We start from the raw sequence: 72,089 nt of genomic DNA, 5'->3' as shown, positions 1-72,089 counted from the left end.
TTAATTAGTAATTCATTCGTCTGAAATTAATCAGCTCAAATGATGTGCTGTCCATTTTCAGATACGAAACTTATTTGAAATTGTAAATTGATTCTTCTTTTCAAAAATATTCCGATGAAGTTATAACTTTAAATGTTTTCAACCAATTAGATACTGTAAGAGGAAATTGATTGCGTAAAAGATAGTAGAATAGACAAAGTCCTAAGTCTCGGAAATGTTCATCAAAAGATCCATGGCCAAACAACAAGTAACTTGACTCCCTTCATAAATATATATATAATGTCCTCGGTGCTCATTTTAAAGATTTAGTCTTCATGATTTTATTTATTAATCTCTTTTAATTCAAAAACATGTCTGTAACATTTTTTATCCAATTTCTGATTGTTTTTAGAACTCATTTTTGGGTATAACCCTTAGTATACTGGCAGACCCAGTGATTTTCCGGATTAAAGGTGTTTTTTTAAGTTTGGAAATAGAAACAAGTCAAAAGGTATCTGGCAAATATTGTTAATTTGAAAAAATATTAACTTTCTGTTTATCTCGAAAACACCTTTACTCTTCAGGGCATGCGGGATTGGACGCTGTCATGAAGAAATTCAATGTAGTGGATTCCTGATTCTGGGTCCTTGCTCAAATAAACCTATCGATCTTTTTGCAAAAAAATTGCTTTCTAGACTCCACCAGATATTAAACTGTCTCCCCAAATACGAATTTGAACAACACTACCACTAATATTCAAGAAAATTGCATATAAGTTTGTCTTTGTGCTCTTGCATACCTTTGCTTTTGTCAGACACTCGCAGTTTTTATCAAGTACATCTTATGGTAAATTTTGTTTTGATGTTTTTAAGCAATAGCTTCATGTTCCAAAATCTGTTTAAATGTAAAACAAACGTGAATAACTACAAATACTGTTATTTTAAAATAATTGTTAAGACATTCGTACACGCTGTCGTTTTCACTCATTTTTCAAAATATAGGGTGACCTTTGAGTACCAAGCTTTTTTACTGTCAAACGTTTCTTAAAAACAGTGTAAATTACTCCCGATATGATGTCTATCAAATTTGCTATGTGTCTCAAAGTCAATCATACATCATCAAATATTATTTGTTGAAATTTGGCAAACAGTACATAAGTTGTTATAATTTTTGTTGGCAAGGAGGGTACCCATTTTTGATGCCCATTATATAATTTTTTAATCATTGAAATCCAACTGCTCATTTGTCTATAAAACAGGCATCGGTTGCTGTAAATGACACATATTTCAGTGAATATTTATTTGGGATTTTTAACAAGTTTTACAGCAGCTTTAATGTAGCCTTTATTTTCACTCTAGTTTACTGATTCTTTACCATTCATTTATAATGCAGTGTCTCGAAAAGCCCTTGTTTCCCAGCTTCTCACGATGAAACTATGTGATGAAAAGTGGTCACATAAACTGTAATAAATTCAGTAAAGATTCAATAATGAGAGAAAGTCAAGATTAATGTCATATGATATCTGTATTGTATGTCATACAGTTCAGGACATTATTTATTGAACAGCCCTCGTATATGTAAATGTATATTCATTATTCAAAGGAAGATAACTCAACTCAAAGGTGGTTACTGACATGTAGGTAAGCATATAGTTACTCGGTATAATCACTTTTAAGGATACTTGCTACTAACAAAAAAATTGAATGCATGTTTTAAAATGTTTATGCTTTGAACTAATTTTGATTTGGAAGAAATCACTTTTTATCATTATTTGTTAAAAAATTGGTTTGCTATCACCCATTTAAATCTTTTTACATGTATTTCTTTCAAGTTTTTTGACACATAGAGGCTAGAGTTCAAAATAAATTGTTTTATGTCATTTGTTTCCATTATACTGCTATTCGTAAGATATGTATGAATTTTGAAGACTACATTGACTTGATTACAATTTGTATTATTATATATAGAAATAAGAAAAAAAAAACATATCGAAAATATGTTGTAATATAAAGTAGATCCTTATTCAAGGCATTTTTATGACAGATAATTCCAATTAACAATACGGGTTGAAGTAAGTTATTTTTTATTAGAAATATTCAGTCGTGTTGTTTTAAAAGGGGAATATTTTCATTTTTAGATACTTGAAGTCGATGTTCGTTTTAGAATCTTTAAATAGTAGCAGAAGAAGTCAACACGCTGTTATAACTTGATTGAGTCAGTCAGAGAATTTGGATGATGTAATGTTTTAAGCAGACAAGGTTGATAACACTACCGTCTTTGTAAGGCTCATTATTAAAATTGTATTTTGGAAGATCTTTTAGTTTGTTTTTTCAAATTTACGTCTGGAAATCCTAAATATGGTCGCAATTCACTTTCCAAAGATGAAATTCTTCGAAACCACATTTCAGTGTTTCATACTTTTATATTACATCCACTGAATATTTTCTCCTTTATTTCTTAAAAAAGACTATTGCCATTTTATCAGTTCATGAAAAACACACTGTACCAAATTCTAGATCAGTGGCTGTTCCATCATTGAAACGAACTATGACGTATAAATGAATAATACAATAATTTATCCTTTTAATAATACTTAATGATTATGTATACAAATATAATAAAATATAAACAATAAAATGACTTTCTTTGGTCGTTAGTACAGGAATTAACGTCGCAGCTATTACAGAAAAGAAAATTAACATAACCAGCTTACGCGGGTGATGTATTTTTTTCTGCAACAGCTGCGACATTGATTTCCCTACTAACAACCAAAGAAAGCACATTGTTGTTTAAAACACTATAGTTAACGAAGATGCATTCGATCTACCCTACTTATAATGGATTCTTAAAATTCATAAAAATCCTTGCAAAAATATCTTGCCGGGTCCTGCATATGTTCTATCAAGGCCCTATCTTTACTCCTTATCAAAATAAAAACTGCTGTCAAGGAGAAACTTCAAAGATACTGTGCTATAACATATTCTAGATGTTGTGTGAATCAAATGCAGATCGTCTCTAAGAAAAAAATTCAGAAAATTAAAATTTACTAAATTTTAGTCCATAATATCAAAACGTACAAGTTTTCTATAAATAAAACTTTACAACCATTCCACACGGTTTTTTAAAGACTGGGGATTTTAAATATCATAGACAAATGCTTCGCATGAGTTTTCTACAATTAAAACGCTACAACCATTCCATACGAATTTTTAAAGACTATCATAAACTGCTTATCCTATAGAAACGGAAAATGTTCACACTTTGTGACTGGTCATCATCAAAGTTACTTAGTTAAATATTACTCTGATTCTACGAACAAGTACTCTGAAGCTGATATTAAAAGGATTGCTGGGGTTTCTCATTGACAACATGCATGAAGTGTGCTGAGACCAAGTCTTTCAACAAACTGCTGGATATCCCGTTGACAATTTACTTTGCTCTTTCACTAGTCAACTTTTTTTTTTTCAGTGAAGCAGAATTTATTCAGGAACTTCTACAGGAGAAGAAGATTACACTTGTTATTGCTTTCGACTCAACATTTTCATGTAGATATATTGATGAAATATCATCAATTTACAAATATTTCCTTTAAAGTTTTATTCATATGCCGATTCGATTTATCCAAAAAAAAAACTTGAAATAAAAGACACCACATACCGTTGGTCCATTTTTGCATGCTATACTGACAACAGACGATTTGGGCCAACTAACAACTAAACGAGTGACTTAACTTTTTTTCATCATCAACTTTCCTTATCTATATACATTTATAGTAATCAAGCTATTATCTGCTGTTTGTGTTTATATCTCACAACTTATTTTCAATACTCGAGAGAATGCTGCGAGTATGATTATTTTAAACGGAGGCAGATACTTAATTTTTAGAATGTAAAGAATTGTAAACCTTCTAAGGTGTTCAGAATTCTGCCTCCCTGAAGCCATCCTTATTAATCTATACAAATATTTTTTTCACTTTAAATCCCATTTTTGTGAAAATTTGAATAAAAAATTAAAAACTACAAGGTGAAACTTGTTCATTATACTCATTACAACATGACTCAAGTTGTTATTCTCACATTTTTTGACAAAAGTTTGTTTGTATCATCTGTCCTTAAAAGACATTTTTTTTTGTTATCGTATCATTCATAAAAATATATAAAAAGTATATATCTCGATGTCGAATGCTGCCTTGATCTATAGATATAATGATTAAAAGATATGCTCTTTGATTAATAGATGTGCTCTTTGCCAGGGAATGCTTCACTTTGCGGAGCACGTGTTCCCCTTAAAATATACATACTTTCTCCTTATATTTTTTCATTAATTTTTGTCATCATGTATGCAAAAACAAGGAAAGAGGAAGTTTGAGGAATCATTAATCATGTACTTATTTGATATTCATTTACTTATGTAATCATCCTACTTAATTAACCTATATGTAAAAGTAACTTATAAAAGCTCTAAGGACTAAATAACAGTTTATCAAGATATGAATATAATGTGGCATCAGTTGTCATTAGGTAACCCCTCACACCGATTTTCTGTAAACCATTGAATATGTTTTTTCTTTGCATTTATTTATCTTTGAGGACATTTTCCACTTATTTATATCTTTAATTTGCAGAGGAAAATCCGTATATAATGACTTTTATTCCCTGGAAACAACGCAAGAAGAAAGAAATTAATGTTTTATATAATCCAAATTGAGATTGTGTTATAACATTTCACTGATATTGATTCAGTTTTAAACTAATTTTCTATATCTCTGAAAGTTTGAAAATGCATTTTAAACAGTTTAAAGTTATATTTTCTCAGTATTTTCTTTTAATTTTGAAATTAAAAAAATTGAAAACAATTAAAGTTTGTTTTAAAAAAATAAAACCTTAAATTCGTTTAAAATGCCCCAAAAAACGTGTTTTAGTTGAGAGTGGGATATCCCTTTTTCGTAAATATATGATAAAAACTTCAGATTCCTGTACATGTGATGAAACAAACCCAAAAAGTTTACTGTATCGTAAAATTTAATGATAGATATTAATAAATACTGAACACATATACTGATAGCTTGGAGTTTCAGGAATCGAGTAGCAAAATTAACCAGTCGACCGCGGTGTGGTGGTTAGAGCGTTTGTTCTAGAGTTACGGAGTAAGGAGATAATCCTTACAATGTGGATTCCAGTTCCTCTATTGGACGTGGAGACCGGTTCTTCGGATGAAACCATATAAACCGAGACACCATGCATGTCTCAGTAGGTGCTGGCACGAAAAAAAGTCCGCATTGATACATGATCCAGTTGCCGAGCATACGTTGAAATTTACAGCCCTCCAACGGCAAGTAATGGCGTCTCAATATGGGTAAAATATTCTTCAAGGAGACGTTAAAGAAGAAAATAATCAAGCAAGCAGGCTTAAATCGTGGTTTTTATTAATTAAAATAATACTTGCATGAAATAAACAAGGTAAAGTGCACAATTTTCCTTTTCTTAAGCCTGGTCGGGTGTGAAGTACAGACTGATATACAACCATTCCTCACAACACATTAAAAACAAGGCTTTTTGTTACTATAAACACCTGCTTTTTCAATAAAAACGGAACGTAGAAATTTCAACATGTGAATGGTCATCAACAAAATTTATACTTCGTAAAAAATAATAATTCTACACAAAAGTTATCTGAAGATGCTATTAAAAGGCTGCTGGATTTCTCATTGCCAATATTTTTGGAGTCTTAAAACATTTGTTGAGAAGCCTGTTTAATATTCCTATGAAGCAGAACTTATTTTTAAAATAACTTCTAAATGAGTAGCAGATACTTGCCTCCAACTCGACATTTAGATACTACCAGTACATCAATGATGTATAATTACCAATTAACAATTATAATATTTACTTTCATTCATACATAATATCTCGATAGGGTACATGTAATTCCCAATGATCTTGAAATAAATGACAGGACTGAGTCTACCACATTTATTTTTGGATGTTTCACAAAACGAGATGACCTCTACCTTTCTATCGTCATCTTTTCTTTTTATGAAGTAGTATCCCGATAGCACATGCATTGGGTGTTTACACGAAATATATGTGGAGATAAAGAACAGCTAGTATTCGAGTTCAAAAGTCCATTAAACATTACAAATTAGGAGAAGAGCAAACACAGACCTCCAGAACATCAGATCAGGTGTAATGGAGGAGTGAACATCCCCTGCCGATCGCCGTGTGCTCCTTGTCATGATTAGGAAGTAACGGGAAAATCCGTCGACAATTTAGATTGTAAATAATGGCCTAAAAATTAGTATGAAAAACTTATTCAGCATTTGACTTTTAAAATAATACATTACATATTTGCTGACAAGGTCATGGTATCGACCATAGAACTTACGAAATGATGATTTTAAACGAGACTGCTAATATTCTTCTTTCATCCACTTTTTTGTCAATAACTTTCCTCGTTTTAGGAATTGTTTATACATGTACGTAGAACATACTCTTACATGTGTATCGAATCAACTGAGAGATATGAATCCTACGAAAGCCCAGAAGGCTCATTCGAGATTCAAGTTTCGAAATACGAGATTCAAAATTCGAGATTCGAAATTCGAGTTTCGAAATCCAGATTAACCAATCAAAAGGCTTATTGAATTCGAGTTTTGGTCAAATGATTATTTAGTTTCTTTCTAATATATATAACACTTTTCTTGCATTGTAATTTATTCAAATGACTCATTTGTTATAAATATATTAAACGATTTATTGATCGATTTTAACATAATAAAGGGTAATCAATGTTGAACCCGCATTTGATTGGTTAATCTGGATTTTGAATCTCGAAACTCGAATTTCGAATCTCGTATTTCGAACCTCGAATGAGCCTTTTGATTGGTTAATCTTCTTGAATCCGAATTTCGAATTTTTTGAATCTCGTATTTCGAAACTTGAATCTCGAATGAGCCTTCTGGGCTTTCGTAGAATCCTGTGTGCAGCTGCAAAAGTAAGGCAAGTTGAGGATTGGAAAGTTAAAGTCATCAAGCTTTATTGTTAGATTATCATTAACGTTTTTTTTCCTTGTTTTTGTACAAATTAATTTTGCAAATGACCAATGACAAGGCTAGTAAATTTACGAGTTCTATTTTTTTTTTACAATTGAAAAAACAGCTGTCGATGATGTCAGAAAGCCATGTCTTTCATTTATTGTGGGAAATGGATGTTTTATATCAAAGTTGAAAAGTCGTAAGTTTTGATGTTGTTGAATTTGGTAAAATTTTGTTATTAATTGATCAAAAGTTCCTTAATTGGAATTTTTCAGTATCCACATCTGATTTACTCCACTTCTCCAATATGTTTTTCAGATATATTTCCACAGTACTCATGATGTTTCCCCTTCACAACTGTTTTATTTTATAATGAGTTGTAAAGAAAGAGGCTTAAGCTTGGTATAACATTACTGGAACCCGCTATGTTACTTCGTTTTGTAAGGATTTTTATGAAGTTTCGGAATCCTATATATACAAGTATTTGGTAATTCATTTTATATTCGAAACTGACATCTGAATATGAAGAATTTCCTCATTATAAAGGGAGCTATGGGTATAAAATGGATTGCCACTTGCAGAATCAAAGCCAAGTTCCTCTTAAATACAAACTTACAATTAAAGACAATCTTCTTACCTGCTTTGTCAGCACGGACCAGTACACGCCTGTGATCCATCCTATCCCTTTTTTCACTTCTGAATTTTTCACTTCTACATCACAACATGTTTGATACTCAAGAGCATGCTTCGAGTACGATCAGTTTTTATACAGAGTCAGGCTACTGACAGATAATTTGTTGTTACAGGTATTTCATCTACTACGTGTAAAGTCGGGATTTCGTATATGCTATGGTCGTTAAATTGACATTGTAAGCATTTATAACCAATCATTGGGTCGTATATTGGCTGACTTCATATTTATTGTTAGGCCTTCGTTTTTTTTATACTGAATTTGACTACGGAATGATCCTTCTACTTGATCAAAACAAAGGGCTGGTGGCAGGTGTAACTGGTCGGCAGGGGATACTCACTCCTCCTAGGCACCTGATACCACCTCTAGAATTCTCCTGGGTTCCGTGTTTATGACCTTTTCATAGCAATCTTAATTAAAATCAGATCTCTGTTACGGTGACCATCAGAATTTCGACCTAAACAATGATCTTATTTTAATCAGATTGGTTATACCCTACGTTTCTGGGATACCTCGAAATTTTACCATGCGAAATTAACTAATTTTGCTAAATTTATAGTAGATTTTTATTTGAAAATATTTATTTATAGAAAGTACGGGCTCCCCTCCACAAAACTCTTAATTTGTTTAAATAATTTTGTGTAAAACTGGAATTGTTATATATCTATATTTATACTAGTGTATCTACATGTGTATGTTTGACTTGAAAAATGAAAACATGCTGTATTAAAAAGATCAATCATTGTTCGCATTCTTTCAATTTTTCTTTCGTGAAAAAAAATGTCCTAGATAAATTCATAACTCAAAATTTTTAATTCTATTTAAAATCATTAACCTCTTTGAAAAGAAAGCAATTCTTACATTTATTTTTGAAATTAAACAAATAAATACACTGTACAAACCTTGTACATTGTGGCACTTACATTACTAAAATATTTGCGTCACCTATGGATTAATAATGCGATTAAAACAATTTTACTGTCGGTAGTGTACGTCAGTTTTGTTTACAAAGCACTTTATGTCTGACTTGATCTCACTTGAGATTTGGTAAGAACACTTACTAGAGATTGATACAGATTAACATGCTTTATACTACCAATATAGGAAGCCTTATATCTAGAAAGACTGTTCTATTGGCGCGTAAATGTTTATTATTTATTTTTTTATTTATTGATTGATTGATTTATGAAATACCGTTATCTGTTATAGCTCCTTATCTTTTATTTTCTATCTAAAAAAAGAAAAGAAAGAAAAAATATTTTATTAAATAGAATTTTTTTTTTAAAAAAATCTTCCATTTCACTGACTATTAAAAAAAAGCAGAAAATTAAAACTTTTTAAAAATATTTCAAACAAAAAGCTAAGAAACTGACTGTTTTAACAGTACCAGATATATCGGCATATGCTACGTTAAGGCTAAGAATATAATTATGTTTTTTTAATAACTTATTCTTTTTCTAGAACTCAAACTAATTAATTTTAACAAAATTTTAATGCATGAAATATTTCTTATGTTCAGCGATTGAATTTTCTCCCACCCCTGTGACCTAATTTCCTGAAAGTTTTATAACTCATTGGATAATTTTAATTGAAGCAAGATTACATTGAATTTTGCAGCTTTATGGTTTCAAATTTATAGTAAATAAAAACATTGGTATAAAGAGCAAATGTTTCCAAGTTAAGAAAAATATTTTTTTTTAAAATAATAATTTTACAAAAATTCTAAATATTTCTAGTCATTTTATTTTCTTTTTATAAGATGACACAATTTACAAAATCTAAATCTTAATGATATATCTTTTTTAACACCATTACAAAGATGCTACCCTTTAAGTACTAAGATACACATACATGCTGATGACTGAGAAGTATGTATTTAAGTGTTTTAATTGATAGGGGGATCAACTGTCCTCTTGTCAGTCTGTCGGAAGAGATACTGCATTATTGGGGGGGTTGTTCACTGGACCGGAGGAAGTGTCATCTTTTATAATGTGGACAAGGCCTAATCTGTACGACAATATGATTATATCATTTAATAAGCTTATATCAGTTTACATATTGGTGATTTATCGATGAATTAATTAGTAAGAGCATGGGGTTATGTAAAGGTTAAGGATTACAAATGTTTTCAGCGGAATTGATTAAGCGATTTTCATGTGAAATTCGCGATTACTTATTATTTACGTTTTTTTTTAATTTTCAAACACAGAACACACATGTCTTCTGTAAGAAACAAATAAGATAAAATGTGAAAACACAAAAAATTATTTTATACAGAATTTTGATAAATATTAATACTATCTGATTGATATCAATTCATGATAAATCTTATGGTGTTATAAAAAAATTATGAATTTCATCCGATTAAAATCATTTGACCTCAGTCACGGCACAAGCTGCAAGATTTGACATAACGCTATAATACGTACATGTAATTCTATATACTAAGTAGTATAAAATAGAATTTTTTTTTCTTTTTTCCTACTTCTATAGACGTCGGACAGGGGTGCTGGGGGGGGGGGGGGGGGGGGGGGGGCTTAGACCCCCACTTTTTTTGCAAAGATAAAATAGGCATGATTAAACATCGGGGCGTAGGATTACCCCCCCCCCCCAAAGTTCAATAGTTATGTGCAGTTTAAGTTAAAAAAGGTTCAGTGATTCGTTATCAAAAGAAGTTTTATCCCCCGCCCCTTCCCGAGAAGTAGGATTTTCGTGTTTAGTCAAAGAAAACATTTGCGAAAGAGATATTTTATTTTTGCTTCCGACGCCAATGTTTTCATCTATACTCAATGCATGATGCATGAGAACGAATTTAAACACCCACTTTATTTATTTATAAATGAAGAGTTTATCCATTTCATATTTATCTTTATTTTTCAAATTAATGATAGAAATGATTAAATATTTTATTGATATTAAAATTATTTTAAAATGTTCAAAGATCTATTAAGCATTTTGTTTGAAAAGTCAAAAGAATTTCAAATGTGTATCTAATATATAATAATAATGCATCCATGTTTTCAAAACTTCTTCACGTTTGGTTTAAAATATGAAAATTCTATTTTCAAACGATAAAAGAAACTTAAATGTTTTATCTGTTTTACAATCAATCATTACATATAATTATACTTATATTAAATTTATAATTCTTAGTGTTCTCTATAACATCTTTAAAATGACAGTAGAGAGACAAGATAATATTGAACCTTTGCTGTATGATTGATTGACGTCACAAGCTGTAGGAGACAGACCGGTCACCAGTTCATCACTATGGCTTGCCATGTACTCACGTAAAATCAAATAACAGTTTCCAGATGGCTTTCCTGTTTACCATCGATGTTGTCTACGCGGCCAGATTTGGAGCAGTTCGTGAGGTGACGATATTTTAACCCAAGCCAGCAAAATCAGAGATGTACATGATCTATATTGTAACTGCGTAGAAATTGACAATATTTACATCTGCATATCATGAATATTCACTGACCAAATAATAAATAGTTTACTTTCAAAACTTTCATTTTTTTTTTTCAATTTTACATTATAGAATTATCAGAAATTAAAAAGCAATGAGATACTGCTTTAGTTCTTTGGAATCAAAAGCCTCTACTCCTCCCCCATCCAACACACACACACACACACACCCTCACACACACACACACACACACACACACACACACACACACACACACACACACACACACACACACACACTATCATAAGTGTTTTCTTGCAATAATAATTATTTTATGACATTCAAAAAATTTTTACCATTTTGAAAATAACATTTCATTTTTTTTTCTTCATCTAATTCATTAATAATTTTTATGGTACATGTACTTGTGTATACAATTTAAATAACAATGGCGAAAAAATAACACTTTCAACATTATTTATAACAAACCTCAAAAGCGCAAACAGTTGTACATTGATATTTAAAGCCTAATATTTATCATATTATTAACTATATATGTATATCTGTTTCAGCTTTTGGTAACAGTTTATATAAGCATACAGATTTTTCTCCTCGAAGACATGAAAAGGAAAAGTTAAGGTACACTGTTAAGGACATTGCATTATGTCGTGTTGAACACTCGTTTCAATAGAAAAGTTCTGTTCACGAGACTACAGAACATTGGATATTGTTTCTGTCTCTATTCCTAAATTTTCTCCGATGAGATTTGGTTTTATTCTAACATAAACAGCGACAAATGTGATTGGTCAGACAGAAGTTTAATTAGAACCGGGGGGTTCAGTATGACATTTAACCAGGTTGAAATTGTAAAAATCCCGTGTCATCTACAAAATTCCGTGTCATCTAAAAAATCCGTAATCAGAGGATGAGTGGAGAAGTGATTTCCAAATTTTATTGGAAATTTCATAAGCCTCGGAACCAGGGAGGGGTAGCTAAGTTGGGGAAGGCTTTTTTTTTTTTTTTTTTTGCAAAGATAGATATTTTTATATAGGCATTGAAAATTTGGGCTTACTTTGTTTTGTTGGTTTTGCCCCCTTTCAATAAGCTTTCGACTCATGAACTGGTCAAGATCATTGTTATTTTAGAAAAAAGGAATTTAATTATTGACTGATTGTATGTTTTTTAATGTTCCTCTCGAGAATTTTTCACTCATTTTGAGACTCCAACACTTGCCTGTGGAGAGCTGCAAATTTTGTCCTATGCTAGACACTTAGGGCCATTGAGCAGTGAGGGATCTTTTTCGTGCCAGCACCTACTGCGACACGGGACCTCGGTTTATACGGCCTCATCCGAAGGACCGGTCTCCACGTGCAACAATGGGATTCGAACCAGCGACGTAAGGACCAACTTCTTCGCAACTCTAGAGCAGACGCTCTAATTGCTGCGCCACGCGGCGACTAAATGGACTTTAAAAATAGAGAAATTATATTGTTAGAAATACTTCATGTTTATCAAATTTCTAACAATATAATAAATAGGACTTTTAAAATATAAATTTTTATAAATATTATAAGCATGCAAATGAGAAAAGCATTTTTAAAAAGTTACAGTTCGTCGAATTAGATATACATACAACTTTCCAGAATCAAGGTCATTTGAAATCGCAGAACATTTTACTGTAAGAGTTTGGGGTCTTGGAGACGTATTTTTCGAATTTTCTTAGCATGTCAGATATACCATTTTTATTCGGTGTTCAATTTTTCAATGTAATAATGCTACTAATATTACATTAAATTTTCAGGGCCCGCGTGAAGCAGTGGCAAGAGTTTGTTTCAGCACAGGAGTTCGCGTACCTATCAATTTTGCCGAAATTTTCGGTAAATAAAAAAGTTACGTAATACCTATAATAATAACACAGGTTCTTGTCCATGACGCCATGACGTGACGTCACGGGCGAAGTAAGGAACAAAAAAAAAACAATCATACACAATTAAATAGAGATAATGATATTACGTTTAGATACGAATACAATACATGTACCTCCCCATTTAAATTTTCTTGAATGTCTACTAACTTGTCTCTGGTTTCTTTTCGCATATGACCTCAATCATCTAGATTAGCATTTCAGGCAGTTTGTTCCTTTTTGAAATGGTCCGCGCCCGTGACGTCACGTCATGGTGCTTCGCGACAAAACAGCGTAGCTGCTACATAGCCGCTACGTGAAGCTACGCTCTTGAACGGAGAGCTAACCTAGCCGCTACGTATGGAGAGCTAGCATAAAAATTTAATGCTACGTCCCAAATCCAAGATGGTTTCCTTGGTTACAAATTCGCAGCATTCAAGATTTTTACAAAAAGGAGGGTTATTTCCTATGTTTAAGTGAATTAAATGTAAATTTAAATACATATTTTCGCCTGAAATAAACTTTATTTGATCCAGTAAAAAGTTTTTACTGATTTATCTTTATTCAAAATCTAACATTTAGCAGCTAGGTTAGCTGTTTGTTCAATAGAGATAGATATCTACTACTTAGCTGCTAAGGTAGCTGATACGCTGTTGAACGCACCCCTGATATTTGAGCGAAGTTGTGGAGAAATGTCACCGCTGCTGATGTAAAAGATGCGTTTGAAATCATATGCATTAAGAGCCATAAAGAATGGTCCCTTCCAAAAAGATTGGTTTGTGTTTTATAATTTTCGATTGAAGATTAATTGTGCGACAGCCTTGATATTAAGAGGGGGTTCCCAGGTGAACTAAAATGCGTTGCACTCCTTGTGTTATTATTATACGTATTACGTATTTTTTTTATTAAATGAAAATTTCGGTATAATTAATAGGTACGCGAACTCCTGTGGTTTCAGATTCGCGGAGTGAGAAGTTGATCCTTTCATCGCGGGTTCTACAACTAGGGTCGCGAAGTAAGGAGTCAATCCTTACGTCGCGGGTTCAAATCCCACTGAGAGACCGGTCCTTCGGATGAGACCGTATAAACCGAGGTCCCGTATCGCAGTAGGTGCTGGCATGAAAAAGATCCCTCCCTGCTCAATGGCCCTAAGTGCCGAGTATAGGACAAAATTTGCAGCCCTGGTGGCGTCTCCATATGAGTGAAAAATTCTCGAGAGGGACGTTAAACAATATACAATCAACAATACAATACAGCATTGTGTGTAACGCGGAGACTGGTCTTTCGGTAGCTGCAATAATGTAGGCCTCTCCGATTTTTTTTAATCTGATGTTTTCTGGAGAGGGCTACAATTCCATCGCATCTTCGTAATGGTGCAAATATTTTTTTTAATAGGAGCGACTGCAGGCAAAATAAATTATTTTTACATTCAACTTACTTCTAATAAGACGAATTTTTTATTCACTGTCAACAGTAGACCCCGTTAAATGCGAAAAACTTGTAAAATAACTCTGCATGTTTCCTGGTAGTTTACTTCAGCAGCCATGACAGTTCACGCGTGACGTAATGAGACTTTCGCTTGAAATTTAGAGCAACTGAACAAAGCAATTATCGGTGTTTATAAATGTATGTGCTGAATTCCATCACAAAAACATAGGTATATAAAACCATTTTAAGTGTTATTTTTATGCAAGCAGCGATATTTATGTTTAAAATAAGGGAATTCCAAAAAGATCCGCTCCTATAGAACCTAAATTCTCATTGGCTGTCCCAAAATACAATCTATCAAGGTCAGTAAACATGGCGGATAAATTCGAGTTGTGATGTTGACATACACGAAAAATAAGCGATATAGGGATCGTTCTGTATATTTTTGCATTGGTTTACGTCTTGGATGACTACTTATTTGGAGTCAAGGTAAGAAATGTTAATAAAATAGCCATTTACTGTTAATTTGAGCCGAAATCCGTGCGGGAGCAAATTACTCCCGCAGCTGCACCATTATGGAGATCCTAAGAGTTGTAGCCCTCTCATCGAAAAAGGGAGAGGGCTACATTATTGCAGCTAGTCTTTCGGGATAGTCTCATGTAAACTGAGATCCCGTGTCGCAGTAGGTGCTGACGCGAAAATTATCCCTTAATGCTCAAGTGCAGAGCTTTTCAGCCCTACATCGACAAAGTGGTTGCGTCTTAGTATGAGTGATCAAACCTTCTGGAATGATTTAAACTGGCATTTTCACCGGCTAGGAAGAGTACAGATGAAAACATTTCTGTACCATTACTAAATTGTTGCCCTTATTGTTACGTAAGCCTACGGTCTGCAGTATCATCGGCAGGGTAAATGTACATGTCTCAATCTGGTGATTGAAGGTTAAACGCCGGAAAACTTGACACCTCTCAACCACATAATAATTCGCCTGTTACGCCACATCGCTTTACTTATGGGTTCGTCTTTATGTGAACCTAAGCATATTTATAAAATTTGCTCATGCTTTATGCAATTGCTTCTTAAATATTTTTTTTTTTAAAAGATGAGTTTTATGTATATTGTTTGGTTTTCCTTTGCATCTGAGAAACACGTAAAATTCTTTTGAACCATCAAAATATTTTTGGTAATCATAATCGTATTTTTTCCAAGATGAAAATCTTGTGTTCTGTAATTAAAATGAATACGTTATAAAAGTTAAGAACAATGCATATTTTTTCAATAAATATATTTAGAAAGACGTGTAGGCTAATAAATTTATCCACTTTAACAAGATTGCCGGGAAATGACCCCCCCCCCTTCAACACACACGCCAACCAAAAGCATAAGACGATTTTCAATCTTGGTTACAGTATCCGAATCGGGGGGGGGGGGGTTAAAGTTAAAAGAAAAAAATCACAATGGCAGATTAAAAAAATATAAAATTCTAATTCATTATACCGGTAAATCAACCGAATCAATATTTGTACATTTTTTAATGTTGAAATTATCTGGGTGAATTTATATCATATAAGTAAAATTAATTTTTAATAAATTTTAAATTATTTTATATGTACAATTAGTAATGTCTTTTTAAAATAGATCTTTCACATCTTATTCTACTTATTTTCTTTATGAAATAGGTCTTAATCCATGTAAATTCTTGTAGAGGGTTTTAGTCATTTACTTAATCAAGTGTAAGTTTTGGCTCTTTTTGTAGAGAAAACTTTAAAATATTACAGTAACACCCCCCCCCCCCTGTAAAGTCGGTTATTGCGATCAAAGTTCCAACTGTCATGAAAGTAACGTGAATTTGAAATTAATATCTATATTCAGGGCTTCGGTGCATTAAAGTACCTTTTCTTTTACGTCAGTGTTGTGAAAGCTAATTTAACTCGTATTTAGCACGTACATGTACCTGTTTATATATTTTTTTTACCTATATTTTTTTAGATTGTTTTGTTAGCAATTGAGTATTTCCCAACCTCCCATTTTATCTTGTAAAAAGAAAGGGGAATTTTTTGGTCATTTTAATCCGTCATGCATAACCTGTTTCTTTCAGAAGCTTCTGTTTTAAATTTATGATGCAAGGGAGTTGATTATCACTTACTTAACATAAACTTTACCACATTCATAAAATCAAACAAATTCATATTCGTGATACGTGGGGAGATTTTGCAAAAAAAAAAAAAGTAGAGTTGTAAGTGGGTGTCCACACACTTCATCCCACGATAGAGAACCTACATCTATTTTTATATGAAACATTTCCCCCCGAATTCTATTCTTAATTTGCAATAAAATTAAATTTAAATATTTAAGGATAGAGAAAAACACGTATGTCTGTCATTGGAAGGGGAAATTTAGATCCTCTTCTCCAAACTGTTTAAAAGAAATAAATTATCTACTATATGTATATTAGATGTAAACTGCATTGACTAAGTAATTAGTGAAAGTCGAATATTTAACATCGGATTTAGTTTGAATACTGAGAAAACAAAATTGTCATCAAGAATACATGTAGATAATTATAAATATTTTAAGCTCGTAATATTTTCTATTATTAATTAGGGAGAGACAAAAAAAAACCCAGAAACATAAGAAACAACAAAAACAAAACCACAGTGAAAAGGCAAAAATAAATAAATGAATACATAATAATATCGATCAAAACAAAGCAAACGAAGGACTAATAATGAACCAAAAACAAGCACACAAACGTACAAACAAACAAAAATAAACAATTAGGAATAACACAATAAAAGCAAAGAAAAAAAAAACTATAGTGAAAAGGAAGCAGCACCCCCCCCCCCAAATGATTATAATCAGTAAAAAAAAAAAGTTGTCCTCTAAGTTATTAGTCTTTATGCATATGGGAAGTTAAACAATTCAATAAGAGGTCTCCATACGGTTTCTTGGGGGGGGGGGGTGAACATTCAACTTTAAAGAATTAAAATATTTATAATGTTTGTAATCTGATTAAAATTTTTACACTTGTTAAATGCATGATTTGATTTTTTTTAAATTTTACTTACTTTTTTAAACTGACATTTATGCTTACATATACATTTATTACATACAGTGGATTATTCTTAGACCAATGGTTTCACTTTATTTTTATTTCTTTCTTCTTCTTCTTCTTCTTTTTTGCTAATTTCTTGGGGGGAAAGTCTTATCATCTATCTATCCATATTTGGTGCACCCCCCAAGTATATTTGCAAAAAAGAATTTCTTGAGAAAAAAAAAGTCTTATCATCTATATATCCATTTTTGTTGTACCATCCCCCCAAAATATATTCGCAAAAAAATAAGGTTTATATCTATCAGTATCCTTTCCCAACAAATGACTGAGCACAAACGTAATCTGCTACAATATTTACAACATTGAATATAATGATAGTAGAGTATTTTACATAGGATTAGTTCGTATACTAAAGAAAAATTACCTTAATACATCGGGACACGTGCTTTTAATTACACTTTTAAAAACATTTTTTTTCTGAGGGGAAGAGAGAAAATATGTGCGAAAGCAATGATTCGCTATTCAGGATCTTTTGTAACACTGCTTTCAAAATGATTATTTACATTCAATCAATGAAAAAGATACCATGAATGCAAAATGTTCCTGGCAAGCATATAACGCTCAAAACAAAAAAATAATAAATGTAGATTTATTATACAGCATTTATTTCAATAATGAAATGTTAATTGACAAATTTAAATTATCTAATTTAAATATTCAGAGAAGATATGAATTCTGGTAAACCCCGCCTACTTCAATATCATCTTTTTTTTCATGCGCATTTTTGTTTCTTATATAATTTCGTTTATGACTGAGTCAAAAATTAGATAAAATAAGAGTAAAATGATACCACATATTTAATTGGATAGGTACAAAACGGAACCTCTGATGAAAGAAAGAGGTCAAAATTTATATATATATGTGACTGTATCATCATGAAAAATATTCATTTGTTAAAATTCATTTTAGCGGAATCCTGTTGTAATTTTTACTTTAAGAAAAATAGGGACTAGTGGATAATTTAAGCTGTCATAATATTTCAAGGAAACAACTACGGTCAAAAGAGACCTTGAGAACCTCTCTCTCTATCCATGTGAAGGAATGTATCTCATAATGCTGCAGATACAATACATTGACAAGTAGATTGTCCGGAAATGTCCGCTCTAGTGTGATAAGAGGACATGTTGAAGTTTTCCGGTCAACTCACGTGGTTACATACCATCATTTAAAATCAATCATATGTAATAATTATCCCATTGTTCACGTTCCTATGCCTGGGCAACACTAGAAATATGTCGGCTGCTGTTCCGTCTTCCCCCGACCCCCGGCTCAAGTCGGCCGCTGTTCCGTCTTCCCCCGACCCCCAGTTGATGTCGGCTGCTGTTCCGTCTTCCCCCGACCCCCGGTTGATGTCGCCTGCTGTTCCATCTTCCCCTGACCCCCGACTCGTCCAGTCCCTGTTGATGGAGAATCCCTGCTTGTCGGGAGGTGGAGCGAACTGTAACGTGACGTACAGTATTGTCAAAACCGAAATGACGGCATCTGAAGAATCTCCGGCTTCACAGTACGAAAATTCCAGCCCCTCTTACACCTTACTTCAACCCATGCAGCGGAACCCGAGTCCTGCTTTAATGGCGGCAGTCTCAGACGAGCAGATTGCAAGACACTTTGAGAGGTCACCACCGCCTCTCGTGTACGATGATTCAATGCACAGGTGCTACCAGAACTCCTCAAGAGAACCAGGGCTCAAAATCGAAACACACTTTGAAGATCTTTCTCCTGCCATACCGCCACCACACGAGGGATATGTGCCTCATCAGTCCGGTCACCAACCAGAAAATTTTGAGGAATCTGTTTTGCGGGCACTCCAGGAAGAAATCGAACACATCTGTCAAATTCTCGAAATTTGTCCAGGTAAACAAAATATATTACGATTTAAAATTTATTATTCTAAGAATCCATATATGTAACAATTATTACAATAGTTTTTATATTTAAATTCCTTTCGTAAAATTTTCACATTTTTCATAATCAATTAAAGTCTTCGTTTATGAAATATAGATCTTCGTATTATTTTTATGAAAAAAATATTCTCGTATCTTTACATTTAAATTACAATAGTTTTAAATTCTAATTCCTTTCGTTACATTTTCCCATTTTTCATAAATAATCCAAGTTTTCGTTTATTTAATAGACCTTCGTATTTTGTCGAAAGAGAAAAATATTCTCGTATCTTTACATTTAAATTACAGTAATTTTAAAAGTTGAAATTTCTTTCGTTACATTTTCACATTTTTCATAATTAATCATAGTTTTCCTTTATTTAATAGATCTTCGCTCATATTTTTTGTTAAAAGAAATAAAATATTCTCCTATTTTTACATTAAGATCCCACTCAATGGACGAATCAGGAGGTGAACAAGTGGATAGTATGGTACGGGGATCAGTTCGGGGCCCCCCAAGGGATCATTGACAGATTCCGTATGAGTGGGGAGGAGCTCTGCTGCCTCACCCTGGACGACTTTAGACACAGATCAAAGGATGCAGGGGCCAACTTTCATGCCCAGCTGGATGTTTGGAAAAATGGTTAGTTCTAGTTTCATAATTTATATCGATCTACAATTAAAAGAAAAAAAAAACTCATCAATTCTTTCAAATATGCTAAATAAGAAAAATGTTTAACGTTTATATAGGTCATTATCTAGTATATATCCATAAAATAATAATTTCTACTCAAGATCTGTTCAAAGACCGTATCAGATTAAAAAAATTACTAAAAATGATTTTTTTTTTTTCATAATTTAAAACAAAGACATAAGAATAAAAGTAAATGAAAATGTTTCATGAAAAGTAGATAAAAGAGATTTGTAAGTTATTCTTGTTTGATTAATGATTATATGCGTGACCATCTTGAAAATTTACTAGATATATTTAAAATAAAGAAATGAATATATTATGAATTTATAATAATTATGAACAGACAGTGAAAAATCAGAAAAGAAAGCCATTTTAAACACATATTTTCCAACAATGACTTTCCTATTTTAGCTTGTAAATTATCCTCGAGAAGAGAGCAGTTGCCAGTGGTACCACCACCCAATTACTACAACTACAGACAGAACAGTGTTTCATCCCCCACGATTAGCGAATGTAGCGAGGCCTCGGGGTCCGTGATGAGGAGGGACGACTACATCTTCCACCAGTCCTCCCCTGCTGAGTACCCCTCGTCCTCTAACGCCGTGCAACAACCCGTGGGGTATCATCCAGACTACCCATCTCAGAACGAGGCTATGTCGTCATACTCCGATTACTACAGTTATACGGATTATAACTACTATGACAGTCAACCAGACACGCCTTACACACAAACTGGTAAGATTTCTTCAAAATGTTTAGCTTTGAACTGATAGAATGGAATCAATTAAGCGTCACCTTAACGTGGACTTTTCATCTCAAAGGGAAAAAATACAATTTGCAACAAGCAGTTCTAAGTCTATAGATAAATGTTTCACTGTAAAAGTTGTCATGTAAGCTAACCATTTGATTTACACGTGTTTCTGCATTTCAGATGATCTCCCAGGCTACCCTGTAGAATATCAACAGAAGCAGACGATTCATCTTTGGCGCTTCCTGAAGGAACTTCTGCTCCAACCAGAGAGATATGATAGGTACATCCGTTGGGTCAACCGTCAAGAAGGAATCTTCAAAATCGAGGACTCTCCAAAAGTCGCCAAACTCTGGGGCAAAAGGAAAAATCGACCAGCAATGAACTACGACAAATTAAGTCGCTCAATACGACAATATTATCGAAAAGGTATCATCAAGAAAACCGCCAATTCTAAACGTCTCGTGTACCAATTCTGTCCTGCCTATCTGTGATTTCTATGAACTGTATATATCGTAAAGACAGTATTGCATTTGTGGTTGTGATACGATTCGAGTACTGTGATATTAAATCTAAACTGCCTGTTTTGACCAAAGACATATCAAACTGGAGAATGAACGATGCCACTACTTTTCGGGGTGGTGAAGAAAGAAGCTTCACTAAAACTGTTAGTACTATCAATATCTGTGATCAAAGTAAATAAGTAAAAAATAAGAATTATTATTTGAAATACCCGTGATTCTAATTAATCAAAAGACAAAGTATTTTATGAAAGATAGATATTTATTTCGGTGTGGTTCTCCATATATACATGTATCTCTTGATACTAGAAGTTATGTACAAGATGAATTATTTGATCTCAGTATTGACTCAACTAGTATCCATCTATTTGATAACAACAGAATTATTGTATGTATTCTATTTCAGTATGTGTAAATATATTATGTATTGATCTCATTGTTGGTTTCTTGTTATATCAGAATAATAAAACATGAAAAATCTCGATATGATTTCTTTTCTAATTCAAGCAGTTGTTTAAGTACATGTATTCCACGCATTTGCAAAATTTTGGCAAACGTAATTAGCTTTGGAGTTAAAATAAGACAAAACACTTTCCAACCAAATATTATGAGAAATTCGATCGCACAAATGGAATTGACGAACATGTGCCAGGTATTCGAGGTATTTTCATTTAATTTGGACCTTATTTGGTATTTCTGGCGTAATTAAAGTTGACAATTTAATTGATGTACGTAAAAAACGTCTTTCTCATGAAAATTCTCATTTATTCAGTTCGCCACGTTACTTTTTTTAAAAGTATGCTTTACATCACGCATGTTAGTAAAAAGAGGTTTCATGAATCACCGCAAATGTTCATCTCTCGATGCTTTCATCCATCTAAGTAAAATTGTTTACTAGTATGTCGCAAAAATTTATGAAGTCCTCATTTTTCATGTAGAGGGCGATTTTTCAGAATTTGGAATTTTTAACAGAACCACCAAACAGAGATTAAAAGTGGAAAATCCATTTTTTTGCAATGGGAAACTTCAAATATCTGTCCATTTGAAAATGTAAAATAGGAGGTGCCTATTTGTACTGTGTAAGAAAAATGTGTAAAAGTAAATTTTATTTAATGGTCTAGGAAGAGTTGCAGATAACAGATGGGAATCCCAAATATTATAGAAAGAATAGCGGTCAGGATTTGCCATGGGCTTTGTCAAATGAAGACGAATATAGGAGACATAGAAAGGCAATGTGCAAAGTGTATTAAAGATTTTGTGAAAGTCTCATTATTTATTTTAATTATTCGGGGAATAACGGACAAGAGAGTGATCCTGAAGTGTTACAGGCACCCCGCCACCCGCCTGGAATATTCACACGCGGTCTCATCTCAGTTAATAAGAAATCCTTTCGATTTTCCTCTTTATAGTTTATACAGTACCTATAATTGTATATGTGCATGTATTTGAAAATAAACATAAATTGAAAAAAAAATCTTTTTTATATAAAATTTATTAGCTCACACTGGTGTTTGAATATTTGTTTATAGATAATCTTTCCTCTCAGAGAGTTGATAATTTTCCATTCTCGAAAGATAAAAAAAAAACATTGCATTGTCCTATGAGAACACAAAATTTAACAACGGAATGTTATAAGCAATCACTTTGTTACTCGTATTCGATTTTTTCTCTATAATACAGTTGTACATTTTTGTTGTTGTTGCATTTTTAAGGAAATACCTTAATACAATACAAATGTGGAGCTTTTCATCAATCTAAAAGCAGGGATTATTTGTTGTACATCTACCCTTTAGGCCTTTACGGTTAGATTCATACATGTGTACTAAATGCAACGATAGCTTTTTATTACAATTTGCGTCATGTACATATTTTTAAAGTGTAATACTCGATAGATTAATTAGACCAAACATGCAATAAAAAAAATTAGACATTTTAAAATTTATATTTGATTTACTTCCCAAATAAATGTCATCTTCTGATGATGCTTTTTTCATAAGAATTTGAACAGAATGAAAGGAATTCAAAATAGCGGGAAACCATTTTTAGAGAGGGGTCTGCGGCTGGGGGTGGGAGGGAGGACGCCTCACGCCCAAGCTGGTACCGGACAGACCACTGGGTGGTAAGGAAACCAGGGACCGAAAACGAAAAGTTGCAATATTGGACCATTTTTCTTGCTTTTGTTGTTATTCTATCTATTTAAGTAATTAATTTAGAAAATTATTTTTACTCTTTTGAAAATGTCTTTGTTATCACATTTCAAGTACAATATGTAATTCATTTGTACTGTTCTGCTTCAAAACACAAAATAAAAGAAACACAAAGTCGGAAATCTCCTAGAAACCATGTCTATACTATGCAACATCACTTGACCTGGTCGAGCGGATTCGAACCCTAAGCCTGCATTTCGATATATACAACCATAGTTGCAAAATTACTGTAAAAAGACAGGGATATTTTATCCAAATGCACGTGAATATCGTTCACAAAATTATCAACCTGCATGTGCATAATTTTGTGGATTATATCCATGTTTATAATATTGTTTATTGTTACGGTATTGTTACAGTAATTTTGCATGTAAAGCTGCATTCATGGAATACGCTCGTGATTAGATTTCTTGTACTCTTGCCATTATCTAGCGTAACATTCTTTTATCTACAGCAGGACGTCCGTGATTGAAGCGGACCTTTGGCATGTTTGCGGGAAAGAGCGGAATCAATATATTAATATTAATGAGTCTCAACATGCAGAATAGTTTGATGTTGTGCGGGAAAAGAGGTTAACATGTTCACCTTACAGTACTAGTCTGCCAATAGTCCGAAATATCGGACGTTTTCCAGTGTTTTTTTTTTTACGATTTTGATATTTTACCTGCCAGGAGAACTTAGCACATAAAATATCAAAATCGTAAAAAGCCTGGAAAGCGTCCGATATTTCGGACTAGTCTGTCAAGCGAATCCCGTCTATACAGCTCATTTGTCATCTTGCTTTTTTGTTAAACTTTAAAAAAAAAAATTCAGACTGTAACATGCAGGGTTATTTCAAACAATTCATTAAAAAAGAGAAAGATTTTCCAGTGTCCGTATCATCGTACCAGCGCGAGGGGTGGGGTGGAGGTGGGGTTATTTTTTTTTTAATTAAAAAATGCTAGTTGTTTTCTGAATTGGTATTGTATAGACCTGGTAGTGCTTTTTATAGTGTTAATTACAAAATGTATGAATCAACTCCATATTGATGTAGTGGGCAATTTGGTCGAGGGAGACAGGAGCAAGACGGCACGGATCCAAGATCAAAACCACCATAGTGCTAGTTCCATCCTACCAAGGACAAAAAAAAAACAAGAGGCCCAGGGGCCACAGCGCTCACCTGAGCACATTCTTTAGTCCAGGCGTTCATCACTTAACAAACTAGAATCTACACTACCTGAGGATGATTCCATATAAATATCACTAATCATAGCTTTGACACACGAAAATTTTAAAAGGTCTCTCTATATATCCCTATTTAAAACTTGTGCACCCAACTTTGCCAGGGGTCATGATTTGAACAAACTTTTACACTACCTGTTTCCACATGAGTTTCATCGTTCCTGGCCCAGTGGTTCTTGAGAAGAAGATTTTTAAAGATTTTTCCTATATATTCCTATGTAAAACTTGGCATTTTTCCCCACCCTTCTATGATTTGAAAAAAATCTACACTATCCGAGGATGATTCCACATGAGTTTCATCTTTCCTGGCTCAGTGGTTCTGGAGAAGAAGATTTTTAAAGATTTTCCCTATATATTCCTATGTAAAACTAGACTTTTGGTCCCACCCTTGCCCACATGATTTGAGCAAACTTGAATCTACACTACATGAGGATGATTCCAATGAGTTTCATTTTTCCTGGCCCAGTGGTTCTTGAAAGAATATTTTTAAAGATTTTTTCATTTTTTAAAATCATTTATTGAAAACAAACTTAAATTACACTATCCGCAAATTAATGAGTTTCATCTTTCCTCAGTGGTATATACCCTATATATTCTTATGTAAAACTGTGCACATTTTGGTCCCACCCTTGCCCCGGGGGTATATATAAGCAAACTTGAATCTACACTACCTGAGGATGATTCCACATGAGTTTCATTTTTCCTGGCCCAGTGGTTCAAAGAAGATTTTTAAAGATTTTTCCTCTCTCCTATGTAAAACTTTGGTCATTTTACACACCCTTGTATATATTTGATATATTTGAATCTACAAAATTACCTGAGGATGCTTCATGTACTTGATATATTTGATCTTTCCTAAGCGGTTCTGGAGAAGAAGATTTTTTAAAAGTGCCATTAATTTTTAATAAATTCATGATTTCTCCCCTTGGAAAAGGGCGTGGCCCTTCATTTGAACAAATTTGAATCCCCTTCACCCAAGGATACTTTTTGCCAAGTTTGGTTAAATTTGGCCCAGTGGTTCTTGACAAGAAGATGAAAATGTGAAAATTTTACGCAGATGACGACGACGACAACGACAACAACGACAACGACAGACAACAAACAAATTTTGATCAGAAAAGCTCACTTGAGCCTTCGGCTCAGGTGAGCTAAAAACTACTAGCACTACCAATATTCTTGAGTCATTCTCGTATTTAATGTTGATAGTACTACATGTTTATGTAGTTTACAATCATGACACACGTGGCTTTAATACGAAACATTTGTGCACACAACTTTTCAGTAACCTTTTATAATGTTTAATAGTTTACTATTTAAGATGATTCAAATTAGATGGCATTTTTCATTCTATTGCGGTAAAAAGTAGATGATCACGAATACACGTTTGTAGCATTATTAAAGCATGCTAATATACATGTAACTGACTTTAAGCTCAAATCCCACTTCCGCATAATGGTTAATGGTCAAAGGATAAAGAATATAAAAGTTCATTTTTTAAAATCATTTATTGAAAACATTAAATTATGCGCAAATTAAATTACCATCATTGGTATATACAATACAGGTATTGTGCACATTCATCACGTATATATAAGTAAAAAAAAAGATATGTAAGCAAAGACAGACCTCTCTCTTACCATCATTTTACACACTGTATAGATATATCTTCACCATAATAAAATTACCTGCATCATGTACTAGAACATTTATTTCATATAAGTATACATAGTATACCTTTCCAAGCATGAAAATGAACTGTTTCAAGCATGTACATATTTAATATGATAAATAAATTCATAAAGAGCATTTCACACTCAGTACTTAAAATTTAGATAATTAATTTTCACAGTATGATCCTGTCCTATTTTTTTATTATTATTATTTACATGTATTGGGGAGTGTTGAAGATCAAAATTATTCTACAATTTGTATTACACCCACCAGCAAATTTAAAGAAAAACAGTTAAGGGGAATTACATATTAATATTATATAACATTAATATCTCAGTATATTTTAATTAAAACAGTGATACATACAGCCCACTCTTATCATAAATGCATATCATAGCAGCCCAAATCATGAATATTAATTGCTCCAAATCTTGATTAAAAATAAACACTTAATTACAACTACAGGATCACTCAGATTGCTCATAATTCTGTTTTTTTTTTTTTAAATATAAATATAGATCAAATTATTTTGCTGATTTATAGGGAGAAAAGTTTGTTATTTATCTATAAAGCAAAGAAAAAAATAATTCTAATCAATATGCTCCCACTGTGACTTTATTTGGCACATTCAACAAATACAGGTATCTTAATATTAATGTGTATTCAGCCATTAAAATATATGTGGGTGATTTCTGTCATGTGTGGTGTGAATACCAATCAATCTGTCTAGAATTCTGGCCTCCCCCACTCCTCCCCCAATCTGTCTAGAATTCAGGCCTCCCCCACTGATGGGTTTCAATCTCTTCCTCCAATTCCTGCTTTTTAATCAGTTCCCAGTACAACCCCTTCTTCTTTTTTAGCTCATCATGGGTACCTTGCTGCAAAGAACACCAACATTTTTGCTTTAGGAACTAAGTATTAGCTAGTATTCTCTTGTAAAAAGTACCGTAACTGTTAATAACTGATGCTAATTAAACTAAAGGAAATTGAATTTTTGATAAAAGTTTACCAAGAAAACTTTTGACTTACTTCCACAATCTGACCATTAGATACGACAGCTATGATATCAGCATCACGGATTGTACTAAGTCTGTGTGCTATAATCAACACTGTTCTACCTATATCAAAGGAAAAAAATGTTTAATAAAGAAAAACAAACATTAAAAACTATAGCTGAATATATCAAAATAAAATAAAAATGTTTTAAATCCTTTTGATTACCTTTTACTATATTATCTAATGCTGCTTGAACTATCTTCTCTGATTCTGCATCCAAAGCACTGAAATTTATATTATTAAAATATAGTTGAACTCGACAATAATTGAAAGCTTATACATGTACTAGTCTTTCAATGCTGAAACCATATTATATAAAAATAATATCTCTTAAAAATCTATCAAATAAAATTCTGGTGTGGCATTCCTCCTGAAGTTGAAACTCATCTTAATTTGTAAATAAGTTTGCAGGTTTAATTAATGTGTATAGGGAAAGGGTTTATAAATTTCTAGAACTTTTGCACAATACCATTTGTAAAGTTTATAGACAATAAAATATGTTCAAATCAAACCAGAGAATTGCACATGACCTTGACATTGCATGCTGACATTAACGATAACAACAACATGATGAAACATGATTGTTTTTCCCGCACCTATATTTTGCAGTTCTTTTTTTGGTTATATACACTGCAGACTATTTGTCAAAACTTCACTTTATTCAAACTTCACACAAATCTTTCGCTTTATGGTACAATTATCTTTTAAAAAGAAACAAAAAAGCTGACTCATTATGTAACTTTAACTAGCGGGGTAATATATTTTCAATTCCATTACCATAATTGTACAATTTGTATATATATATATTTCTGGATCAGAGTGGTGGAGTTTACTATTTTTTTTTTTAATTGAAATGTTAGGGAATTTTCATGGTAATCAGGTAAATTATTCCACAAGGTGTGGATGATATAAAGCTATTGTAGTAAAACACTGTTCTAATAATTATGATTCAATATGACTTTGGCTTGCAAAAGTTATAATTATGCTGAGTTAGTATACATCCTTCTAGCATATTATTCATCTAATCAAGGTTAAGGTTATTGGGTATTATATAAATCAGTGTGAGCTAATAAATTTCACCTCTTGAACTTAAAGTTTCCCATCCCAAGTCATTTTAAAGAATTACACCTTATGCTAGTAATTATTATTGCAGCTTTGACCTTCACACTTTCCAATATACCACATGTACAAATTCTACTACTGGTTGAACATATGATAGGTATATTTTAAACATGGAATCCCTTTTTTAGTGTGTGCAATATACTAAGTCTTATACAAGCTTTTTCATAGATTGTTGTACATGTAATATGTTTCAACCACCCCCGTTAGACTGAAATGTCAGTCATAGGTGACAATGACTTCTCGGAAATTATATTCATTGTGTTCCCAAATGAAAAAAAAAAATATTTGAGTGTACTCATTGAGTTCTAGTAAACTTGAAATTTACGGTCTTATTAGGGTCCATTGATGAGACCACTGCCTTATTTTTTATGGTCAGCAGTAAGGGAAATTCTGATCTTAGACTACATTTAACTGTGTTGCATTCAACAATAACAAACAAGGATTAGTCATCTGCAAACATTCTTATTTGATTTTGTTTTTTTTCAGTAATATCATAAATATTTATCAAAAGAAAATATATGGAACCAAACATACTGTAGACGTACTTTTTTCCAAGGGTTCAAAATTCCTCAGAATCTCATTTCTATTTAATCCGTGGGTAGAAAATTACGCTGGTTTTCCAGATTGTCACTACATGCCTTACATTTATATTAAGTACGCATGGACAAATTTCCATGGAAAATTTGTGAACCACGTACATAGCGTAAACTAATACCACGCAGAAAGAAGTACTTCTACAGTATTCTGTAATTTGCTAATGTTTACAAGATAGTTAAAACTTTTTATTTTGATATAAGATGGTAGTTAAAGTAAAACAAATTGTTGAGACTTTATACAAGAACTGATGGTTTACACATGTTGAGTTTATATAAATGGAGACTGACAAATAGTTAAAGAGAGTGACGTGATGTGACCATGTGTTCTTCATCCTCTTAAATCTTTACACAATGTCTTGTAGCTATATCTCATAAGACTCATCATTTCTTGCCCAGTGATTCTAGAGAAGATGATTTTTTTTTTAAATGAGCTCCTAATTTTCACTATTACTTAATTATCTCCTTTTGGACTAAAATTTGGCCCTTCATTTGAAAAAAAAAATTAATAACTTTTACACATGCAGGGATACTTTGTGCCCAGTTTGTTAAAATTGACCTAGTGGACATTGAGAGGAAGACAAATAATGGAGAAAGTTTTCAACAGCTACGAAGAAAACAAGGAAAATAGAAAACAGGAGGCCTTCACCAGTGGCTAAATTGAGCCTTCCAGGTGAGCTAAAAATCAATCTATTGATTGATTGTATGTTGTTCAACGTCCATTTTGAGATAAATATCAAAAGAAATGATTGTTTCAGTATAACATTTACAGTCCAATACCTTGTTGCCTCATCCAGCACCATTATGGAGGGATTCTTGATGAGTGCCCTGGCTATGGCTATTCTCTGTTTCTGTCCCCCGGACACAGTGACCCCTCTCTCCCCGAGGACTGTACTGTACCCCTCAGGAAAGGAGCGAATAAAACCGTCAGCATTAGCCAGGGTGGCTGCCTCTATCACCTAGATTTTAATGGAAATTGATAAAATTCAATGGAATTGTAAGGTACAAATGTATGCAAATTTACTCATTTGCATGTGGAGCAAATTTGATTATGACGTGGAGCAAACTGTTCAACAACATGGAGCAATTTTGTTTGAATAAAATATACCTATGAGTATGAACAGGGTATTATAAGATGCACCAAAGAGAAGATTGTTTAAAGAAGTATATGAGATATATAACTATGCTCCATACCTCCACATCTGTGGCATCAGGTCGGCCATATCTAATGTTCTCCATCACAGAAGTAGCAAATAAAACGGGTTCCTGTGAAATATTAGGCAAAAAAAAAAAATCAAATATGTACAGTAAAATATGCTTGTAGCAAACAAGCTTATAACAAATTGATGCATATAAGGAAGTGAGTTAATCAATTTAAAATATGTTGTAAACTTAACAGATATATTACAAATAATGTTTGAAATGCAGCAAAATTGCCCATCCCTGGCACTTTGTTATTTATAAGCGTGTTTTATGTACTGTAAATCACTTTTTATTCGCGAGAACTTTATTTTCGCATAATTACACAAGACGGTATGCTCACGAAAATTTCATTCTCGCAAATAATAGAATTCCTTAAGATTATATAGAGCAACAAACACAATTCGTGAAAATTTTGTCTCGCTGATAAAGAGTCAATGACTATCTCGCGAAAATAAGGTGTCGCGAAAAATTAAGTGATCTACAGTATAACCACAATTTCAAATAAGAACTTTCTGAAGAGACTGTTGCTCTACTGGTATATAAATGAAATGTGTATTGTAAAGTCTTTTATTTACACCAGGTCACATGTTTGTTGCAATTGAATGAAAACTGTTAATTAAGTCAAGCATTAAAAAATTATATTAATTTACAAAAAAGGAATGACTCAATGAGGGAGATAGCACCCATAATAAGGAAGATTTTGAGTATGCTGTAGCAAAAGCTTATATTTGAATTCTATGTAAGGAAGTTAGTATCCATTCCACATTTTGTGTTTTCTTATTTCTACCGAGTGGTTTCTCTGAAAACACAAATTAATTGACTCAAGACCATTTTTTTTTACTTATCACAAAACTAGGAAATTGTTATAATTGAGCAAAAAAACAAAAACAGCGTGTGGGTTTTACCTAAGGACTTGGGTGAATATAAAATAACACTGCCTACTTCAACCATTTTGGTGCAATCCTTGACATCTAATTCAACAAAAAAATTTTTAAAAAGCAAATTAACTGATGGGACATCTTAAAATAGACAGGGTGTTTGTTATTGGATAAATTATGGGTATGTTTCCGCTTCCCTTAAATTTCTGCTTTTCTGGATCACAATACCTTCTTTTGAGTTATTAGCATAAGCTGATGTTTGGGGATTAATAAAGAAATTCTGAACTCATTACAAATTTTAAAAGTCAACCTAGCTTTTGTTTTGAAGAGGGATGTTTTGAAGCAAAATTGACAAATTAATCCCAGTAGGCTACTTGTATAGGTTAAAATTTTTCATCATTTTTTATTCATTATCATTATGCTGAATTAATCATATTGTTTTGAAAATGTTGATTTATATTTTGTTCCCAGATAATCAGCTTGAGCCTACTACATCTCTTGAAGAAATTGCAAAGTTAATAGGTAGTAAATTAATTTTCCCAACTGGGGCCTTGATGAAAGAGTCGTTCTATGTAGGTATATGCCTTGCATGTGTAAAACACACCCACATAAATGAATAAACACAACAAAACATACATTCTTAATGAACACAGGCCAGCATAATTTCCAAGTGGGAAAAACCTAATGTTCTTGTGAAATATTTATGACCTCGCATATCCTTGCCTGGCACACAAATCTATTTTGGACCTAATATATGGTCTACAGAAAAAGGATATAGTAAAAATATACATTAGTTGCTTCATTGGGGGTAAATGGCTTTTCTCAGGTGAATGAATTTGTACATGTAGGTGACAAATCATTTTACAGTGCACAAAGCATATTTATCTGAAAAAGGTGACTAATCCAGTACCAGAATATTTAACAAAGTCTTGCATCTTAATAAATGTAATCAACTTTAGAATAATTTTGATTTTTTTTTGGGGGGGGGGGGTCATTATGAATGGAATTTTAAAAATATGGAGTAATATTTAATATCACCATGCCTCTTGACTGAATTAAAGTGGTATGTATCCATATATCAACAATCAAATTTTAAAGTACATGTTAAAAAATACAGTCAACCTCACAATACTATATACTTTAACAAGAGGCCCACGGGCCTTATAGGTCACAAATGTAACAACTTTCCAGGATTGTATTTGTTAATAATCATGAAATTCACAAATTTTGAAGGAGGCACAATTGCTTATCAACAGATTTCAAAGCATTAATTTATTTTACATGTGGGTTTATCTATTTTGAAAGAGGCCTTTCTTCATTATTTTTTTAAAGTTTAGGAATTGGGTGAGGATAAAAAAAAAATTTTGATAAATCAATTATTAACATTTGTACATTCTTTTCTTAACCATTTTGGTCCACCACTGACACTTGACAAATAGGAAAGTAGAACATTTAATTGCTTAACAAAGTTATATTTAAATTTTGTGATGTTTAAAATATATTTTAAAAAATCAATTCTTTAAAAGTCTTTCAATATATCTGATTTTTTAAATATGTGTTAGGTAAATGTATAGACATTACTTGTTGCCTAAAATTATAATATTCCTATCATAAAACAGACAGGGTGTATTGTTATTGGATAAACATTTTTTCAATTAAGTTAAGTGTAAAATAATTTTTCTGGCTTATACAAATGATACTACATGCCTGTATGTATTTGTATATTCTTGCCTTTTAATAGTTGAACACTTCAGGTTATATTTCTTCTTCTCTTCTCCCATAGTTTTATTCATTACATCTATAAAGCAACCCTTTTCTGATGTGCTTAGGTAAGCTATAACAGAGACCTAAACAATGTCGCTGGCAATATGCAATAGAAAGTTTAAAACCTGAAAAATAATACTTTTGAAACGAATACAAATTTTAACAAAGTCAACCTAGCATTTTGTCCTTTGAAGGGCGAAACGTTTTGAATGGCACTCGTAATTGATGAATTTTACACTAAACCATCCCAGTAGATTTACCCGCCGTTTCATACATTAAAACCGGAAGTGCGAGGTTAAAATTTGTCATCATTTTTTAAATTTTATCATTTGTTTTATTTTTTTCTGAAAATTCAAAACCTTGTTTTGAAAATGTTAATGCCCTTATATTAATTAATCATGTATATTAACCAGGAGCAAAGGATAAGATGTTCAAAGAATACATGCATTTCACTATATAATCATCTAAAACTTGAAGAAATTGCAAAGTTAATCCAGAGAAGAAGATTTTCAAAGAATTATGTATTTTCACATATAATCAATAGGGCCCTTACACCAGAACCCCTGACCCTGGGGCCAAAAATTCACAATTTTGGTAGAGGCACTCTTGCTCATCATAACTATGTAGTTGTATATTTAATACCTTGCATGAAGAAGATGAAATAATGCATTTTCAACACACCCACATGAATTTCACAATTTTGGTAAACACATTACAATCAAAACAGTTTGACATGTCTAAAGAAGAAGATTTTTAATTGAACACAGGCCAGCATAAAATTCACAATTTTTGTTCCCCTTCACCCATAGATGCTTTGTGCCAAATTTGGTTGAAATGTTCTTGTGAAATATGTTAATGCACGACAGACGACGCACGACGACGGACGAAAACAGATAGCAATAGGTCACCTGAGTTTACTCAGGTGACCTAAAAATGATTAAATTTAAATGTAATAATTATGCTTCTTTAAATTCTCCAGAGGGGAATTTTCATGTACAGACAAATTTCAAAAATTGACATGCATAGCATTTTATTGTAATTGTGTGTCATAAAAGACAAGTAGCCACACGTTTATGCAAATACAAATAATAAGTGAGGTATTCTGCACAATTGCATTATTCCAATCCAATGGACAAGTTTCTTTTTTTCTTCAAATTAATATACTTGTATCCCTCCAAAATACATAAACACACTTGCATCATAGCCATTTTCTTTTTTATTTCAAAAATTCAAATGGAACTATAGGTAATGTGAGCAAGCTCAAATAAGCCTTATTTTATAGGTAGTGTGTACTTAAACACAATACGATTTACCTTCCGAGATTTGCTTTCGACAAAATCTTACCGCCATATTTAAGTCTGAAAGTCGTTTGGAAGGATGGCCGTAATCCACTTTCTGTCGTGACGTCACAATGACATTTCCCGCGACACGAAATTAAAATAAAACATGCAAAATAATAACAGTTTTTAACTTTTTATATATAAATACACCTGTGTAATGAAATAAAAAGAAAACTCCTAAACCCAAAAACATTCTGTGGAAAAGAAAAAATTACCAGAATATGCATTTTTTTTCAACCGAAGTTTGCAAGGGGGTCTTTATTATGCATTTATGATTTATCTGATTTATCACAAATATTTTTTTTTTTTTTTTTTGATAATTTAAGAGCTGAATTTAATAGATTACACTTCATTCAATTCGTGAATATTATCAAAAATGGGTTATTTTAAAATTAGGATACACTGTACATGTTACTGATTAAAATTAAGATCTTTCAGGCATTTCTTATATCGCTGTTAATTACTACCGGTATCTACAAAACAAAGCAATTATTAAGGAGAAACCCCAAGTGACAACTTCATTCTGTATGTTACAAGTTTAAAATAAATAAACGAATTATTTTTATATAAATCTTAAAAAAGTTACTAATCTCTTGAGGGCGAACGCTTTAATTAAAATACATACGAATACAACGTATTACACGTACATTTAACTAAGTGATGGTATTATTTGTATAGGCGTCAGAACCTGGAGGAATTAGCCCCCCTCTCCCACTTTTTAAAAAGAAAGATAGACATAATATAGGCATTAAACATTTATATATTGGGGTGTAGGTTTAGCCCCCCCCCCCCCTCAAGACGCAAGTTGAATTTTACGTAAGAGGTAGGCCTAGTGTTTGTAAAAAAATGGTACTACAGACAAATTTCAAAAAATATGGTTTTCGAATTTGACCAATGGACACATATTTTTGCTTGTTGACAAAGTTTTGCTTGTAAGTTTGTTTACTTTCTCTTGCACTTAGTCCAGCCCCTTTCAATTTGCTTCCGATGTCAATGATTTGGGAGGGGAAGGGGAACTCCTATTTCTCTAACACAATTTTTTCTACAATAATCAACAGTAATTTCCTTAAAACGTTTCAATAATCAATTAATTCACATACTCTCAGTAGAATTTATACTTTGAAAAAGAATTATTATTTTTAATTATATAATAAAAAAAGTCTATCCTTTAAGTGACTACACAATATTAATTTTGTTCCGCTTTTATCAGCTCTTGAAGAGCGTTTTATAAACTGTTTCTCGCCTATTCATTTATTCTTTTTTCATCAACGGTTAGCCTATCATACAAAGTTTACTTTTGTGATCCAAATTATTTCACCTTTGTTGGTAGACCAAAATATATTGCAGATTTTTTTTTTTTTTTTTTTTTTTTTGGCGAAGTAGAAAGTACACATCTACTTTTGAGTGATCATTGACGTAGTGTACTGTGTACACTATGTCAACATCAACGTCATAATGGGGTAAAATTTATTTTGAAAAATTCAAATCTTTGTACAGAAATATATGTACTTCTATCTTAAAAGTTATAACAAGTACCTGTTCATTTCTTGCTGAAAATCGTTTGAAAATCGAACTCAAATTGGAACCACCCGACCAATCGACTATTTTATAGGTCGAGTGTGTCGTATCTGTGACCACACCTTTAGATGTACCATCTATGCAAGATTCGGCAATGCATGGCCAATAGTTACTTTAGAATGAACCTGTTCAAAAAAGTTAAATTTGGTCACTCATTCAGGTAGATCAGATCCAGCATTTAAAGCAAGCTTGGCAGTGTGCACCCTTAAATGTATCAGCCATGCAAATGTAGTCAACATATGGTTTATAGTTACTTGGAAACTGACCTGCTTCAAAAACTTTAACCTGCTCTAAACACATTAACTTGGTCATTCCTTTGCTAAAAATGGCATCTCTAACCTTGACTGGTACAATGAAACATGCTAGAAGCCTCATTCATGCATCTCTGATTAATGTACAGCATAGAAGTACTTTAAAAGAAAACTGAACCAAAAACTTTAACCTGGGACGCCGACACCGACACTGATGTTGACACCATTAACAACACTGAGGGTATCCATCTAAGCTCCCTCTAACACCATTCAGGTGAACACTAAAAATTATTGCATCTAACTGTTTTCAAGGTAACAGATGCAATAGTTGTTTTCTATCATGCACATAAGGCATGCATGTTTATGCCATCAATACTTAAACCACAGCAGGTTTGAAGACTTTTCAATTTACAGCTTCTTCATGTACATATATGTATATAAGTCTAGAATTAAAGTTGTTACAAAGTATGGCTTTTAAGTATTTGGATTTGAATAACAGCACTTCTACAATATTGTTACTATATCTCCTGTTAAAGTTTCTCCTCACTGCTGTTAAACTTTGCATGAGGAATAAAGAAAGGGGCTTTACTGGTAGAAGAATTTTAGATCCCACTATGTATCTTTAATTGTAAGGATTTTTATAAAGATTTGGAATTCATTAAAGATATGGTAATTCAAAATCAATTTGATTAGTGAACAATAGGTTTTCATGAACAAAATATGACTAACAAAATTCAAGTATATTGATGAACCTAGGAGTGTACTGCACTTTAATATATTTTTGTTATATGTCAGTGCAAAAAGTTTGTGAACAATTTTCGCAATATATTTTAATATTTCGTAGAACATTCTGATGATTAATCTTGGGATAATTGAAAATGGCAGATAATTAGTTATAAATCATCTAACTGGGTACTTATCGACATTCCTGCAGGCAGATCTTATCAGATTACTATAACCTATAATCTGGCTAGAAATAGACAATCTGTCTATTGATTGGATAGTTCATAATGATATATACATTTGTAAATATCAACCAATAAAATACTTGGTTACAATGCTCTATTAAATATCTCCTTTAAGTGGAAACTTTTTAAATATTGAATTATAATGGATGACAAAATAATTGGTGTTTACAAAAATTATTCTAAACCAGATAAGATCTGCTTCTATTATGAAGACATAACTTAGAGCCTATGTCAGCCTGGGACAGCATGGTATATACACATACCGATATGCTGATAATACCAAATAAATCATTTAAAATCGGCAGAAATTCACATAAAATTGTTCATCCATAATATCCCTACACCCATTACAACCTTAAGTTAGTAGTACCTATATATTTTTGAGAAGCAATTTCTCAATGCAGTGACTCTAATTCATTCATGTATTTGAGCAATTGACACAGTTTTAGGACACCATTACCATTAGACAAATCAAATTCCTGTCATTCTTCAATAAAACAACCAAAAAATATTTTTCATATGTCAGGAACTTCTTCTATAAAGAAGTTTTGATAAAATTTTGATTTTGATTTTTTGGAAGAGGCTTGTCCAGAATTTATCAAGTCTACATTTATAAAAATCTACATGATTCAGAATTTTGATTCAAACTGCCAAAAAGGACTCAACAGCTCAAATCTTTAAACAAACAAGAATTTTTCAAGTTTAAAATTATAAAAATCTACATGATTTAGAATTTTGATTCAAACTGCCAAAAAAGACTAAACAGCTCAAATCTTTAAACAAACAAGAAGTCTGTGAGCCATTGCTCACTAGCAATACCCCCCACTGTGATGTGAATATATGCTCTCATGTAATTATAAATATACACAAGTTCAGTTAAGGAAAAATGTACTTGCTTAGAAAACTGTGATGAAAATATTTGCTATGCACAGATGCAGGATAAACAGGAAGTTGACATCAAATTTGTACAAAAATAAATCCTGTTACATGTATATGGCATGTCAAAACAGAGAGTATGCTAAAGTTTCAAACTGAACAAATTACAGATCTGATATACTGTATGATCCTTCAATCTATAATTGCTAAGTAAAGAATCACTGTACCTGATTGATAAAGCCAATAGCTTTCCCGCGTAGCCATGAGGGGTCCAGTTCCCGTAAATCCACTCCGTCTATACTGATTTTCCCGCTCTCAATGTCATAAAACCTCTCCAGCAGAGCCGCCACAGTTGATTTACCTAAAAAATAAAGTTACATAAGAAAACACGAGAAAATGTGACAGGTGTACAAAGAAAGATAACTCAATATTAACGCTGATATTACCTCCTCCAGAGAGTCCAACTAAAGCCACCACACTTCCTTTGGGGATTTTAAGACAAAAGTCCTTTAAAACTTTCTGAAATTTAGAAGGTAAAAAATATTGTAAATAAAGAAAAATTCTATCATTACAGCTTGTTGCCATATATACTTAGCTGTACTCACTTTAATGTATTAAAAATAGAAGTATTTATATAGATTATTACAGCTAAATTACTTTAAAAAGAGAGGTTAAAGGTAAGCAAAGTCAATATATATTAATCAGGAGGGATCCAGAACCAATTCCTGGTGATGATATGATGGTCATATAAATGGTCAATTTTGCTGAAGCCTCCTTAAATTGTCAGTGTATATTGGCATTAGCAGGATATACTGATGTGTGCAGAAGTAAAAGAGAAATAAAATATATAATTGTAACTACATCAGATCATAAAGCAAATGTTGACCACTTCTACTATTTACCTGTTCTGCTCGTGTTGGATAGGAAAAGTTGACATGTTCAAATTCCACATTACCATGCATAGAGTAGTACGGGATGGTCTTTCCTCCTTGTATTGGAATCTTTGGTTGATGATTAATAAACTGTTGAATTTAGTAATATTAAATATTTTTTTCCTGCAGTTTTTTTATTCATGTTTCAAAGATGTGTCTTTACAAAGTAATCACAATCTACTGATATGATACTACTTTTATCACAATGTACCTCAAATGCTCTGGCTCCTGCACTCATTCCTTTAACAACATTACCAAACAAGAAAGACATCTGGGCAAGTGATCTACAAAAAAATCAAATGTAAATTCAAAACATTTTAACTATTATGATAACTGGTTTTTAAACCTATAGGCATTTTGTTTGTCCTTAAAGGTGAATGTTACATTATCCCTCTTACATTGGGGGTGGGTGGGGTGGGTGGGGGATTGTTAATCTTATGCAAAAGTTAACTCTTTTATGGGAGTTACCTCTCTTCATATGACTGTTCTTTCTTTATTTTAGCAGGAGGTACCATTAATTCATCAATTTGGATATAAATACTGTACACAGGGAAATTTACCCAGTATAATAACTTTGAGATAAATATATATGATATAAATTAAAACAATTTAAAATGGGGCAAAATCCATGTGAGCTATAGTTGATAAATATTTATGATACAGATAAAAACATTTTCCCCATCCATAGTTGTTGAGCCTTAAATGGATCTGTACCTTTCAATGGTCTGAGAGGCCACTAAGAAGGACATGAGATCCCCAGCAGTTATCTGCCCTCCCGACATTAGGCTTCCTCCAGCAAAGAGAGTTCCTAACACAATGCCTACAAAACAAAGCAGGAATTGTAATTTATCAAGTCGATTCAGTGCTTGTTGAAAACTCTTTATGAATTTGTAAATTACAGTGTACTTGTAAAATACTATAATGTTTTGTCTATGAATCTTGAAAGGCATATAGGGCAAAAAATAAGCTTGGATAGAAGAGAGAATCTAACGTGATCTTTAATCTAACTGAAGTAAATGGGAATAAAACTACTAACCATTTAGAGCTATGTTGGCTAGACCCTGAAATGCTCCAATTCCAAAACCTAAATTAATATTCATTCTCCTTGACAACTCCACTTGCTGACTGAATAACCTGGAATGATCAACGAATGTGCAATATTAAATCAAAGATGCATTCATTTAAAACTAATAGTCATTTTTTTTAAATTCAAATAAAGTATTAAACAGAATTTATTTTTTTATGATAAAATTCATAATGTGTCAAGAGAGTAAAGTGGATGTAAAAGACTATACACATATAGTCCTCCATCCTTCTACAGTCAATTTTCAGTCATTCTTTTTTTTCTTGATTGTATCAACTGAACTCCTGTAAGACTTACTCATTTTCCTTTGTTTCCATGGCAAAAGCTCTGACAGTCCTGACATTACCTAGAGCCTCATCAGCAACAGCCGTGCTTCTGGCCACCTACAGAGAATGGAGCAAATCAGACATGTACTGTTAGTACAAGAACAACCTTACAGATCAATTTGTATGAAAGTACTCATTAAGGTTTATGTTTGCCCATCACACTTCAAAACACTTTGAATGGGTTTTTTTTTTTTTAAGAATTTGTGCATATAACCTGTATTAAAAGAAAGATAACTCTGTCAAATTCATCTCTTTTTGAATTTGGAGACAATTAAATCAGCAGGTAGAGTGGGGGATTTTCCTTCCTTTAAAGATGCAATACCCTGGTTATTTTGGTACTCCTCCTATACTCCCAATTAGGAGAGGAACCCCCTACTTTCCAAATGTCCCCTTCTATTTCAATTCTTAGGGACAACATTGTACATGAGTACATGTTAATTGAGCATGTATATATATTTTGTTTTATTTTTTTTATTTATCACCATGTACACAATATATCTACAAGGATGAAATAAAAACATTAATAAGTTCACCAAGAAGTTTATAATTGGAACAAATCAGCCAAATATCATATACATGTAATCATACAAAGGGTGGAACACAGCCTTGTTCCATTATTAAGATTTCACTACTTTTCTATTAGAGTGAATTTCTATGCACTAACCTGATCCTGGGCAGCTTTGGACAGGGCCCTTAACCCTGACCCCATCACCGTCCCCACCCCAATGATGGCAGGAATCACGGTTACCATCAGAATGGTCAGTTTGGGGGATATCATATACAATGTACACACACAGCCTATTGTCTGAAATAAAACATATATTACTGTATCATAAAATAACAAAGGGAGTATCACACACAATGTACATCTGCACACATGAAACCTATTGTCTGAAATGAAGCAGCACATTACTGTATCATATATTACACACACTGTACTTAGATGTTTAGATACCACATACATGTACATGGATAACGACCACTGGGTCAACTAAAATTCCAGTAGAACTAACCTGTGTAAAAGCTCGCAATCCCTGAGAAATACAAAGTTTGAAGGAACTTTTAAAATCTTGAATGTCAGAAGTTAATCTGTAATGAAACAATTAACACTCTATTAAATTATGTAATCTATTGAAGAGAGTAAAAGTGATTGAAATCCTTTTTTTTTTTTTCAAGTTTACTTAAACTTAAACTTGAAAACTTAAACTTGAAATCCTTTAAAAAACATAAGTTAAAATCAAAATCAAGCAAATGAAATCAATAGCACAAATGCAGTGACATCTTTTTTTTTTCAATTGGCAGAGCTTCATTTATTATGCACATTAATAAAGGCAAGTGTGCATGTATGATGTAATGTATAAATAGAGAATGCGTTGATAACCTGTAAAAAATTCAATATTCCCTAATTGATTTTAAAATTATCTTTCACCTGACCTATCTACCAGCTCTCCGGTTTTGTGTGTATCAAAGAACTCTACATCTTGACGTAGCAGAGAGTCAAACAGTCTCCTCCTCATCCGAGCGGCGACATTCTCACCAACAGTCGATAACAAGGAGATGTAAGTAAATGTTAATAGGCCCTAAAAAATTATGAATGAAAAATTTACTTTTCAACAAAAACATTAATATCATTAAATTAAGTTCTCACAGTGATATTTGAACTAGCAACCTCTGGGTTATTGCTCAAACCTTTGACCGCTAAGCCAAATAATGTGTGCTCCACAAGTGTCTCTAAAAACAGGCTTTTTGCTCTTGGGTACTATGCACATTAGACATTTTTCTAACTACACAAAAGTATTTTACTGTCAAGTAAAGCTATTCAAATGCCATAGACAACTCATGAGCAATAACTCTTGATATTTAACCTGACTGTGTTCTTTTTCATGACACAGCTATAAAGATGAAATACATGTACCTGTAAATGGCCCTTACCTGTACACCATAAAACATCATAAGTTTAATGGCTGGAATTTTGAGGTTACTGATGAAATCTCCCCCAGCATCTCTCGCTTCTCTTGTCATGTTGGACACCACATTGACAACATCACCGAGCAGCAGGGGAATTTTAATGTTGACAAGGGCAGCGGATACGGCAGCCTACCAAAGTATGATGTTTTCATATTTGAACATCTCTATATATATAACAGAAAAATGTGAATCTTCAAAGAAGTTTGAAAAAAGACAACTTACAATGACTGCTGCCAGTAGATACCATATCTCTGGGTATAACATCTGGAAGAACTGTTTCCAGTCAAACTTGGCATCAGGTCCCACACTGTCATTTTTCTCCACAAGACGAGAATGTTTGACTTTAGGTGCACATTCAACAGTTTGAGGTTTAAATTTTAGTGTCACGAAACCATATCCTAGAGGTAGTGATAAAACATACTTTTTAATTCCTAATAAAGGCTTTCTGTGTGTGGAGGAGAAGTTCCATTTTAAGTTCTTCAGGAAAGACTTCCCTGTGTAGGTCCATTTTTGTGGAATTTTTAAAGTAGACTGTGGAGTGCAGTGAGCAAATCTAAATGAAAAAGTAAAAAAAAAATTAAGAAAATGAAAAAATAATCTAGGAAAGAAATAAAATTAAAATTTAATATTCACTTTCTGTTAGGCAACATTAAAAGCATTTTTATGCATTTTTAATTATAAGACTTCTAAATTTTAAATTTACCAATTTTCATATAAATTCCTGTAAACCTATAAAAACATAAAGTAGAAAATCAAAATTGACCATTCTCTTTAAAGATTAGTGCAATCATAAACTAGTCATCGTCGCAAACCACGGCCAAAATTTATGCTCCTCTCCCATCTGGCCATGGTTGAACGAGGAGAGAATTCTTTGTAGCTCATTAAAATATTGACCAATGCGAGTAAAGCATAGTCGGATGATGAACTTTATTGCGACCTTTCAATATCCAATTGCAGTATAGGAAATATTTCTTGTATACTGTTGACATCAGTTGTTGATTTCGATTGTGATGGAAACAAAACTTGTCACTGACTAAATATACAAGGGGTTATCAAAAAGTTCGTGGACTGAAGCTATAAAATTGGAACTATGTAGACTGTGCCTTTAAATTTTTTATGGAACATATAACAACAAAAAATAAAGAAATGTTGAAAATTTTAGCTTGATACGTTCATTATTTGCCAAATTATTATAAAATAAAAACGACATTATATGATCATCCTGCACTGTCGCCGTTTAGTTTCATGACGTCCGACTACGTCATTGTTTTTCAATGTCCGCTTCTTCTACTTCATACACTTATTTTGATGATATTCCCTGGAGCTGAGTAAAAACAAAAACCCACCTTGCTTATATGATTTTACAATGTCATGAACAGCGGCTTTCAATGAATATAATACTCCAAATGGATAATAATGTACATTCGGAGAGATCCTCGCTTGATTGTGCCAGCATAATTATTTTGCTTTTGGGAGTTCAAATTTTTGACGTGATTGATTTGTTCATACCTTGATTACAAATCGACATTAATTGTACATTCCTTTTCTCTCCGAATCTATTTTGACATTAAACGACAAGTGCTCTGATTGCATATTATTTCTTTGTAGCCAGTTTTATATTTCTTAGGTCTATACCAGTTTTTTTCAGGGGCAAAACCTTATACAATGTTGGAAAAGGAAACCCCTCCCCTTTTTGACGTCATTTTCAAGGCCTTATTTGTTTGGACACTTCATGTAAAATTTACGATAAAATTTCATAGAACTTCCAGAATGAAGTAAAAATTTCATATCTTATGGAACAATCGTGTCCCAACACACACCTGAAATAATGGGATACTTGGATGTCAAATGATCATATCAAAAGAGTTTTTCTCAGTCACACGTTGCAAAAACGTCGTGTTGGAGGTTGCGCCGACTGGACATACCATTGCTTACAAAAACATTACTAATCTATTGAAAATTAAAATTTATGATTCATGGTTTATTCTTTAGATAGAAAAGTTGATGCCGAATAGACATTTTAAAATTCACTGATGTAACTAAAGCGGTTTTAATTTTATGGCGCTAGTTCACAAACTTTTTGATAACCCCTCCTATATACAATAGAGAGGCATATGAAACATATATCAGTATATTCTTAATGAACTCAGTACAAGTATGAAACACTTTCATATTTGTCAATTAGCTTGTAGAGCAAATCTCTGAACGGAGAACTAATGTGTTAATCTTGGTATCCAAATTTTTTTTTTCACTTTTCATTACAATTTGTACATCTAGATACTACTAAGGAAATGACAGGAGAGGATAAAAAGGCAATGGACCAGACAAGGATTCAAATCCAACCCCACTCCCTGAATCATAGGCACTTGGTTTCAAAATGTTACATTTTGTGTATCAAGTTTTTTTCTAATTGTGTGTATTAATACTCTCATTAAAATAAAAATTCGCCAAAATTAGCTTGTTTAAAAAATGTCATATTTACTGTATATAAAAAGAGTAGAGGAGCACCACTCGCCATCTTGAATTTGAGGGGGATGCCTCTGTTCACACTTGATTTAAATCTCCTACTGGTGTCAGGTGAAATCTAGCTGCAAAAATGATCAATCAAAAGCAATGGAAGTGCCGATTTCTGATGATGAAAAATGTAGAGGCGTCTCAAAATTACACAGAAAATCTAGAGAGGTCAGAAACCGTGCCAAACTTGTTCTCTCTAGATTTTCTGGGTAATTCTACTTCGGGAAGCCTCTGGCGCTCCTTTTCTCTTTAATTATGACATTTTTAAACGTGCTAATTTCAAATCGGCAGATGTTTGATTTTTCACTTTTTTATTTTAAAAAATGAGGGTATTTAGACACACCTTGAAAAAAAACATAACACATACAAAATACACCATCCTGAAACCAAGCGCCTATGCCTGAATTTTCTGTCAGGTGCTGTCCGTCTTCAAAGCTCCATGAATAATTTTTAATTTTTCTGTTGATGAAAAAGAGAGAAAGATTTTTTTGAGGCCTTGAGTTTCAAAGCAATGACAGTACAACTTTGTTCTGTCTGATACCGGTCCGTCCCATTGTATCCTTTCCCTAAAACAACAATGTAAATTACATGCGAGGAAATTCGAACTATAACGTTCTGAACAACCTTCAAAAACTTGCGATTTATAACTTTTAAATGTATTGATATGTTTCTAGCAAATATTACCTCAAAACACAAGAATTTCTGAATAAGTAAAGCAATGTCATCTTAATCTGAATGTGCTATAATCAGCAAATTAAGCCTAAAAGGGATGAACAGTCCAAATGATTTTCACATGATGATGGAGGCAGCCATTTGTACAAAGCTAGATGTCATTTATTTTCGCACAAAAATATTTGTCTTAATATTTTCTTAAAATGTGCAAAATATTGGGGAAAATATTCTGTAAAAAAAAAATCTTGGTCTGTTCCTAAATATTCTTGGTTATCACTTTTGTTTACATTGGTTACTTATTGTATGTCACACTTCCGGTTGAAACCGAAAGCGGAAAAATGCCCAAAAGCGATGGAAAATCATCCTCCATAAATTCAGACAAAAATGATTCTTTGAAGCAAACAAAAATGGGGAACTTTTTTTCAGGGAACAAATCTGACAAAAAGCCCAAAGTATGTTTTTTTCTGCTATCAATGACACTCTGTCAGTGGCTGATTATAGCCATTTTGCTGATCTGATATGAAGATCACTAATCAGATAATGAGGTTTTAGAAATAGGGACACGTTCAGCCATTTCCATTAAGATAAAAAGAAAGTTGAAAGAAAATCGTAATTTTTATCCTAAATCAAATGCTTTTCATTTGGTTAGAATATTTACGTGTTGATCATTCAATATCTGACACCCCCTTTGGCAATATTGTTTATTTGTTTTATATGACCATACTAATGCAAGACAATTTATAGTGTCCAATACCCTTTTTCAATTACCTAGTAGTAAACATTGAAGTATTTAATAATGATATTTTCTCAGTGTACTGGTGTTTTTCAAGAACCATAATTTGAGCTACAATTTTACCAATCATGTCACTGCAGATGAAAAAGAAGAAAAGCGTTCTTGATGATGAATCATCTTATTTTACAAGTTACCGCAGGAATGATTTGGAACAGTACAGAAAAGGATACCCTGTAAGTTAAATTTTGATATTTTTTTTTTGGAAAGGAAACATCTGTGAGTAAATGGTTACACGTGCGTACATATATTGCCTAAAAAAAGAGCATATTTGGTAATCCGAGATTCCTCTGACTCTAACCCCCGCTTTTATATTTTTTTACCCCGCACAAGTCACAATATAAAAGCGGGGGTTTTTTTTTTTAGGTAATTACTTTTAAAACATATTAAATTGAGGGTAACAAACACACACCTGGAAGAGAGAAAATTTTGCCAAGCTTTTTCAAATTTTAGATTTTTTTAACTGAGTCTACATATTTGGAGGTTATTTTCTTAGGTAATTACTTTTAAAACAATTAAATTATAACAAACACACACCCCCAAAAGAGAAAATTTTCAATAGATAAAGTTTCAAATTTTAGAGTATTTTTTAAAGTAGCAATTAAAATAAACAAAGAAAAGGATTAAATAAACATACTTATGAATCTAAGGTAACAAATACTTGAACATGTTGATGATGTATAACCTTAAATTTTGTTGGTAAAATGTCTGTTTCCAACTGGGACTTGGTGCTTTTGCATGATTCAGCTATTCAGAAATACAAGTAAATGATGGAATATTATACTAAAATTCAAAGTTTTTGAATTATAAAATAATTGTCAAGTAATAAATTTAATACATTATTGAATGACATGCAAGGGAAGGGTTTTTTGACAGCACACTGTTTGATTAAGCAATCATAAATCATAATTCTGATGCATATTTTATGTGTGCTTGCTGAACATCTATGAACATGTATTTGTTCAACTTTCAGGGTAAAAGGGATAATCCAAGATTGAATGACAACATGAAGTTCTACAAGAATGAATTGAAATCTTACCCAGATGGTAAAGTATGGCCATTACATGTAATATTTGGTAGAACTAGGACAGAATATAAAGAGAGGCAAGGCCACTCCTAATCTGGACATGAGTGAGCATTGCCACAAAATGTACTGTACAATATTGACCAGTCGATATAATTTGACTGTGCAACTGAATCAGTGAATGTCAGTGAATGATAATTAAAACAGAAGCTATAAGTGCCATAAAGCTCACAACAATAACTTTTTTTCTTCTTGGCAGCAATTTATATCCCTAATTGTGGACCTAGAAAAATGCCTTTTCAAAAGGTTGAATTAATACAGTGGAAACATACAGTCATGTTTTTATATTGTATGATTATGACAGGCTTATAATTTCACCTTTTTAAGAGAGGCCATGAGTTTCTCAGTGTTTGCTTTTATCTAAGTTGATGTTAAATGTTTGTTCTTCTTTTCATTCTCCTAACCATATTATACCTCACCTGTACTTTCTTTAGGCATGTTAATAATTGCTCTATCTCATATAATTTTTGGATTAATTTTTTTTATTTATTCCCTCAAAGGAAGATTTCCAATTTTTATTTCTTTAATTTTGTCTAATTTCATTCAGAGTGTGATGCCACTTAAATGTGCATGGTTTCTACATTTCACAGTAATGACAGGGTTGCTTTTCACTGATATACATGATGTGCTATTGTAAAATGTGTTTGCTTGCCTTGCAGGAGACTTCATAGATAATATTCACAAAAAATGGTGGGGAGATTATGAGAGACTTGAAAGGCATCATGGTTATGTACAATGGTAAGTTAATTTTGATATATACAAACAATTCAAGTTAGCGGATATTTAGACAAAGGGCTGGGTATTGCTTAGAGATTTCGTATTGCAATATTTTTAACTGTATTGCGATATGTATTGTAATACTTTTAACATAATTAAAAGGGCATTTTTTGACCTAGCTATGACATTTTTAATTTGGTTTTATAGTAGTTCATATCCAAAAATTATATTATTAAAAAAATCAATTTACATGCATAATGTACATGATAAGTTACTAAATGGAAAAATCATGTTGATTTAATTACAGTTATACATTGAAATACACCCACATAACAGCTTCTGTCTTACTGTTTGGCTCAATCAAAAACCTTTCAGACAACTTTTCTTAAAATTTAATCAAATGATAGTATTCCTGCTTCCAAGCACTTTGTGGGTGTATATCAGTATTCCAAAAACAAATGGCAATTTGATATTTCTTTGTCATTGTATTGCAATATACCGAAATATCAATATTTTTGCCCAGCCCTGTTTAGACACATCAAATCCGTCTTATCATAGAAAAGATCAGTTGTTAAAATCATGCAACCTTATCTGTGTGCATTTTCATTGTAACTACTCAGATATATTAACCTACTACTTGAAGGCATTTCATACTCACATTATGTGAAATTAACACAGAGGACTGAAAAATAACCATTTTGATTTTTTTTCTCCTAACAGGTTGTTTCCAATCAGAGAAACTGGGATGAATTTCCATGCACAAGAACTACAACAGTGTGAAATTAATGTTCGTATAAAAGATTAGAATTTCTGTTATAGTGCTGAAAATATCAGCATGCAAAAATATATATCTCTGCACTTAGAGAAATACAATTTATTTTTTTTTGAGATGTATAAAAAAAATTATATTTTAAATTGCATTATGTTTTACCTGTGCAGGCAATAATGGATGACCCTGTGGCTTTTGATCGGGTGCTGAAATCGTACAAAATGATGCTGGACTTCTATGGCATGGAATTGGATGAAAAAACAGGACAAGTCAGTAGGGCTAACAACTGGAGAGCAAGATTTAGTCACCTAAATAGGTAAGTTTATAAATTGGTCAAGCAGAGATCAAAAGATAATCTAGTTCATTTGAATTAGATGGCTATAATGTTATTTAAATGAGATAAATTCTTTATTGATAAAAAAAAGTAATAAAAAAAGAAGCGCACAGACTGTAAAGGTCACCAGAGTATCATGTTACAACTTTCCAACAATTAAGTTTGGTGCATGTTTTAAACCAAAGGCCATGAAATTCACAATTTTGAAAAAGGCACCATTGCTCATCATAAGTTGAACTTAAAGCATGCCAATTAAGTTGATATAGTTATAATAACTATATAAACTTAATTGGCATGCTTTAAGTTCAGTTACTAAATACCCAGAGATGGAGTAGGGGAACAAAGAAAAAAATGCATTAATCAAGCAATAATCAGTAGTGCCCCCATCCCACAGGAACCCCTGACCCTGGATCCACATATTTCATTTTAGAAAAGGAGCAGCTTTAAATCATTAATTAAATTCATTTTCAGTACATATTACATGAATATTATTAGAGCCACCCCTCCCCTCCCTGGTACCCTGACACAGATACATTGAAATTCACAATTCTGTAAGAAAGATCCTTGCTCATCATAACTATGAATTTAGATAAATAATTATTATACCCAGATGCAGAGGAAAGGATTTCAAAGAATTCATGTATTTTCACAATATATAAATCATTATAGAGCCCTGTCCTAACACCAGAACCCCTGACCGAGGGACTAAGGTATTCACAGTTTTGGAAAAGGCACTCTTCCCCATCAAAATTATGTACAAAGTTCATTGGTTTATTACCCAGGAGCAGAGGAGAAGATTTTCAAAGAATTCATGCATATTCACAATATAATCTTTAGAGCCTTGCCCTAACACCAGAACACCTGACCCTGGAACCATGAATTTCACAATTTTAGTAGAACTGGCTCAGTGCTGATTACATCCATGCCAATACTGTAGATTCCTTATTTTTCGCGAGCACTTATTATCGTGATATGGCTCTTTAACAACAAATCGCGAGAATATTTATTAGCGAAAGGGCGATTCATAAAGAGAATTAATTTACATGGATTTCAGCACCATAAAAATAAAAGCAAGAAATTTTATTTCGCAAGTGATGCTTCTCGCCGAATTACGCGATAATAAATTCCTCGCATTTAATTTAATAGGAATTTACAGTAGTTGAACTGCTTGATGTCCAGGAATAAAGAAGAAGATTTTTAAAGATTGCATTAATTTTGATGGTTTTAGCCCCACCTCTCAGGCCCCAGGGGGACAAGTGCCATGATATTCACAATTTCTCACCCATAGATGCTATATGCCAAAATTATTTGAAAGTGTGTTCAGTGGTTTTAGAGATGAAACTGAAAATGTTTCCATGCTTGCACATGGAGCACAAAGGACAATTACATGTAATGATAAAGGACAAAAACGGATAGTAAACTCAGGTGACCTAAAAAGAGATAGAAATCGTTTGAAGGAATACCAAAGATGTATTTAAATCTACATTTCCTTCATACGTATTTCTGAATTTCATAGATTTTGAAAACTTACAGGAGTTACCTTTCTTTTCCTTTCAAATCAAGTATGCCCTGAGCCATGTGTTAAAGAGATGTATTAATGATTATAAACTTGAATTTTGTGAGGGGATCCTTGCTGGGTAGTACTTAGTCTTTGTCATAGGCCTATGTGGTACTGTTAATCTCCTTGTTTTTTTCACATATTTATGAAAAATCATCTGCTCCAAAAATCCCCCCCCCAAAAAAATCCATTCTAACATGTAAATTTTCACTGTAACCATTTTTTTTTTTACAAGATATTGGTTATTAAATTTCCTGATTTCTCTTTAATGGAAGAAAAAAATCTGCTCTTGAAATTTTTTTAAAAACTTTATACAATAACCAATATCTTGTAAAAAAAAATTGCTTGCTTATCAATACCATTAAAATACAGTCTCTTGAGTATTAAATCTCATGAAAATTAAGTGATTTACATAAGTAATTTAAAATTTAGGTGCATTCTTGCTTGATAATACAATTGTAAGAGGTTGTGAAAAATCAGTTAAATCTGCAAATCTCACTTGACAGCACTTTGAATGTTTTTTATACATGTACATATTTCCTTTATACATGCATTGTAAAAGTTTCACATGAAAGCCATATCAAGGGGTTTATCTTTATAATGTACATCAGAGGTAATCAGCTAAGTATTCAGAAAATGATGAAAGATGAAGACCGAGACTTTCACAATTAAGCAACAGAAGAAAGGCATTTCTCTTTGCTTTGCTTTGAATTGAATTTTAATTGGTTTAAGTTATTGGCTGATCTTAAAGCTGATTGGTAAAGCAGAATTAGACGAAAGAAGCATAAAAATTCAAATTTAATAAATACATGTTCATGTATTTGTAATAGATTATATAAATAAAACTGTGGATTTTAAAAATACAAGTACTTCTACATACACATTTATAATTTGATTTAAATTAAAAGGCAAAATTTGAACTGTATATTCTGCAAAATATTTATGTTGAACATTTCTATACTACTAAATACATGTACATGTATTGATTTGACTTGGTCCATCTCTTTATCTCTTTAGAAATTAAAAATTTTCTCTTATCTTTTGATATAAAAGTAATGGAATCTAGGTCTTCAAACTTAGCACAAAATTAGCATATAATGAGAGAAGATGTGACAAGATCCTATATCTAATATAGTTTTAAAAGGGTCACAGAGATTAGAAGTGTAGATTTCATGTCCAGTCTATTACTTTCTGATGCAAACACTGAAACAGATAAAAGTCTAATCATACTTAGCATAGATGAAGGAACTGGTGATCTTGGAATGTATTATGGCCATTATCCAAGGTCATTTAGACAGGATCTAATCATTTTCATTATCATTTTAACAAGGCCATGTATATTTCATAAACATTAGTCTAGTTATAAATTTCTTAAATTGATTCCCTACAATTTTGTTGTGTGGCCAAAAATGAGTCCATGGGTTTTCTACCTAATTTAAAATTGACAACACTTGGCCTTTTAAAAAGCAATAAACAGCAAAATCGATACTGCACATTTTTCACCCCTCAGTCATTTATCAAAGTTGTTATTCATTTTGAAGAAATTTGATAAAACGGGATCAAACAGAGCGTTATGTAATCACCATTTAGAAGCATTATGCTGTAAATTGCCATCAAAGACGTCAATAGCCCCAAACAGGTTTCAGATAGTCCAAGAGAATAACCTTAGAAAGACCCGAAATTTGACAGGAATTCCAGAAATTTGGCCTACGCAACCAATGTTGTACTCCTGAGTACCATGTTTCTTCTTAAAGCTTATCTAACCAACTTGCAGGAGAGACCCGATGTCACGTAATACTCTGCATAGTTCTCAGGATCTACTTGTGTGAAGTTCAATAACCACAAATCACATAATCAACTTTATCCACGATACTCTGCTATTTGTCAATCAGTAGTTAGACCCTTAATCTATGTTTTGATGCAAGTTCTGAGCAACCCTACAGAAGCAGTGTAAAAAAGAACCACTTCTCACCTCCCCGCCATAAATAAGACTACCTGTGGAGTTATAGCCTTTGGAATGTTAAAATCACCTAACAAAATCTCTAAATTAGACCCCAGTTATTTTGTGTAGTTACTACATAGATAGGGAGATTTAGAGAGAAAAAAAATAAATGATGTAAAATGAAGGTGAATTCTCTTAAGAAGCCAGATAAGGACACAAATCAGCAAAGTAATTTCTTAAATACCAGGGATTTAACTTTTGTAATGTTTTGGACTGTGGTCCAAATGTATGAGTATGCAAATTAAAAGTGGAGATTTATTGATTGGTTATTGCTTGTAGCATTTTTTAAAGAAATATTTTCCTTCTTAGTCAATTGCAAGATTTTCATTCCTGTGTAAATCAACAATAAAAGTTCAGGTACACGTAGACATAATTATACATGCAGATGCTAAAACAATTTGGGAAATTTTCTAAGTTTTCTAAGTTGATAATTTTATGTACATCTATTAAATGAACATTTTTAGTTTGGTTTGAAGGAGCTTTTACAACAAAAGAAGTGTTTGGTATCTATCTCTCTGTCTGTATTGTACATCATTAATCTTCTACAGAGTTTTCCAATTTTTTCTTCTTCTCCAGAACCATTTTGCCAATTTTAACCAAACTTGCAACTACTGGTAAGTTGGGGGGGGGGGGGGGGGGCACAAGTTTGAATTTGGTCACATTACCGTCTTGCATATGGAAAGCAAACTGCAGGAAACATTTTTGACATCGCAGGACATCATTCCATGGTCTCTTTTTCATAAGAAGTCAAAAAAATTGAAATTAATTCTCTGCAACAAAATTCAAAATAGAAATAAATGTATACATAAAAATTTACCTATAAGAAATAATTTTTAAAAAATATAAAAAAAAAATTTGGGGGGATGTGAGGTGAAGTTGGTTCATGAATCAAGCCTAAAATAACACCCTTTGAATGTTTAAATTAAGATACTTCAGCTATGGCTTGGCTGCCGTTTGCAAGTCTCTAAATGCTGAAGTTGTTTAATGCTGTCTGTCACGTTCTGTATACATATCTTTATGTATGAAACTTGGTTACATTGAATTCCTTTGTATAATTCTATTGCAGTACATAGTGACATCACTCAAATAATCTTTAGACTTTCTAAAGCCTGTTCCTTTAAAATACCGATTACATGTTCTTTAGTTGTCAAAGTATTGCATAAGTAAGTTAGCTTTTAAATCCCCCTGCTTTTCATGATTGGACTTTATTTTCATCCCAATACCTCTGATTGGTTTCCATGTCAAAGTGTGCATTCCTGAAGTGTTTAGAACCATTTTTGGAACTCATTCTCCCGAGTCTTTGTTTCAAATCAAAATTAAATCAGGTAATTTTTGGAAATGAACTTAAGATATTGAAGAAAGATCTGGGAAAAAGTTCTCAAATTATAGCCTGAACATAATTTCAGCCTCCTATTTCTAGGTGACCTTGACATTTCAAAGTGCACGATCACTTGATTAAAGCTCCTGATAACTTACACTTGTAAGTTCATGAGTAACAATATACTTAAACATGTATTTAGAGCCTGAAAATCATTCCAGTAAAAGTTTTATAGCCTTAACATCTTAAAAATAATTACTGCTGGGGGACTTATCCAGATATGACCTTTAGCCAATATCTAGGACACACCTTCAACAAGCAATACCAGTATTCCAGTGAAGGGTCTCCAAATAAATATGATATTTGATGAAAAAACAAACAGATATTCTTGGCAAAATAGTTATTTCACCACCCATTACGAACAGGGAGGAGGGGTCAAATGTTATATTATGTATACAATTAAATCTGGTATTCTGCATTATCTTGTTTTCAAGTGATACAACCAAATCAGACCATAATTTTCCATTGCACCTAATGTCCCTTAAGGTTTCCCATGCCTTGTGCACTAGTGAACACTCTTTGCAGTATAGTAATATTCTTTTACTTACAGATAAATAATATATCTATTATGAAGGGAACCTGTAATTTAAATGTTTGTGCTTTAAATCGCAAGGCATGGTCTTAACACCCTCCAAAGAAACATACCATTACAGATCAGGGTGTTTTTTGTCATGAAAATTCCACTGTATCTTTAAAATAAATTGTGTACCACCCAATCATTTAGAAATTTAACCCCGTTCTCTAACCTGGCATTTCACAGAAATATTCCGCATTGTCAGAGCTGTTGATATGGCCTTTGATTTATGCACTTTTGATGTTTCGTTTTTTAAGTGCAAAATACAACAAACGTTTTTTGATACCTGGAAAAAGTTTGTCTTTGAAGTCTTTCGCCCTGACGTGAGTGTGTCCTCCCAAAGTGTTATTTAAAGGACTGCAAAGACAGATAATAGACCTTCCAATGTAGGGTGGATCTTTTTTCCATACACACAGGTGTATAGAACCCAAACTTTGTTTCTCTGTTTACTTTTAATTAACGTATTTCGCGATTTGTCATGTTTCTAGGTGCATTGTGATAACAGAGGCTTTTTTTTCAGTTAACTACCGATGACTATGTATTTTTATTATATTTTGGCAATGCTCCCGTTTTCGCGAAACAGGCTGCAAATTTACATGAAAAATAAAACAATTATACAGGAAAAGATGCTCTCCACGTGAATAAAATTTAAAACAAAAAATATCTTTTATTGAAATAATAACCCTGCATCATGGAATGGATCATAGTATTGGAAGAACAATTTACATGTTTAGGGACCATTTATCTCCTGCAACGCGATAGCATGACGAGTGGCCGTCACCCTCGGACCCTTGTTAAGGTGTAAATTAAATATTTATACATGATTAGGAGTATCTGCCTGTCACACTTTGGGTGACAAATGAACAGCCGTCTGGAATGACGATAAACTCTCCTTTCCTTTTCTCCACGAGTCTTTTTGATTTCTCGCAATGCCACGGACTCCTGGTATTACAACTTTCGAAATAGGCGCCAATATTTGAATTAATCATGATTTACGGTGACGTCTAGTATTTTATTAGCACCCAAAATCAAAGGAGAAAAAACAATTAGTCATACACAGACTTATAGCTTCACTAATCTGTAATATGAACAAGGAAATATCAAAGATGTTTCTTTTGATAAAAGCCCATATAGTTTACAAAACAGAGATACATGTGTAGTTTGATGACAAATGTCTTTCCATACTTTGAAAAGGTTTCCTGTTAACTTTTCTCGTTCAAAGAAAATAGTTGCTACAAAAGCGGTATATTATATAAATATAAATATCAGATATATTTTTTAAGTTGCTTATTATGGGTTTCAATATAATTTGTTTTCAACAAAATATTGAAGTTACTTATTGATCACAAGCATCTAAGTTATGTTACGGCAAGTGCTACATGCATCAATTTATGGCGAGAATTTTTTCAACATAATTTGTCATCTGCTTGAAAGGTTACAGCCCAAAAATAACATCAATAGGAGTTATTGCTAAAAACGAACAAATGGTTGTGTCTTTGGGTTTCGAACTACCTCCTGTTTGTTCCTGTTGATGAAGAACTTGTTTACCTGCTTAAGTAGAGGCTACAATTCTCTTGCTGGATATATACTGTTCAAAAGTGTAGTTTTCATGTAGTTGGCAACAAAACCTCGTGTAAAGTTAACCAGATAGGTAAACACGACAAAACTAGCTTATCAACAATGATAAAACACCAATTTACACCTCTTTGATGACTAACCTTTTTTATATAGAATGTCAACCTTAGTTATCGCAGGAATCGTGTCTAGGCAATCAGAGGGTAACCCTTCATGCAATTTGAAAAAAAGGCTTAAAGATCCCTGTAGCTTGGCAATGCTGACTGATCATATACATGTAAGCCTTCTTTTGCTGCAAGTTCGTATTGAAAAAAAACAAGGGTTGATTTATGAATTTTATGTAGCTAGCATAAGAAAGAAGGTTTAATTTATAATTCTATTGAAGAAGTGTATGCCAGCTGCTTTAAAAGCAGAGGCGATTCTGTTCTCATGGAAGCTGGACTTTGGAATGAACCTGCAATATTTCCTTTTCTGTTTGTTTTGTCTGTGATAAATCTTGGAAAGTTAGTTGAGTTGATTTCTTGAGCATTCTACCAGAATGTAAATGTTGCCACGCGATAGGTCAGGAGCTAAGTAGGCCCAATACGCATGTAAATCTTGTGCGCGTCTGCCTATGTGTCTGACGCTAGGGAGGCCTAATATGCATGTAAAGTCCAGGGACATCAACGTTAGTTGGAAACATGGGATAATTTATGCATAACGGACGAATATGCAAATCATCAAACATTTCCAACCATCGTTGATGCCCTGGCATACTCTACTAACTAGACTATGATTCCTTATATCAACTCCCCTAAAACATGCATGTACAAGTATATGAATTGGGTCTACTGCCCTTAAAGAAATAAAGCTAGCATAAGTTAAAGATGTTTATTTCAAACATCTGTAGAACATATATTACAACTGTATTAAATGGGACTGCTGCCGAAAAAAAATAAAAAAATAAGTTGTACCTGAATAAGTAAAATGCCTTTGGCGTTACTCAGATTTGTAAGATAAGCCGACAAATCCGTAAGTGTTCAATATTCAATAATAGTTATCTGATGTATTTGTTTAATCAGTGCAGGATTTACTGTCGCTGCATTACTATGTGGGAGAGAGAATTTAAGGGTCTCTTCAGCATGTTCAAACAAACTCTTCAGAAATTCCTTTCCTAGTGCACAATCGGTAACAGTGTTTTGGTTATAAAAGCAAATCAATCTCTTATACAGAATCCACATAACATGAAATGCTGTGTACATGTATATGCGAGAATGATATCCCTCTTTCTTTTCAGTCATCTTTGGATTGGATAAATTTAATATGCGCAGTGGCGGATTTAAGGGGGGGCGCACCCGGCGCGCGCCCCCCCTAAAATTGTCAAAGTTAGCGTAAATCAAATATGTCTACTTGGTAGACCTCATTTTCACCCTTCAAAATCTCTAGAATCCAGGAGCTTCCGGGGGCTTCGCCCCCTGGACCCCCACCAGGGCTTTGGTAGACCTCATTTTAACCCTTCAAAATCTCTAGAATCCAGGAGCTTCCGGGGGCTTCGCCCCCTGGGCCCCCACCAGGGCTTTGCCCTGGACCCACTGGGGGCCTCAAAGACCCCTTGCCTAATTTTGGCGCCCCCCCTAATTCCAAATCCTGGATCCGCGCCTGATGCATGGAATATTTCGAAAGTTTGTAAGCGGTCGTACACCGTAAGTTGGGGTTGCCACCTTCATCGACACAAAATGTCAAGGTTTACCTTGACACAAAGCTGTGTATTTTAATTTGATATGTCAAGATTGCAAATTTTGTAAATGACCTTCTAGAATCTGGATCATACTTGGCCCCACGTTGTATTCTTTGCAATGCTTGCAAATTAGGCAATAAAAGTCAACAATATACCCTATAGTAGGAACATATGTTTTTGTTGACCAGCACGAGAAATGCATTGCTTGTCATGTATGTCTTACAGGACGTGATGAATTGAGTCAAAAGAAAAGGACACAGATTTTAAAAGTTAGATAATAGGCCTATTCCCATTGTCGCAAACGTGTCTTGAGACGACGGCCTAGTCCTTTCTGGTAGCCAGAGAAGAACTGTTCCTTGACAGTACATTTATTTTGGTCTTTTGCAGGTCCTACCATAACTATTTAAGGATAACCAGGATTTTGAAGTTTCTAGGAGAATTTGGTTATGAACATTACAAGCGTCCGTTTGTGGAGTTTACTTTGCAGGAAGCGATGGAAAATGAAACGTTAGAAAATACACTAGAGAGTTGTGTTCGCTACTGGCTAGAGACCATCAAAAGTGACAAAGATCGCGAGCAACTGAAAGATTACGTCAGAAAGATGGAGGCAGGTTACAGTTCCCCGGATGACGATACAAACGAGTTGGTCTCAAGTGCAAAGGTGGACAAAATGGTCGAAAAATCCTTAGAGAATCAGGCAGACATAGACAAAAGAAAGAAAATGGACGATTCTGGCGAGGATATTGACGAAGCTTCTAACGAGGAATGGAAGAAAAAGGAGGAACAAATGAAAAAGAATTCACAGAAAGAGGAAAAGGAAAGGTTAGGAATAGATACAGAGGAAACGGAAGGAAAGGAAAGGAAAGAGGATGGGATGAATGAAGAAGAAAAGGAAGATGTACAAAAATTGTTGCAAGATGAAGAAAAGAAGATGAAAGAATTGAAAGAAAAACATGAGATGGATATGGAAACAGACAATGCTGACGAGAAAACCGGGGAAATGGATACGACTTAAACATTTAAGTTTATAAAAAAAAAAATCATTTCAGGTCGTATTATTATGATTGATATATTGGGGTTAACTTATGTGAATTGTCAATTTCAAATAAAATAGTTGCACAAACTCGCACATTTGTAAACTGTCCAAACTCAATGATGCAGTCGTTCATTGTAATTTATTCATTGATCCAATTTTTAGCATAGTAATTTGTTAATATATGTGAACATCTCAATAAATTACTAGTAGTTTGAGACGAATATTTAGTGAATTGGAAGACAAGGCATGATTTATATAAAAGGTTTTGCCTTCGACAACTTGTTCTCAATGATGAAAAAAGAAACGTTTTTCTTCCCCATGACTGTACTTTTGACCCAATTTTCTATAGCATGGGATGATTTATTTCATAAGTAATTATAAAACACTGCATTACAAGGGGAGGGAGGGTGTTTGGGGTTAGAGTTCCTTCACTTCGTGACCACCGTCTGATGTTTTACCATGCCCTAGTATGAAGTTATACCCAGCCTTTACGCAAACAATGACGAAGTGTTTGTATCTGCATAGAGTCAGGGCAAGAATTAGCTCTAAAAACGTCAAACTGCACTATCCATGTTTAGTTTGGCGGCAATAGTACAAGAGCAACGGATACGGGGTTAATGGTGAAAGTCAACTGGTCTTGGAGACCAGAAGGAACAAAGGTATGAGATTAAACGGTTACGTACACATATTTGTTTGATTAAAGGTAATGTTGTGATAAGTTTACGCAATTTTCTACAACGAAATCCAGTTATCGGCTTCTATATGAGGAGACTTGTCACAATTTAAAAAGGCTATGGAACCGATTTAGAAGTCTCGACAAATATTTGGCCACGAGTGAAAATAAATTTTTTGAATTGTTATTGGCTGCTAAAGCACTTGAAAAATGTTTCACACAGAAAATAAAATTGTCTCACGAAATGAAGGTCTTGCCATAAAGTTTGTAAAAAATGACATTGATTTTTCCGAAAATTTCTTAAATCTCGTATTGGAAACTGTGTATAAAATTGATTTATTTATTATAATTTTATCGGGGGTGGTGGTACCGAAAATTAAAATTCAGATACCGATTAAGGCATACATGTACCTTATAGTGTTCACTTTTCAAATCAAAATGGGTCTTAAAATTGGAGAAAACACACCAGAACTAAATATCAGCAGGTAAGGTTGAAATTTCTCATATGCAAATCAAACTCCAAGGTCAAGATATGAAATATATTACTACCCATTGAAAGGACATGTATCAAGAAATGAATATACTTGTGAAAGCCCAAGCAAATGGCAAAGTTCCATTTTTTTAATATGTGGGTGAAACTCAAAAGGTCAACGTATAAAGGTCAAATTAAAGGTACAATGTATTTAGGGGAAGGCCTTGTCATATGAAACACACATATTATTAAAGCACTAACACCAAATATTCAAAAGTTATGACCAAGATTACTTTTTATTCAAAAGCAGGTCAACCTCCTACGTATGTTAAGGTCAAAATTCTGTCTGATTAGCTGTCTGTTTGTCCGCAAAAGCTTTAACCTTGCCCATAACTTTTGACTGAATGGGGCTATGGCTTTCACATTTCACAGGTCAAATTTTTTTATATCCATGGAAAGGCCTTATTCTGATAAATACACAACTGAAGTGTGAAAGCTATAGCAACAACTGCTCGAAAGATATGGCCAAGGTTAAATTTGGTGGTACCCAAAGAAAGGTCACAAGGAATGCACTTCTAAACCTTGGAGTTTGACCTACTTTTACAAAAAAAAAAAATGCCACACTTTTACCATGGCCATAACTTTCAAGGAGTTTGAGCTGGGGCTTTCATACTTTATATGTATATTCAATGTGGTACATGTAAGACCTTTCAGAAGGTATAAATATTTTTTACCTTGACCTTTTAGTTTGACCCACTTTTTAAAAACTTGGCCATAACTTTTGAACAGTTAGAACTAGGGCTTTCATATTTCACAGGTGTATTCCTTGTAACAAGACTTTACTGTGGGTACCAATACCTTTGACCTTGACCTTTGGAGTTTGACTTGCATTTGAGAAAATTTAACCCTAACAATAAACTACCAAATGGGGGGCATCACATTCTATTTTTTGTTTAAAATTATTTGTTCAGTTTGCTTGCTTTTAGTAGGAGGCTTCTATAGTTACAAATTTCCAAGATATACCTAACAGCTTCCTAATACATGTAGTTTTTCAGAGAAAATATCTTTAGATGTATTTTCAGATCTCGCCCAGTTTGCTGCCTTTAATTCAGGATAATGTTCTCCTCATTTTTGCTCAAACTTAAAACTATTATACTGTGCATGATTGAAAAAATTGTTCAGACTCTATATATATAATAATAATTAATATTGGGCCATTCCAAGTTTTTTCTCTGTTTATCCACCAATCTTTCAAAAACCTACCTACCTATTCGCAAAAAACACACTAGCCAAAACATAAAACACAGGCTTAAAAGTCATAAAAATGACTCGCTTCAAATGATTTGATCGAACTAAACTGCTTTAATAGAAGAAATATCTATTATTAAGCAAAAACAAGGGATTAAATGCTTAAAATACACGCAATATAACTTACTGTATAGAATTATTTGGAGAAATTGACGAAATTCAAAAATTTCGACAAAATCAATCAATTTCAGGGATCCAGATGTTGTGTTTTTTCTTATATGGGGTGTCAAAAACCAAGGCGCACACGGACGCTAAACATAGAAGAAACTTGGAATGGCCTTGCTTTGATCCATGTCAATTTCAAAACAATCTTTTCTTACTCTTAGAATAATTTCTTTCAAAATATGAAGTAAAACTGATACTAATACTACAGCCGATCTTGTCTAATCTAAATGTTGCTTATTCCAAAATCTTGCCTTACACAATGTGAAATTTAGTTTAATTTTAGTGAAAGTTGCTTGATTTGCCAAACTTCTTTGAAATCAATGGTATTGTGATGAGACACATTTTACTGAACTTGTTTTTAAAATTGTTCAGAAATCAAATACACGTGTATCAGCTTTATTACAAAATCATTTATTTTTTGACAATCTTCTTATACATGTAATGATATCTCCATGTCTGGCTTCATGTGTGACTTGGCAAATAAGCTATATTTCTTTTTCTTTTCTTTTAATTAAACAAATCAAAAATTCAATATATCAAATTAATACAAAAATATAGTTGTACAAAGGAATTTAATTATAGAATCACAATTATATTTAATTTATACTGTCTACACAATTATTTCTTTTATCTTATTTCATTTCAGTAGTGTCTGATAAACATACATTCTAATTAATGTTTTAAGCACATTTTCAGTTATTTGGTCTGTTTCAATAATTTGTTTATCTCCTGTTGGATCTGCTCTGCTGATAAAGTAGTATTAGGACCCCCTTGGTTATTATCACCCCTCTTTTCTGCGTTACTGTCCACACTTGCTGAATCTTCCCGTTTGCTTTCACTGTTTGTGTTGGAAGTCAAGTCTTGCAGTTCCTCCATCAGTTTGTCAAAGCTCCCTGATTTAGTGCCATCCTTATCTTCTGCCGCCCTTGTTCCTTTATCTTCACCTGACTCGATATTTGTTGCTTCATTTGATGCCCCTCTTGTTAATTTCCCCTCCTCATTGCTGGCAATATCCTCTGTTTCCTCATTGTCCTCACCATCCCTACTGTTCTCGTCACTATCCTCATCATCATCAGCGTTTCTTATTTCGATGTTATTATTGTCCATACCTTCAAAGTCAATATCTTCATCATCATCTTCATTGACCTCCCGTAATGTTTCGTCCTGAATGTCTTCGTCGTTTACATCTTCATCTTCTATTTCATCGTTAATATCACGTTTTACTCTTTGGACATTGGAAACATCACGTTTTTCTATATCAACATCAGATTCAGTCTCAGAAGCACTTCTTTTTGATTGTCCACTTACATCAATATCTTCCTCCTCATCTTCATCATCAACATCTATTCCAGCAGTTTCTCTTTTATCTTCATTGTTGTCATCATCATCTTCTCTTTTTTCTAAATCATCATTGTCATCATCATCATCATCATCACCCCTTTTCTCTAAATCATCATCATCCTCTTCATCATCATCACCCCTTTTCTCTAATTCATCATCTTCATCCTCATCATCATCACCTCTTTTTTCTAATTCATCATCATCATCATCATTATCGTCATCATCTCTTTTTTCTAAATCTTCTTCACTATCCATATTCCTGTTTTCTAAATCATCATCATCGTCATCATCAGCATCCCTCTTTTCTAAATCATCATCATCGTCATCATCAGCATCCCTCTTTTCTAAATCATCATCATCGTCATCATCAGCATCCCTCTTTTCTAAATCATCATCGTCTTCATCATCAGCATCCCTTCTTTCTAAATCATCATCGTCATCATCAGCATCCCTCTTTTCTAAATCATCATCGTCGTCATCATCAGCATCCCTTTTCTCTAAATCATCATCTCCATCATCATCTTCATCATCCCTTTTCTCTAAATCATCATCATTGTCATCATCATCAGTATCTTCTCTTTTCTCTAAAGCATTGTCAGCAGCATCCTCATCTTCTCTCTTTTCTAAATCATCACCATCTTCATCATCGATATCCCTTTTCTCCATACTATTCTCACCAGCAGCATCATTTGTTTTTGCCGAGTCCAAATCTAAATCCTTGTTGTTTTCGTCGGAGTTTCTGCGTTGTACATTATCCTCCAGTGCATCATCTATTTTATTGTCCTGAAAAACATTGTATGATGAATATTATATTCATTATACTGAATTATATTCAATAATATTTAACAAGAGTTCTCCCTATCAATGCCCTCTATTTTTCATTGACAAAATTAGACAGAAAAAATAACAACAGGACTTTTTTTTAATTTTTATATCGACAATGTAAAATTTCTTGTATGAGTCTTGTGGCCAAATTTTTTAAAACCAAAAATTGATATCATTTTTCTTTCCTTTTTGAAAGTTAATATTCCCTTTTTGGCGCACTTCAGTTGAATTGCCTGTGTTAAAAGCTCATATCATTTCTGGACACGATATTAAACTGAAGAAAAAAAATCTGAAGAACGATGGACCAAGACTACTATATTAATATACTAGTTTTGTGGTGCATGGGCCTCTTGTCCATGCCATTTTTATTTGGGTGAAAAACAAGCAGTTCTGACTTTTGATAACGTTTCAAAAAATCAGGGAAGTTACGGTACTACAGTAGGTAGGCTATGATTATTATATTTTTCTTACTCCAGTAGCATTTTGTTTTGAAAACGTCATTTAACATGTTTAATTATTCAATGCACTATATTTTTGTCATAAATTATATACTTTTATAAAAACAGATGCCGCATACTGAGTATATGTCAAACACTAACGTATTAATCCAGTATACTTGTATTGAGCAGAGCATACAAAAGGCTACTTTCAATTATCTCCCTTTGACCATCATTGAAGGAGTTAATTGTGTTAATGTTTGATACCATTGTAAAGATTGGTTGTGGCCATTTTCAGTAAATGTTTGATACAAGATATAATAAAAGGATAAATTTCAAAACTAAAACAGTTTCAACCAAAATTTAAGTTATATCTGGTGGTTAATAAGGAAATACTGTAATTTGTTGACCCCCTAGCCTCCTTAAGCATAGTACTAATATCTCAAGATTTTACAGTTTTAAGAGTCATGGAAAACATGGGTGTGGTCAGATTATCGGAGGATAGGTCCCAGATGAAGGGAAATATTAATATTATCCTTGAGTGCATGAATGATTGAAACTGTTTAAATGTATCAACCAATACGCAGGAATCAATTATATTTTTAATCATTAAAATTTAAATTCTTTTTACAGATTTTCTACCCACCTCTTCTGCTATTTTGTTCTCATGGTCCAAAGGAAATAACTCTGAACTTCTCTTATCTCGTAATGAATCTGAAAAAATTAAATTATAATAAAGTAATGGTAGGTAAACATTTACATTTAAGAAGTAGCTAGTAGGCCTAGTATTATAACATTTGTTTTCCTAATTAGGTTGTTAGGTTGGCATTCTCAGTCTGGATCTATTACAAGTAATCGTGGCAAGCTTGCATTTGGCAAACCTCGGCTGATCCCGTGCTTTCATCAAGGTATAATGGAATGAATCGGCCGAGGTGTGCCGAGTGGGATATAGGCCTAAGGGTGGTGCACCCGACCCCCTTAAAAAGACAAAGTTATAATAGTATAAATCATAGTTTCTCTGAAAGTGTAAAAGATGTCCCCTGGGTCCCCACCACTGTGACCAGGTCCTCTGGAGCCACTGGGGGTCTCAATGCGCCCCCCCCCCCCAACTACGTTATGCCCCCCCCCATTTAATCCTGGATACTTGAGATTATTTCACCCTTTCTCCTATCATGAAAAGAGAAAACAGAAAACCTGACCTCCCTTTCAATGCAAGCTTAAGGTCTTGGTTTCATGATCATTAAAAATCTTTTGTAGGGTTGCCCGGTTCTTTATATAAACAGAATATTTTGACTTTGAAGAAATCCTTCCCGGTCCCTGATCATCTTCCTACATGCTATATTGTTGTTCACAATTACCCCTATTCTCTTAGAGAAGTGGACAGGCTTTCGCCTACATGGATGTAGACGAAAGCCTGTCCACTTCTCTAAAGAGAATAAATTACCCCTACCTTTTCGATGCAAAAAACAAGTCTAGAAATATGTCTTATTTTTAGAGCTGTCACAGCTGCAGCTATCAGAAGGAGCAGTACGTAGTATAATCTCATTACTAGTATTGTACTTCTTTATAAAACTAGAAGTAAAATAGTTATCATGATATCCAACTATACAATATAGCACTACAGCCAGTACAGTCCCCTTTCTTTTGGGCGTCTGTTTCAAAACTACTTACCATCGGAAGACTTCTCAATGTTTCCTTTTTCTAACGGCGCTGCGTAAACAGCAAAAATGATCACACAAGCTACGATGTATGCAATATTGTAAGACATCATCTTGATCAAGCTGAAATCTGTGCAAAGCAAATATCCGTCCACATAAAACGTCACAAACGATAATATGACGTCATAAATTGCACTCAATTTCCCGGTCTTTGGAGTTGCACAAAATAAGGTAAAATGCAATAAGTTCCTTTATAATTTTGCTAGTTTTATACTGTGTTTTGAAAAGGGTACAATATATAATTCCACTTCTATGTTTTAAAAAATTCCTTTCGCCTTTTAACGTAATTTTAAGCATATTTTCGAATTACTTTCCTTTTAGGAATTCTTCTGTAAAAGAAAGAAAAATCGAATCAAAGGGAAATAACTTTCATAAAGCCATTTCTGAGTAAATTCAGGAAATGAACTCAAATTAATTTAATACCTTTTTCAATTTGCTTTCTTTGAAAAAGACCGAAAAAACACAGATACCAACAATTACTAAACAAAAACAAAAAAAGTCCACTTATATTTTAAATCCACAAAATATTTTCATGTGAACCCAAACGTATATCAAATTTTATGTTGTAATGTCACTATATAGTTTTTTTTTTGACTTGCCAAATTTTGCTTTTCAGAATAATCAATATAATATTTTTTTAAATACTAGATACATGTTTGTTCCACAGTACATATACATGGATGTAATGTAAAAATTAAACATGCAGATGCTTTCCATACTTTATTTTCTGAAAGAAATAAGTATTCATGAAATAGTAATATAAAATGGCACTCATTTATGCATTCTTGCCTACAATTATATTTTGCTAGATGTTCTCAATTATTCATACATATTTTTCAATACCCCACACATACTAAAAAGGCCTAAGTCCATTTTTCTAAAGCGTGCTAAGTCTTGTACAAACTTTTTTCACAATGCCATTTTTTATAAACAAATTTCTTTCTGAAGAGAGAGAGAGAGAAACAAAATTCGTTTTTTTTTTCCTGAAAAGGGTCAGCTATATAGGTCCTATTGGGAAAAAACAGTGGCGGATTTAAGGCCCCCCCCCCCCAAAAAAAAATTGTCAAAGTTAACGTAAATCACAGTTTCGTTTAGAAAATGTAAATATGTATACTTGGTAGACCTCATTTTTACCCAACAAAATCTCTAGAATCCAGGAGCTTCCGGGGGCTTCGCCCCCTGAGCCCCTTCCAGGGCTTCGCCTTGGACCCACTGGGGGCCTCAAGGCGGCCCCCAGACCCCTTGCCTACTTTTGGCGCCCCCTCTAACTTCAATACCTGGATCCGCACCTGAAAATGTATTTGAAGAATCAACTGACTTGCAATAAATTATAGAAAACATATTTTGAATTTAACATTAATTATAACGATGAAAGTATTTTATTTCATAAATGTTATTTTTGTTAATTTAAAAAAATATATATATAAAAATTCAGGGGCATATGCAAAATGAAAATGAAAAAGAAAAAAAAACTTATACAACCCAAACCAAGTTGGGACATTTTCTTCTTTTAAAAAAATCAAAGAAATATGACTCTTGAACCTGAAAGATAATCACAAAGATATAAAAAAGCAAGAAACACGAGAAGTACTGTGTCGACCTACCCATTAAAGAGTTATTTGGATCTATCTACAATTAGACCGCTTGCAGTCTTTGTCATGTGAAGATTTTGCGAACGATATTAAAAATGGACAGTTTTTATTCCTGTATAATCATCTCTCGTAACGAAAGTTTATCAGGCTTATGTCAATTAAGTATTTTATGTTCGTTGAAACGTCTTCTTATTAAGTTCGTTGACCGAATTTTGATATATAAAAGATTACTTTTTTAGATAAATGTTTTAGTAGTGTTGCTAACGTATCATTGGGTCCTCGAATAATTATAAAACTGAGAATATTATTCGGCATAGTTTGGAAGACTATTCTAAAGAATTCCCAAAAATTCTTATAATGGAAAAAAAAATCTCAGTTAAATGCATTATAAGAAAAGCGTTTTTCCGCTGCATTTTCGGGGAGTGATGAGCCTAAAAACGGAAACCGACATTCTTAAACTTTTTTATCACCCATTTCTAAACAGGTCACTTTTCCCCAAGTTAATAATATACCACTATAAATAAAAATAAAGAAAAAGGGAATTTCTGGATGAAAAAGATTTATAATTTTTTGACATTTATCGGGCGGTCATGAAATTTAAGAATTATCTTAAATTTCTGAAATCCCCAAATTAGTCAAACAAGCAATAAAAAGTGTATTTTGCATTTTATGATTGACGTACCCTGTAAAACGAACAAACAGAATTCGCATACTTTATGTACTTATGAGAACGTTCTAATCCATGCAGATCTCTTTATGTTTTCGATTGAAAAAAATGGCACTTTTTCTGATTTGCACATTTTTATTTTCTTGACGTTTATCGTATGGGCGGAAAAAAAGTTTGCATATATGTCTGGAAAATTTCCTGTATATTAAAAAAAGGGGAAAAATCCTTGCAAATGTTAAAACTGACAAAAATGACAATCATAAGCTTATTCTCAAAGCCAAAATGGCGGGATTTGTAATCCACCCTGCATTTACATTTTAACCTTAAAAAGGTTAAAACGCCTTCGTCATGGTTCTTAGTGTGCTATGAAATTTCAAACTTCATTGACTCTTTATTTGAAAATTGCGACTAATTACCACCAATCCATCACAAGACATTACAGTGTTTCTGGAGATGAAATGTATACCTTTGACCCAATATGTTTTTATTATTTCTGAGATCGCGCGGTTTCTTAACGAGGCAAAAGATATAATTTAAGGATCTTGAACAGACAATGAACGCAACGAGAACGTCTTCCACAAACTGTAAACTGTGATTTTCCCATATGACGAATCACTTTTAGTTTTTAACCTACATGTATTTGTTCCAACAACAAAGCATTGAACAAGGGGTTAGTCATTTGCTCTAGGTGCAAACTTATTTCCCTCTTTTGAAAATAGCATTTAAAAATAAAAATTTTGCATGCTCTTAACGATTTCTTTTTATTCCAGAGTACTATAACACATGATGTACATCTGTTCCGTTATGTGCAAGCTTTGAATATCCAATTGCAAATTGCAGATCCAAAAGAACGTGAGCGAAGAAGTTGCATTAATTTTACTATACATTTACGATGATTTTTATTAAAAAAAAAGTTATTCAAGTCCTCTGAGAATTCTGTAAACAAAATTAGGCGAAACAATAAAATTTTGTCCCCTGACTTTGTTGGAGGTGACATTATACATTTATACATTTATTTCACGACTATACGGCGGAAGCAATCAAACTGTTGTCCCGAGGTAGTAAGGAAGATGGTAGAGTTCGAAGCCCTGCCAGTGGCAACGATTTCCAAGGTCTGCACCTCTATCGAGGGACAGCAATTTTATTCTTCCCCAAGGACCAAAAAATAAGCAATTTAATATCTAACCCTCCGAAAAAATATTAAATGACCAATGGAGTAAAGTCAACAACGTCAATAAATTAAACAAGAGGGGTTCTTATTTATAAATAATCGTTATGTATGGATCCATCGAGATTTTTCCTTGAAAAATATTTAACGTTTAAAAAGATCCTGTCTTGCGGATTCATTATAAATGTTAGAAATTTGACAGATTAGAGTGAATTTTTTAGACAAAAATTCAATATCAAGAAAGCCTGACATACTTTTATTTTCGTGTTTTGCAATACTGTTTGCATGTGTTACTTCAAAAAAATGCTTCTCTTTGTAAAGTTTTCAACATATTTTAAATATATTAATTATATTCAAAAATAGTGATTCGGAATATTACCATCCTTTTTAACTAAATTAGAAATAAATTAATAAATCTTCATATTTTTTGTAATTCTTCTGTCGAACTCACATACGGACAGTCAGAACCAATATAAATATCCTTTGTAAGTAATGAAGTCAATTTTATTGACAGCCTTGTTGTTTTTTAGAGTGAGCATCTCCTTGGAGTCCTAATTATCATCTAATAGGTTCGGACACGCGCTACTTCCTACCGAAAGAAAGAAAAAAACAAATTGCTTGTTAACGTTCATCTTAGAGGAATTGACCGTACTGTTTGCTTTGATTTGCTTACACGCTTTTTGACGATTTCTGCAAAACCAATTTGACTTCCTTTGAATCTTTGAGGAAAAACTGTTATGGATTAAGCTTTATACAAGAGGGAGAAAGATGATTAGTTTTTCATGCATAATGAAGTGCCTATTACGAGGTTGATTTCTCCCATAAGTTTTAGTTCCATAAGCTGGTTCCTCTAAAAATGCATTTCTTAATTATTGACTGCAGAGTTTGTTTTGTTAGCGAAGAGCAAAATGTCGTGAAAAATTGAATTACGTTAAAAAAACTGCATCTTTCTCTAAGAATCGTCAATACTGAAGGAAAGGAACAAAAAAGACACAAGATGTTCATTCTTGTATTTTTGGAAATTTGTGCCTTTGGTCAAAGGCTGCATTATAAATATTTGTGGAAACCATATTAAAATCAGTCTAAATCCTTGAAATGTGTACATTAAGTAGAATATAAAAAAACCGTATGCATGATTTGAAGGGTTTCAAACATCTCAATAAAATGACATGGCAAAATCTTTACAATAGAATTAAGAACCCTATTGTGTGCGAAATTGTTTATTAAGACTAGATGATAGCAGTTGAACATCTGTGGAAGTGTTTGTAAATCAGTAAAAGGCATTAAATTCGTTCTGATAATCCGTTTTGCACCAGAGTGGATTAACACTTTGACCGTGTTTGGAAAGAAACTCGCAGTTCTGAGGTGCAACTCTGTTGGTCTCTCGTCTTTATTCTGTTAAAGGTTGCCGAAAATCGTGTCGAATACTTTATGTCAATTACAGGGTTCTATGACAAAATTATTATGTGTTGTACATAAAAATCCCACAGCTAACCAGTTTTTACTTTGAGTTTTTTTGGGTGATCAACCAGTTTTCGAAATTTATTGAGCTTCAGAGGTAGCAAATTCATTACCTATAGACCAGTTGAGGTATTTCTATGTAAAGTGATACAGCTGTCAGCTACTTGTTGAAAATGTTGCATTTTTACGTCATTTATACAGTAGAAATAAAGGTGGGAATGATTTTTAATTAATACATGTAATTTCTCATAGAATAACCATAATAATTTTTTTCTCTACTATTTAAGATATACAATGTACATGCTTAGCAAAATAAATACGTTGATTCAAATCTCACAGAATTAAGTTGCTACAAAAGTAACGAATCAATGTTTACAGAGCATTGCAACAAGTTAACTTTTCCCAACACTCTAGATCTTTTGGGTGACAACGATGAGACTCGCTTGTCATGATAATAATCGCATTAATCTTCATTTTTCCTTGGTGGTTGTGATAATTTTTCACAAGTTATCTGTCTTTGTCAGGGAATATTTCACAAGATTAGCATTTTCCAACAAAGCCACAGATCACCAAGTCTTTTTACCTCGAAAAAAGCTGCTGTGCTCAAAACCTCACACATAGTTACTTAAAAGGTTATCACCAACTTATACTGAGAAAGAAGCATATTGCACTTCTAGAAGGAACAATGACCGGTGTATCTACATAGTGAGGTATAGGTCATTGACAGATCCATACTGTCCCTCCATCACATGATCTTGCAGGCCTTAGATATTGCAAAAATAAAACAAAATATTCTTTGTCACGTTTCTTTTTACGTTGTACGGGTGTATGTGACGTAAATCAAACGAAGAGTCTGTTGCCCCTTGGATAACAGACTTTTTTCAATCATATTTATTTTTCTTTAATTTCTTTTTCAGTTTCCATTGTATACTTTGCTTTTAGAGGATGGTAAAATTTGGTTGAAATAAAAGACGCTGTATAACTAGACACAAAATAAGAGCGCATTTTCGACAGCAAAAATACGTGGAGGGGGGTTAATGAATAATTTCCAAATTATGGTAAACCAATTAGACAAGAATTACAAAGCGATTTCATCA

The 72,089-nt window shown here is 32.9% G+C and overlaps 4 protein-coding genes across 4 annotated transcripts; 2 read left to right on the top strand and 2 right to left on the bottom strand.

Annotated features, from left to right (window-relative positions):
* The first annotated feature begins 18,793 nt into the window (after positions 1–18,793).
* On the top strand, positions 18,794–21,569 carry LOC134238044 (DNA-binding protein D-ETS-4-like). Its single transcript, XM_062720178.1, has 4 exons — positions 18,794–19,415; positions 19,890–20,087; positions 20,550–20,873; positions 21,070–21,569. The coding sequence occupies exons 1-4, from the start codon at positions 18,794–18,796 to the stop codon at positions 21,378–21,380; spliced, it is 1,455 nt and encodes a 484-aa protein (XP_062576162.1). The 3' UTR covers positions 21,381–21,569.
* Positions 21,570–26,325: 4,756 nt separating this feature from the next.
* On the bottom strand, positions 26,326–45,743 carry LOC134238021 (mitochondrial potassium channel ATP-binding subunit-like). Its single transcript, XM_062720151.1, has 18 exons — positions 45,644–45,743; positions 42,668–42,998; positions 42,410–42,574; positions 41,912–42,057; positions 41,491–41,566; positions 41,142–41,282; positions 40,449–40,534; positions 40,104–40,201; positions 39,782–39,887; positions 39,279–39,351; positions 39,038–39,157; positions 38,582–38,654; positions 38,363–38,496; positions 30,472–30,543; positions 30,058–30,236; positions 27,728–27,786; positions 27,536–27,624; positions 26,326–27,384 (listed from the first exon to the last, which is right to left on the bottom strand). Exons 1-18 carry the CDS (start codon positions 45,682–45,684, stop codon positions 27,271–27,273), a joined length of 2,103 nt encoding a protein of 700 aa, XP_062576135.1. The 5' UTR covers positions 45,685–45,743; the 3' UTR covers positions 26,326–27,270.
* A 200-nt stretch (positions 45,744–45,943) lies between these two features.
* LOC134238019 (opioid growth factor receptor-like protein 1) lies at positions 45,944–59,380 on the top strand. The gene is made up of 7 exons (XM_062720149.1): positions 45,944–46,083; positions 46,505–46,597; positions 47,395–47,467; positions 48,165–48,243; positions 48,943–49,009; positions 49,162–49,307; positions 58,517–59,380. The coding sequence occupies exons 1-7, from the start codon at positions 45,970–45,972 to the stop codon at positions 59,142–59,144; spliced, it is 1,200 nt and encodes a 399-aa protein (XP_062576133.1). The 5' UTR covers positions 45,944–45,969; the 3' UTR covers positions 59,145–59,380.
* A 3,090-nt stretch (positions 59,381–62,470) lies between these two features.
* Positions 62,471–66,231, bottom strand: LOC134238018 (coiled-coil domain-containing protein 1-like). The gene is made up of 3 exons (XM_062720148.1): positions 66,058–66,231; positions 65,033–65,100; positions 62,471–63,907 (listed from the first exon to the last, which is right to left on the bottom strand). Exons 1-3 carry the CDS (start codon positions 66,155–66,157, stop codon positions 62,480–62,482), a joined length of 1,596 nt encoding a protein of 531 aa, XP_062576132.1. The 5' UTR covers positions 66,158–66,231; the 3' UTR covers positions 62,471–62,479.
* Between the last annotated feature and the right edge of the window lie 5,858 nt (positions 66,232–72,089).

The sequence above is a fragment of the Saccostrea cucullata genome, unplaced genomic scaffold (assembly GCF_032062105.1).
Source record: "Saccostrea cucullata isolate Sc308-1 unplaced genomic scaffold, CSIRO_AGI_Scuc_v1 ctg40, whole genome shotgun sequence".
Taxonomy (NCBI): domain Eukaryota; kingdom Metazoa; phylum Mollusca; class Bivalvia; order Ostreida; family Ostreidae; genus Saccostrea; species Saccostrea cuccullata.
This window is presented reverse-complemented; position numbering and strand designations above follow the sequence as displayed.

Bases quoted from the DNA above. Each gene is read 5' to 3' on its own strand.
- LOC134238021 (XM_062720151.1), bottom strand. From the start codon at position 45,684: ATGACATTGCTTTACTTATTCAGAAATTCTTGTGTTTTGAG. The intron at 39,158-39,278 runs GTACATTGTGAT...TAAATTCAACAG, and splicing joins CAGGAGCCAGAGCATTTGAG to TTTATTAATCATCAACCAAA. The intron at 30,237-30,471 runs GTATGGAGCATA...ATTAAAATCTAG, and splicing joins CTGATGCCACAGATGTGGAG to GTGATAGAGGCAGCCACCCT.
- LOC134238018 (XM_062720148.1), bottom strand. From the start codon at position 66,157: ATGATGTCTTACAATATTGCATACATCGTAGCTTGTGTGATCATTTTT. The intron at 65,101-66,057 runs GTAAGTAGTTTT...TAATTTTTTCAG, and splicing joins CATTGAGAAGTCTTCCGATG to ATTCATTACGAGATAAGAGA. The intron at 63,908-65,032 runs GTGGGTAGAAAA...AATGTTTTTCAG, and splicing joins AGAACAAAATAGCAGAAGAG to GACAATAAAATAGATGATGC.
- LOC134238019 (XM_062720149.1), top strand. From the start codon at position 45,970: ATGCCCAAAAGCGATGGAAAATCATCCTCCATAAATTCAGACAAAAAT. The intron at 46,084-46,504 runs GTATGTTTTTTT...ATGTCACTGCAG, and splicing joins AATCTGACAAAAAGCCCAAA to ATGAAAAAGAAGAAAAGCGT. The intron at 48,244-48,942 runs GTAAGTTAATTT...TTCTCCTAACAG, and splicing joins CATCATGGTTATGTACAATG to GTTGTTTCCAATCAGAGAAA.
- LOC134238044 (XM_062720178.1), top strand. From the start codon at position 18,794: ATGTCGGCTGCTGTTCCGTCTTCCCCCGACCCCCGGCTCAAGTCGGCC. The intron at 19,416-19,889 runs GTAAACAAAATA...TTTTACATTAAG, and splicing joins AATTCTCGAAATTTGTCCAG to ATCCCACTCAATGGACGAAT. The intron at 20,088-20,549 runs GTTAGTTCTAGT...TTCCTATTTTAG, and splicing joins GCTGGATGTTTGGAAAAATG to CTTGTAAATTATCCTCGAGA.